This window comes from Thalia democratica, chromosome 2, assembly GCF_965202585.1.
Source record: "Thalia democratica chromosome 2, ktThaDemo2.hap1.1, whole genome shotgun sequence".
In the NCBI taxonomy this organism is placed as follows: Eukaryota; Metazoa; Chordata; class Thaliacea; order Salpida; family Salpidae; genus Thalia; species Thalia democratica.
Window position 1 is genome coordinate 31394099 of NC_139166.1, and position 72089 is coordinate 31466187.

The window sequence follows — 72089 nt, forward strand, 5'->3', positions numbered from 1 at the left end:
ATTAACTATCTTTCATTTATAAAATTAGTCAAGTGGATTGTTACAATGCTCGTTTTTTAGCTTTATAGAAATGTTTGTGTAAACAGTTGCCTTAGGGAGTTTATTGTACATAGTTTTTTAAAGTTTATTTTTATTATATTTTGTATCGTTTTCTATCTGTTATATAAATATTTTTTAACCATTTTGTAACTGTTGGTTTGTTTAATCCTCAATTTGTAAAAAAAAAATTAGTATAATTTTTTTATTTAGATAAAATATAGTGTTTGAGTTAAAAGCGTAAGATTTACGTTATGTCGAACTTTTTTTTATTTGTTAACATTTAAAAAATTTGTTTCTCTAAGCAAAATTTTTGAGATCGTTTAAATTACTTACCTAAAATTGTTTTTAGAAGTTATAAATTCAAAGTTAATTTTCAGGTTATTTAATTTCTTAAATGTTTTATACTTGTAAAAACAAAACAGATTTTAATATATGTGGAGTGTTTTTTTATTACTTTCTTTATATCAAAAAATGATAAAATATTTTATCAATTGCTATATATACAGTATAGATACAATATACATATATATAACATGATTGGTGAAAGATATTTTGTTGTTGCAAAACCTAGTTAATTTACCAAAAGCACAACATTTAGAATAATAAAAACAGACGTTTGGTAGAAAAATTTATAACTACACGCCAAAGCAAATATTTATTTACTTCTTTTTGAAGAAAGAAATTGTTGACAAAATATGCTTTTATTTGTTATTGAATTACAACTATGTTTAGAATGTTTTTGTAGTAGATTATCTATTTGTAAATATTAAGTCACAATTTAGCTTGTTTATTGATTGTTGCAATTCAAGACATTTATTTTATAACAATTTTTCAATACTGTTAAACTTAAAGTATAATATTGTCTTTAATTTTATATTTGAGCCAAAAAATTATTACAACTGTGTTTTTTAGTGCTTAAAAACGGTTGAGTTCTATTTCAGCAGAGTTTTGTTAAATTGCTTGAATGTAAGTAACCAAATAAGTCAACTTTGTTAGTTTACTGTTTAAGAAAATTATTACTTAAACTAAAAAATAGAATGAAAGATAAGTTGGTAGTCTGTTTTTTTTTTGAGTAGGACAGCTTGTAATAGTTCAAATAATATAGTAATAATGACTAGTTCTGGTTAAACATCCATTAGTAAAAGTACCGTTAATAAGAACCTGTCTCTATTTAAGAACTAAAAAACTTAGAAAGAGTTTTTTTATTAATTAAAATCACAACAAATCTGCTAATTAAAATAGAGTTCTATTTGAATAAGTAGAATTGATAATGTTTAAAAAAACAAAGATATCTTTTTAAATGTTATTTTTAAAATTAAGATATTTTTTTTTTAAACCTAACTAGTATAACTTAAATTTTAAACTTTAAATACTTTTAAAAAAATTATTTATTCATATATCAAGCTTTTTTAACTTAATGTGTTTATTTTCACTATTAAGGATAAAAATTTAATTTTATTCTAAACAAAGCTTACTGTTTTACAAGTTTGGATTTCGACTAAAGTAGTTTAAAATTGGTATGTGACAGTCATGTAAAATAGTATTTAAAATTTGTTTTTATTTTAATTTGATTGTTTAAACGCTATTTTCCATCACCGTCCCGTATTTTTTTAGATTTATTTAAGCACTGACGAGGTCTTTGACCGAAACTTAGTCTGTAAAATAAATTTTTGAAAGAAACAAATTCTTTAAAATTCGAAACATTTTCATTTTTCGAGTTGATTGTCAACTTTGATTAAACATTTTATTAATTTGTTTGTCAGAATAGTTTTTTTCTTAGCTTATACCACCTGTACACCAACAAATTTCGATTTTAGTGAATAAAAGTTCTAATCAAATTTGTTTAAGATGTAATGTTAAGTTTTGTGTAGCTCGATAAAATTATTAGTAAACTATAATTTTAAATATATTAATGTGAAAGTAGTAAAAATTAACATTCTTAGTAAGATGTAAAAAAATGTACATTTTTAGATTTTTTTATTTATTTCCGATACCTACTTATAACTTAGATTTTCAAGCTCTTTTACGAAGTAGATTAAATAAATATGCATAGTTAAAACCTGATCTTAGTCCCAATCAAAATATAGTATGAAAAACTTGAATTATGAATTAATTTGCTTAATGTTAGAAAAAAAGCATAGTAATACTAACTATTTTTAAATTATTTTACACTAAAACTAGGGTGATTTAGACAAGCTTTTTATTATAAATAGTCGAAACAAAAAAAAAAACTTTTTTTCTTGTAACTAAGTTAACTAATACTTAAAAATCCACTTCTTATGATTAGTTTAAAAACAATTTAAAAACTATATTGTTTAAGTTTAATAAACTTTTAAGTTTTGTTCAATCAATCAAAATACTAACTTTTAAACTTTTTAATAAGGTGGGTTATGAGGGGTAAGTGTTCAGATTTATAATTATGGGTAAATGGGTTAGGGCTGAGGTCGGCAACGTATGGTCTGATGGGGCGGGTCCGACCTACCAGCACACTCTGACCAACGACGTAATTACAACTTGAGAACAAAGCCAACTAAACTAATTTATTATATAACTGGAAATGGTCCAGAAATTTAATTTCAAATAGAAAGTTTTGGTTTTAAGTTATTATTTAGTGATTTTATTGCATTTTGCTTTAAATAGTTTTATATTTATTTTCATGAGTATTTGTTCAATATAATGCTGCTCGCAAACCAAACTTTATAAAAAGACCACTCTAGAAAGACTAGCCCGTGGATTAAAAAGTTACTTTCCAGGTCAGCGTAGGGGTTTTCATGACGAGCGTTAACTTAGCTCGATTAGCATTTTTTCCAATTTAAAAAAATTAAAAATTTAGATCCAATTGTTTTTCTTATCTTTAAAGCTAACTAAGATTTTGTTTCAATTCTAGAGAACGCTATTTTACTTTTAACTTAAAAACACCCATTGGATTGGGGTTTGAATTTTTGAGTAGGGCTCCTTAGAGAATTTGTTTTTTTTTTTTGAATTTTCACTCTAACGGATGTTTTAGCCAAAATACATAGTTTTTTATTTTTAGTTTTATTCTGACTTTAATACTCATATTTCTTTTATTTACAAATAATGATAACTTTATTAAAACGTACGTGGGTCATGTCTTACATAAAAACAGTTTAGAGTAAAAAAAAGCATTAATCATTTAAAATAGTCATAATTAAGTGTCTTATAATAATTTAATTTTTTTTTGCTTCAGTGACAGTTAGAAAATTGAAGGTTTTTAAAATTTACTTTTTGGAATATTTGTATATAACATAAAAATATAAAAAAATTGAAAAAAAAAACAACAACCCCTGAGAACACAGCAAACTAAGAATAAAAAATAAATAAAAACTATAAGTTTTGGCTAAAACATCCGTTAGAGTAAAAATTCCACAAAAAAAACATTTTTATTTTAGGGGCCCCACTCAAAAATTAAAACCCCAATCTAATATATTCTTCTTTTAAATATTAAAGGCAAAGAAGTGTTCTCTAGAATGAAAAAAATCTAAGCTAGCTTTAAAGATAAGGAAAATAATTCGATCTGAATTTTGGACGTTTTTTGAAAATTGTAAAAAATGCTAATCGAGTTAAGTTAACGCTCGTGTTTTCATGTTAATACTATATTTCATACCAGATTTTTTTAAATGCTTTTAGTTACTATACAAATTGAATACTGAAGCTTAAAAACTTTTATCTGTTTCAAATAAAAATGTTACGCTCTAGTAATTAAATTAAATCGTTTTCACAAGTAAGCTGCATTCTGTATTATAACTGTTTTTCATTTTAAAAATAAAATCAATGTAAAAATCCAATACTGTACTTATACGGCCGACCCGAAGTCTTTGTTTAATGAAATTATTTTATAATCTTAGTTAAATATAAATTTAAAATATATTGTTTCTAAAAATTCTTTCATTTTCTTATGTTTAAAATTGATCGTAATTTGTTTTTAAATATTTTAGTGTTCACTATTCAGGTTCAACTTTTTTTTTGTTAGCATTGCTAACCATTAAGTTTTATAATAAACAAATTAAGTTGTATGTATTAATACATTCAATTTATTTTTGCTTTACCCAGCGATCTTAAATATTAAACAAACACATTTTTTTTAATTTATATATATACTTTTATTTCATAATTTGTAAGTTTTATTAGCAGTCATAACTCTACTGAAGTAACAAAAATATAATAACTTTAGTTAAGTGTTAAAAAAGCTTAATATAGCATATCACACTGTTTTAAATGATAAAAATTCTAGAACAGTTTATTCCTTAAATAAGTTACTAGATTAGCACTTTGATTTCCTAAAGTTTTACAAAGATAGAAGTACAAACATGTATTTAAAAAAGCAGCTATAGTGTAGAAAAGTCTGTTTTTTTCAGTTTTTTTTTATGTAAGTTGATTTTCATTATTTTTTTGTTTGTTACAGTGAAGTACAATATCATAGTTGTATGCTTAATTACTGAACATTAATTAGACTAAAATTTTAACTTCAAAAGCTGACAACCTAGTAGTATTTTATAACTATGGCAATAGGCTAAAGCAGTGATTCTTAAGTCCTACTGTGCAGTGCTCAGCACAGATATACACTTCACAGGGTTGTAAAAAACCTGGAATCCTGGAAAAACCTGGGATTTGAAAAATTAGGAAAATACCTGGAAACACCTTGAACTTGTGAAATTTTGAAATTTTTTTTTAATCTTTAATAAAAATCACAAAAACTTGGAATTTTTAACTATTTTTACATGAAAAGTAAGAAATGATCGATGAGATACGAAAAATGTATCGTAAAGATAAAAAAAAAAGTAGAATTTAAAATTTTCTTTACTCAAAAACACATTTAAAGTAGCATTACAACGTTTTCATATAACATTTGAAAAAATTTTTAAGCTTAATTTTTACTACAAATACACCAAAAAACTTGCTTTTTAATAACCTAAAAACAAAAAACCTATGGTAACCCTGACTCTAAAAAACACTGGTTAAAAGGTTAAAAGTTAAATATATAAATTTTAGAATAATTTTTTTTAGTATTTTTGTATAAAATTAGTATAACACACGATTACTAGAATTCTTAGCATTTTGATATAAATTTTTATAGCAACAGAGTTTTTAAAACTCTCAAAATAAAACTAAAATGCAGTTTTTAAGCTTAGAAGAAGCAAACAAATTGTTACAAAGGAAATTAAAACCAGAAGTCATAACAAATAATTACAAAAAAGTTAACAAATTTCAAACGTTAAGTAATTGTAAACTAACACAAGCAAACAAAGAACATTTTATTGAAGCAATGGAAATTAACAGAAAAGAAGTTGATAATCTTATTAAGGTGGATGAATATAGGAAGAGAAAAATAGTTGGCGTCACTAAACGAAAATCTCTTAAACATTTTCAATTGTAAGTAAGATGTACAGTGTTGATTTTATATTAAACTTTTTTAATAATTTTTGTTATAATAAAGTTTTTAAATAAAAACAACTGAGATTAAATATTTTTGTAATATGATAACAATGTAATATGTAAATAGTTAAAAAAGTTTTTTATTTAGAAAAGTTTCAATATTTTTTTAGTATCTTGGTAAACAAAAATTTTAGAATTACTTATAAACTTTAAATGTTTTGTTTTGATATTTGCAACATATTCTTCTCTTTACTATAATATTATAACAGCTATCAAAAACTTAAAAATGCTTCTATTTTTTTAATTTTGATTGGTAGAAATTTTAATAAATTTAATACTTATTTTTGGTAAAATTAGAGTCTAACAAAACAACAACACTGACCATTTTTTTAGCAATTTGTTTCTGCTTTAATATAAAACATTTTTGTCTGTGTATCCACCAATAAAGAAATATTTAATTTTTTGCTGAAATCTAATGATCGTAAATATATGTTATCATCTTTCAAATATAAACAATTTTGATTAAGAGAACAGTAAATGTAGGTATATAGTTATAAAATATCAGCTTAAATTTACATTAAGGCAATAAGTAACATAGTTTATAAATTTACTTTACATATATTGATTGTTTACATTAAAACAATTCATAAAACTTTTTTAATTTGTATAAAAATATGTTAATTCTACAAATTTTAAAGGAATTTTTCTAAAGTTACAGTGTGGTTGTCCTAAGAAACAATTTAATTTGACTGTAAAGTCTAAAGTAACTGAACTTTAGATAAATATACAATCATGTACTTAGATTTCTTTACAAAAGATTTTTTTTTACTCTGGACTTACAGTTATCAAAAGACTCCTTAAACAGATCATTTAAAGTTTTATGTCACATTTAAACTATACATGTACTGTACAATCTAAAATAATTCAAATATTTACAGCTATACTGGTCCTGAAAATAAACCAGAAATTTCTGAAGAAGAGAAACTGATTTCAGTTTGTGTAAAAAAAAGAAAAATAGCCGAAAGTCACTAGGTTGTAAAACCTAAATATAGGGAAGTGCTGCTTGATATACCATTGCTTTTTATTTTATTAAGTTGTGTTACTTTGATAGTAAATTAAATAAATGTTCTTCAATGTTTTTAAAATACATATAAACTTCTTCATTTATTTATAAAACTTTAAATAAGGTTTTATTCTATTATGTTGTTGTAAAATGTAGGCTCTTCATTTTCTGAATTTATTTTTTTTCATTGAGTCTTTAGATTCAAATGAAATTGAGAATTCTAGCTTAGTTATCAAAGCAAGTCATTTTTATAGTCATTTTTGAATTACAATGTAAAACTTGCACTTTCAAACTATATTTTATGTTTAAGTAAAATATATTTATGCTTAATATGTATAAAGTACAAATTAATTTTGCTTAAAACTTGTATTATTAGATTTTTTTATATTCACAGTTTTAAAAATTATTTCCATATAAAATAATTTTGAAACTAATGTTGTTTGCACAATAAATACCACAATAGTGAAGAGAAAATATATTATTTTTAGATAAAATTATATATGAAGTTTATGTATAAAAAAATTATGCCTTTTTTATAAACTGATATTTTGTAAAATCTTTGTACAGTACCATGGTAGTTTTAAGGAGTTGAAATTATTTAACATATAATAGCAAAACTAAATTGCTCAAAGATGAATTAGTCTTAAATAAACAAAATTACAGAATAAAGTCCAAGTTATAATATAGATCTTAAACTTTTGGTGATTAGTACCGTTATTTATAGTTTTTAATACCTAAAAGTTCATACACAAAAACAAAAGGAGTTTTTAAAAGAACTTAAAAATTGTTTTTTCTAGTTTCTAAGAAACTAGGCTAGTATGTGCCTAAAATAGACTTTAAAGTAAACTAAATGTAAAAATTGTGCGTAGTAAATAATCAACTTGAAAAAAATATTTTTTTGAAATTTTCTAGCCGGAAAGCCAAGATTCTACCGCATTTAGATTTTCAAATAAAATTTTAAAATATCTGTTTACAACATAAGTTGTAGTAGTTGGTGCGTTAATTAAAAATCTTTTTGGATGTATTAAATATTTGTGCATTAAAAATACAAAACCAACCGTCAAATAAATAGCTTCCAAAAATTTTTTTACTTCAAAGTATTTTTTTTAAGATTTATAGTTTTGCCAATAGACTTAGTTCGTTTTTTAATTTTTTCATTAACCTTGTAAAAATCTAGAAATACATTCCATACAATATTGGTAAATACAGGTATGTATTTTAAAAATTACATTTATTAGACTGTAATAAAGTTGTTAAAATATTTCAAGGTAATTCGAATTTTTTAAACTTTTTTAAACAGCTGTAACAGACGTATTCTTTAAAAAAACTATAGGGCTTATTTTTTGAAGTTTATTTGATTAACTAGTATTAAAAAAATATCGAAAACAAGATATTTTTATCTCACTTGTGTAAGATACTTACAAAATGTTACAAAAAAAATTCTTATAGTATTTCTTTAACTTACCTAATTTTTTAGTTTAAAATGATTCTACTTTTAATTACTAAGTTACTTGAAGCAAAAATATTTTAGAAAGCTAAGTCTGATAGTTTATTTTTTTAAAGCTATTCTTTACTTAGTTTGAAAAAAGCAATTTATGTAATCTTAGGCCACATTAGAAGACGATTTTTCAAAAGGTTTACAAATATAAACTTCAAGCGAAGTTTGACTTTTTAAGTCAAGTTCAACGTGATTGTTGTCTATTACATATGAATGATAATTTGAATATAAAATTTATAAGTGTTTTTAAAGTCAGCTTTCATAAGTTTACATTATAGTCAATTTTATTTAATTAAACGATAAAAAAAGAGGCTCAAAATATTTGGTCCTAGTACCTGGTGTTTATTTCATTCTTTTTTTTTTTTTTTGTTTTTGCTACGTCATAATTTGCCTTGATACATTTTTCTAATCAATTTTGTAGTTACCGAAAATAATCAAGTGCTTTGTTAAAACTGACTAAAGCGATTTGGTTTTTGCAATAACTTTTAACTTACCATTTTTAACTCTTATAGTTTGTTTAAAACTACACATTTACTCTTTTTTATGATTTATTTTAAAATCAATAAAGAATTCCCATAATGATCAAAAAAAGTAAAGCTTTTTATTTTATTAATTGCTTTATAAATTTTTATACCGGTCCTTAGACCAAACTTTTTGAACGCTTTTTTTTATCGTTCAATAAACAATTGAAGTACTTGAGTTCGATACATGTTTTTTCTGCTTTTTTTCTAATGTGTGTTAATATTTTATAGACTCCGTAGATCTGTTCTTAAGTTTATTTGAGAGCAGTGAAACGCCATTAGTTGAAATAAAGTTTTGATACAAGAACATCTGTGGTATATATATATATATATATATATAGAAATAACATACACAAAATAAACTTTTGCTTGGTACAGCTGTTTCTGCGTTTAATACGCGTCCTCAGCCAAGTTTTATTCAATGAAAAGCAAATATATATATATAGTAATTATTTTAGAAAATTATCTGTCGTTTCAAACCTGACTTATAATAATTTTGTTTTGTTTATGCTGTGTATATTTTATTACTGCTACTAAACTTCGTTTTTAATTTATTTTGTAAATTATATTTTAAACAGGGTTGTCAAATAAACAGTTTAGTTTGAAAATTTGGAAAACTCAGATTAGTTTAAGACATTTAAAATAAATTATTTGTGTGTTAAACTTTCTTATTATTTCAATCTTTGAATAAATCTTCGAATTCTTAGAATAGTTTTTAAGACTGTAATTTATTTTTTTTTCTAGTCTAGCTACGGACTATGTACATATTTATGACGATGACATTTTAGGTATTAAGGCTTGATTAACAGAAAGTTTATCAGTTTTTGGCTTTAGAAAATTTAAAAAAACTTAGGTTGTTTTGATTTAATCAGTCATTTTTGCTTTAGAAAGTGGCAACCCTGTTTGATTATTAATAAAGTATTTAAGCATTAGTTATGTTAAAAAATACTTTTTTTTTAACCAACTAGATATGAATTTATTTTAATTAACTAATTAAGATTACTTTTTTTTATGCAAATTATTTAATACGCAGAGATTATTTTCAACAATTAATATTTTAAAAATTATGAAAAAGTTGTTGATTGTATAAAAAATGTATAAAGGTTCCCCATAAATGTTATACAAGTTTGGTTTTTGTAGAGAAGTTAGGTCGTAACTAAAATAAAAACTATTAAGTTAAAGTCACTAAATTTTTGAGTTAGTAGATAGTTTATTAATACCTAAGTATCTTAGTCAATGTAAATTTTAGTGATTTAGTCCAATAAATATGTTTTATCTAAATAGTCCATCTATATTCTATGTGTAAGTCATTTAAGTTAATAAAGTAAATAAAAGTAAAACTGCTAGCTAAAACTGAGTAAGTGACTAAAACTAAAACCACTAGCTTACAAAAATGTAAGTGTAAAAAAACTACAAGTGCGGCCCGCGTAAATTTTAAAACTTAAAATTTGGCCCGCGAGAACCCTGATCTAGCCATTAGGTTATAGAATGATAAATAACTGTTTTTTGTATGAAGTATTTAGCACAATTAGCCATAGGGTTCGAGAACACAGTGGATTAACTCCGTTTTTTTTTTTTGTAAAATAGTTTGACTTGTTTTTAAAGTTGTTTAGATTTGAGAAAAATAAATAAACAATGCTTTTTTAGCAACAAATAAAATCTATAGATCCTGTTTAACTAAAAACTTCAAAGTAGTGGGTGTATTTTATGGGTCTGTTTTGCACGAGTTACACTTTTGAAAGGATGCCACTTTTTCACTAGGTTTTGGTTAGAGTTATAGTTAGACTTAAGATCCCGGTTAGGATTAGAGTTTGGGTAAGTGTCTGAGTTAAACACCGTACAAAAGTGACCCATTAGACAAAAAAGACTTTGATCCGTATTTTTTGGTATAGTTGAAGTGAGTTTGTATAAAAGTTAAATTAAATTAACTTAGTTCTTACTAAGACATGTAGCCGACGCTTCAAATTTACAAGTAAGTTTTTAATTTATCACAGCATTTTAATTTTTTTTTTCTAGCAATTAAAAAAAGTAAACATATACTTGTAAGTAAATGCTATAGCATTAATCTTTTAAGCTTACAAATAAATTTAAAAACCAAACATCTAAGAATGTTCTTTTAGTAAAATTTTTTAAATATGATATCCTTAAACATTTAAAAGGCTTTAAAAAGTGTTATTCAAAAAACCTCTTTTATTAATAGTCGTTTTTTGCTATTTTAGTAAAAAACTTATTATTAGCTATTTTTAAAAGTTCGTTTGACTAATAAATAGAAAAATGCTTGGAATATTCTTTTTGGTATTGTAAATAATTATAGATTCAACTAACGTATGTTTAAAACTTTTAAACAATTTATTACTTTTCTTAAACACAGTACTAAAAATTATCAAGCTAGTGAAGGGGTCGACAAATTGCGGCCTGCGGGTCAAATACGTGGTACTTTATAGCTAAAAACATACTTACTCAAAAAAAACAAAAACAAAGTTTTTTTAGTAAAAAAATACAATTAGGCCTTTTATAATTATTATCTAACTAATAATTAATTATACTAATGCTTTTATTTAGAAAAATATTTTATCATTAGTTACTATAATTATTTTAAAATAATTGCGGTTCTTGGAATACTATATGCCTGCGAGCAAGCTATTGTAGAAAAACTGGCTACGACTTAAAAAGGATGCCGAATCCTGCATTATATATTTCCTGAAAGAGGTTATTGCACTGTTACAAATGTTTCTGCTTGTGACAGCAACTAATAGTGTTTTTGTATAAACTATAACCACTATTAAAACGAAACGTTATCAATTTTATAATCGCATTCAAGTTATTTGGATTTTCGTAGGTCGTCTTGCGATACTTAGTTACTTAGATATGGGTAAACACCTAACATTAAATATGATATATAGGATTTAGAAAGTTTTGTCGTCTTCAAGTAGAAAAGTTTTTAATTTATTATATCACCTTTAAATTATTTTAAAATGTAGTACACAGCTTTTTGCAAGTTAAAATTATTTTTTGAGATGATGTTTTCTGAATATCGTTTAGTCGTGTAATTGGACATAAACTTCCTAAAAAATGTATACTGTCCTGAAAAAATATTGAAAAATGTAGTACTTGAATAAAAGCAATCAAGAAGTAAATAAAATATATTACACCTATAATTTATAACAAAATTAAAATATATAACCTTTTTTTCTAATTGCTTACGATCTTAAAACTAAATTTACTGTATATTATATAAAAAAAAACAAAACATACGTTTTTACTCAAGTCTGTGTATTATAAATTTTAGATTTTTTTGCAAAGAAAAAGTTAAACTGGTAGTAAAACTTTTGTTTAACAGTGATTTAATGTATAACAGTTTAACAAATACATTTGAAATTTAAGTAATGATGAAAACAATATTAATATAAAACTATTAAGATTTTTTTTAAAGAAAATTTATACATTTACATTAGGATTAGCTATAAAGTATACTTTTGTTATAAATAAAATAACTGTTACAATAGCTTATTTGTTTAAATAAATATTATAAAAAGTAGCTTTAATAAAATTTTAAAATGTAACGTTATACGTTACGATAGACTTGCGTAAAATTTTTTTTATATAGTTGCTTCTTACAATATAAATTAAGGTGAGCAACAATATTGATTTTTGCAGAATTACTTTACACATTTATCATTCTTTAGAATCAACAATAAAACACTTCTGTAAATTTTTTTTTTTCATACTTTTTACATTTTTAATATTACATTACATGATGTAATAATTTCCATTTTACAGGTGTTTAAAACTGAACTGTTGAAACCTTTTATAACTTTGTAACTAAAAGAAAACTTTAGTAGGGTTAAATAAAAAAAGATAAACTTAGTTCTTATTTTAGAAAAAGTAACTTCTAACCATAACTATATTTAGTTGTTTTGAAAAATAAAAAGTTTAATATATTTAGTTTTTAATATCAGTATTATATTGCTAAAGACATAAAGTTCGACAAATAATTAGAATAGATAAACAAGCAAAACATAAATATTTACAACTTGTTTTCTTTAAATTTTGTTTATTTATTTATTATTTAAACTGGTTTTAAACTGTATTTGTTTAAGCAAAGTCTAAAATTTTAATTACTAAAATTACATTTAAAAAACACATAAATATTAAGTTAAATTTATTACAAAAAAAACCATTCTAAATTGATTTTAATGAAAATATAAAATAATTCTTCAAATTATATTTGTAATACTATTTGGCTAAGTAAAACACTTTTATATAATTTTTTTTTTTTTTTTTTAAAAACCACAAACTACAAAACTTCTCAACAACAAACTGCTTTATACAAAAAAAAAGTTTTTTAAAACTTGGTCTTTTAAATTTGTTTTGCAACTTACTATTACTAAAAACCAATCATTTGTTTTAACTTAAATTTAAAAAAGATTCTTAATTGTCAGAAAATAAAACGTTATGAAACTTTAAAATAGCTTAAAACCGACAAATATCGGTATCATTTACTTCAAATTAGTTGCTATTTTTCACTAATGCTTCTTCAAACCATGATTCTCAGTAAGATCACTAAAAAGTTAGAAATACTTTAAATATTTAGTAGACTAAATTTTGTCCACATCATTCGACACAAGGTAGTCCAAACAAAATTGCGTTCATATTACTAACAGCAACATTTGTTAGCATTGATAGTGGGTTCCAACCGATTACTACATTTGCTGAAATTATTACGCCATACTTAAATTTTACAAAAACATACATTCGCTTGTATTATTGTTTTTTACTTAAATAAAAAAATAATATTAATTTGTTTATATAATCATGAATAAGTTCAACTGAGTGTAAAGAATAACGTTTACATGGTCTAAGGTACCAATTTATTGCAAGTAACAAAGCTTTTTGCATTAATTTGTTTTTGAGCAACGCTTTCAAAGATTAGCTAATTTGCTTTTCAAAACAAAATAAATGCTCACAAAACTAATTAATCGTACTAAATACGAGTAAACCTAAGAAACAATCAATAAAAAATAATCAAGTTATTAATGAAAACTAAAAAAATATAATTAGAACAAAATTAGACTATAAAAAAATATTAAGTGTAATTTAAGATCCTTTATCAGGACCTAGTTGATTATAAAGTCTTGGTTTGGTTTCCTAACCATAATTGCTTTAACTTCTAATAAGCTACTTTGTTTTTTTCTTAAACTTAATCATATCAAAACAGTTAAAAGTATTATCGTAAGTTTTACAAAATGTACATTGTTAAGTAGGAGAAAATACTGCACTACTTTTGGGCCTATTGTGTTCTTTAAAGGTGAAAAACGGTTTCACTCCATTTCTCCAATATATTAGGTATCCAGGTCACCTAGACATTTAAACCTATAAACGAAGCAACTTCTGTAAAATTTATTGATTCGATCCTTCAATAAAAAATAGTTTAAAAAATTTGTAGTTCTGAAGGATACTTTAATATCAATACAAATTGTCTCAAACGTTTTTGTTATAACTCTGCCTAATTTTTCTTAAAAGTTTTTTGATGTAAGATCTGTTCTTTCTGAGTTTTTTGTTTTAATTTAACATTTAATTTTTGTAGTTTTTTAATTTCTCTAACTATAAACTTTATCGGATAACCGTTTCTCAAGAGGAAGTCTTTTATTTTATTTGTTTTTTAGTTCTGTAATTCTTTAGATACTAGTCTTTCGTTTCTGATGAGTAAATATTTTATCAAACTTTTCTTTTATGATTGCGGGGTGCAAGAGTTAAAGTGTAGTAAAACGTCTGTATTTAATGATTTTCTGTAAACTTAGGTAGTAAAACTGTTTTCTTCTAATTTTATATTTATGTCAAGAAAGGGAAGCTGGTTCGATGGACTGGGTTTCATTGTAAATATAAGATCTTCATGGATACTATTCAAGTTTTCTCAAGTTTACTCGTATTTCGTTTGATTATTTTGTTTTGAAAAGGAAACTAGTTAAATTTTGAAAGTATTGCTCAATAAAGATTTTATATGGCAAAAACGTTATTATCTTAAATAGAATAGTATGTAAAATAAACTGAAATTATATATCAAAAATTAAAACTAAGATAGTCAATATTGTAAATAACAATAATTTTTGTTAGTAAGTTTCTTTTAACTTTTAAACTTTTAGGAGTTTTGTATAGAGTAAACAAAAGACTTGATTTTACTAACTATCAGTTTTTAAATTGAATACATTAAAAAACAAATTTAGACAATTTTTATTATTTTAACAATAACAAATATTCAAAAATTTTCTTAAGCCAATATTAATTTATATATACATTAGTTAAGTAGTTTTAACTAGTAATGTGTTTTTTTCAGTTACTTAGTGACTACTTAATTACTTTTTGTTAAAAGAAATAACTACCTGAACTAAGTAAAACTATAACAAAAATAACATGACAGTTTATTTTTTTGCTTATCATTAAATGAACAACTTTAAAGATTTTTAGGAAAATATACTTTTTTTTCTTCTTTGCCTTCTTAATGATATCTAAATAAATAAAAATATTTTCAAAAGTTTTTTATTGTTATTGCTATAAACAGTTTTAGATTTATTTTTAAATACTTTTTTTATCTCTAACTAAGCCTTACAGTTGCTGGCTTTGTTTAAGTTGTTTTTTAAAAAGTTATGTTAAGTGTTTGGGTAGTAGTATTAATAATTAAGCTTTTTTGGCAAACACATCGAAAGCACAAAATATTTTTCAATCGATATTTTTTAAACAGCAAAAAAGCGATAAAGCAGCTGAAATTCTAAGTATACAAAAAATATAAAATGAAATTTTTAAAATATGTTTGAAATAAAAAAATTGAAAAAAGAAATTTAATACTAAATGTAAATAAAAAAAATACTTTAAAATACTTTTTTTTTTTAATTTAAAATTTGTCTTAATGAAAATCAACTAAAATGAGAATGATTTGAAAAAAGTACTGAAAATAAAAACTTTTCTAACATAATTTAATAAACTATAAGAGCGTTTGAAGAAAACAGTTATTAATGTTGGGTTTAAAAAGTTTAAACGCCTCAGACATCAGCTTAAAAAAAGTTGAGAGTTCAAAAGTACAAGACTTTATGATGCCAGAACGTTTGCAAATAAAATAGGAATGATATCCGGATTCCGGACAAATAAAAACTGAATATTTCCAGACTAGTTTATTTATCCTGTAGGTTGCGTAGTTGACAATTGCTTTTGTAGGGCTTCATGTTTAGCACAAGACGCACAACATTGGAATCTCCATGAAGCAAAAAAACATCTTTCTGATAAAACTACGTACTTGCATCGTTCTGGATGGCGAGTTTCAACTGTTAGTAGGATGGAACAAATAAAAAAGAGTTGTTAAAAAAATGATTTGAAAAATGTACAAATTTTTGAGGTCTTTATAAAAAAAAGCTACATACATATACAACTAAAATGTAATATTTTACAACAAAAAATTATAAAAACTATTTATTTTATCTTCATTCATTGCATTAGTTTAACAATCAAGTTTGTCTTGCAGTAATACTTTCTATTAATTAATTTTTGGGTTTAAAACTTGTTGCATGAACAGTAAAATAGTAGCTTTAAAATAAAATATTTCATTATCAAATCAAATTTTATAAAGGTGAAAAAATAAGACTTAAAGATTTATTTAATTTTTTTTAATTTTGAAAGTTGCTGAGCACACACACCAAAGTAAAAGTCTAAAACATAGTGCACTTCTTTGTGAAGAAAAACTTGTTTTAAAACTGCAATCTTTTGAACTAGTAATCAAAATAAGTTTTAAAAGTATCGACAGCGCATATTTAAAAAACTAAAGTTTACAAAAAACATGATACCTAAAACTAAGCATCACTTTTAAAAGCAATGAAAATATGAATTAAAGTTAATATAATAACTTTCTTTTACTTTTTTTACTTTTGATCTACAAGATCTAAACATAAATCAAACAACAAATAAAAAGGATTCCTCTATTATAATTTTTTTCGCAGTTGGAATAAAACATACTTTTTTAGAAAAATATGCTTATGAACAAATAGAAAAAATAGTAATTCAGCTACAGTATTTTTTCACGATTTAATCATGAAAAGTTCGCTGTAAAATGATATTAGTTTGCAGATAATACATGCAACATGCTCTAAGTGTTTAGTACTGTTGTATTAATCATCATAATCTCCACTTTCGATATCGTTAAAATTTGTCAAGTTAAAATTTTCTAGCATTGTCCAAAAGTCATCAAGGCTTTCTGTAGTTATTTCTTTGTCATCAATCCGCGTGACCTCATTAATAACGGAGTTTTGAGCAACATCACTGAAAGGCGAGTGAGTAGAACTTAATATGACTTTGGTAAAGATAATCGCTTCAGTCGAGTTTATGGCATCATAGTCATTTAAAATGTCATCATAATCCCTGTAATCTGTCATGTCGTCATCAATAACATCAAAACTGAAGTTAGACGTGGAAGTGAGTCCAAGCTTAAAAAGTGGGTTGCAGAGGAAGCAACAGTCAAGGTTAAATATGGGAGAACCGCATAGATCAGCGTAAAATATGGAAATGCACAACTGAATATCCTCTATTACCGTTGCTGTTGGTAATTTAGTTAGTTTCATGCAGCTACTAGGAACAGGACTCGCCAACAATCAAATGTTCAAGTTAAAAAGTTAGTATAGTTTAGGCAAAGTCACATCAAACTAAATAACTTTACTTTTAATTTTATCTGCTTAACTTTATAAAAGATAAGAATTTTGAAAGACTATTTCTACATAGAAAATGACAAAAACAAAAAAATCATTATATTTTTTTAGTAACTAAATGAAAACATGAAGTTATTAGAATTCTAAAAAGCTAACACTAGTACTATATTTTATCAAAGTCTTAAAACTATTGTAATCAAATTTCACAGTTAAAATTTTTATTAATAATGAAGACATTTTTTCATTGAATAAGATAATTTTCTTCAAGCAATGTGTTATTTTGTGCTAATGATAATAAGTGCATTTTTTAAATCTATATCTATACACATATATTTAAACCAGTTCATTTTGTTATGCGTACAAGGGTCAGCAGTTACGGAGAGTACCTAAAAATTAAACATGTTTTAAATTTTTATACAAAAACTAACCATTTTAACCAATCATTTGGCGAATCGTTTGATTTAGAGGCTTTATAGATACTTTTTAATATAAAATAGGTTTGCATCTTTATAGAATAAGATTAATATGTTAATTTTTAATGGCTTTATTTAGTTAATTTTAGAAATAGAACAAAATATTAGTTTTTAGTAACAAGTGTCACCTTAAATTATACAATTAAGGTTAAAATGTTTTTTTTTATACAGTTTTTTTCAACTGTGAAAACTTAACAATTTTTAGAAGCATTAAAAGCTTATATTTGCAAATTAACTAAAATTTTTAAGTTTATTTAAAACTTCACACAAACTTAATTAACAACCAACACTTATTTACACTTACTACTAGGAGTTGATTACAAAAAACACACATTTTTTTGTAAATTAAAGAATTTTCAATAAAAATAATAAGGAAAATCAAACTTTTTTTTTAAACGCTGAAAATAACGATTTATGTAAATAATTTATTTCTCAAATTAAATTCTAAAGGTGTCTTAATTTTGTAGGAAGCTAAGAGGTTTATAAACAGTTAAGACTTAATAGCTTTGAATTTTTGCTTATCTTGATTTTACCACTATATTTTTTTTTTATGTGGACTGTTAAATTAAGCTGATACCTCAAAAGAAACATTTATACAACTATGATTTTTTTTCAAGTAAATTCTTTTAAATTAAAACATTAAAATTTACTGTAAAAGTAGTTTACTATTAAAATATTGAAGTTTAAAATTTTTTTCTTATTTTATAAGCAAAAGCCAACTATGAATCAATCAAATACAGGACTGAAACTAAACTTTATTCTAACACTAATTATTAAGCAAACTCTTTAAGGAACATATAACTATTTTATAGTTTACTCCTTGCTTTTAATAGCCTTCAATATAGTCTTTATTGTCTTAAAAATTAACTCACCATCAACACATTTGTTTTGATGCCTAGCAACGCATTTTCCGTTATCTAGAACGTGCTTACTATAACAAGACGTACATTGGTCATAAAATCTCCCGTTACATGTCGCACACTTGGGGAAACATCTATATTTGAAAGTGTTTTGATATTTATTGGTAATTAGTTATCAAAAATTATAAAAACCTCTATCTTAATAACTTTTGAGAATGTTGTTATTGTTTTGTGTATTTATATAGTATAGTCTATTAATAAAAAAGCATTCTGAAAATTTATAAAACGCATGTTTAACAATATTCTAAGTAAGTTTTTTATACAAAAGTTTTAGATAAAAAGTATGTTGTAGCTGAAAATATAAAACCAAGAAAAAAAAGTATAAAGAAATAGTTTTAGAATAAAAAGTGTGTAAGTAAAAGGTATTATTAGTTCCAAAACTAAATTCAAAAAAACAGCTTTCAAACTTTTTTGTAAGAATTTAATTAGAGATAATTATTAGAAATTTTAGTAAAAGTATTTAATTTATGACTAACAGCTGATAGTGTGTACAGCTGGTTAAAAGGAAAATGTCTAGACAAAAATTAAACACACTCTTAAAAAGTTGTTTTAATTTACACTTTTAGCACCATTTAATTGAGTTTAAAACTTAATTGAGTTGATTTAAAGTGCATTTATACAACTAGTTTTAAAAAATGTTTGCTTTTTTTATTTATTAATCGAAAATCTTACTTTAATTCATTCAGTTTTAGAATACTTTTTTATTGGTTTAACTTTTATTCTGTTTGACTTTTGTGTTTTAAACGTATGTTCCCTAAATAAAAATTTAATTTTAACTCGACTACTTTTTTAATTAATTAAAAAGGTCAATAAAAAATTAGTTTTATCTATCAGATGTTTTTACAAAATCAACTTATATAGTTAATTATTATTAAAAAATACTTAAAGAAAAAGAAACTTTATTTTGAGTGTGTTTCATAATAATTAAAAAGATATTTAAATATAGTTGTCTATTAAGAAACTATAAAGGTAAAAAAAAAAAAAAACATTTTGCAGTAAAATGTGATAAATTATAAATATATTTTTAATTAAAATTTACATATACTTAACAAGATTTTTCTAAGGTAAGTAAGATATTACTTAGTTTGTAAAAGTGTATACTTCATAGTTGAAGTTAATATAAAAAATCATAATTTAATCAAATATCTAACTATGCAAGTTAAATATTAAAACTAACGGTCTACATCTTCTAGTACTTTCTTCAACATAGTATCTCGCTCCACACGATCTCTGGCACCTTCTGTTGTGGTACAAATAGTATCCTTCCTGGCACAGAAGACATCTGTTTCCACTTCTGCAGTGTTCACAGCCAAGCCCGCATCTTTTGCATTGCCCCTTTCTAGAAGCGAGATATTCCCCACTACTGCATTTTGTTTCACATCTTCCATTCACCAACCTGTTGATTTAAAAGTTTTCGAATATTGATATAGAAGTAATGTTCACCTTTTTTTTTTAAACTAAATATTGTCTTTTTTTATTAATTGTGCACTTTGTTTGACTTTCATTAGATTTAACTTTAGATTGCAAAATAAAAATTATAGTCATTTCGTTATTACCTGTACCCGTTTTGACAAGATAAGCAGTTGTTTCTTCTTCCCTGGCAAGTAGTACAACTATCTTGACATCTTCTACAAGATTGGGATGAAGCTGGAAAACAAAAGTTTTATTTTGTTATTTTAGTAAATATGTGAATATGAACTTAAAGCCAAAACTTTAAATGTATTTCAAATCATTTAAGATACTATATACAAGAATGCTAAACGCAATATGCTGTGAACTCACGGTTGACGTAGTAACCATCTCTGCAGGTCAGTTCGCAAACACCTCTCCTTGTCAACCGGTAGTTGATAGGACATGAGGTGCAGTATTGCGATGTTAAGTTGCAAGTCTTACATCTTGGCGAGCATGGCTGAAATATTTTATACTTGTAGAACACAAAAATAAACTAAAGTTATATAATTTTTATATATAGTCTTAAATTACTTTTTTAACTTCTGGAGTTTTTTTTATTTTTTTTTTAAATTAAATATTTTTAATAGATTTTAAGCTAAAAAATACTTTAAATTATACAATTTTCTAAGGTGCATCATAGCTATAAAATTTACTATATTATTTGTTTAGTTTTTAGGGTAAATTATTTAAAAATGATGTTTCAGTTTTTGATGCTTTACAATTATAGAACAGCAAAATATATTTAATTATAGGTAAAATAACGTAACATTAGACCAGAGATGTCCGACTTGGGCTCTTTAAGTATTTTGAAGTGACCCTTTATCGACTTATTAACTTATTGTTAAAAACTTATAACTCTAAGTAATGTTATGCGTTTCAGTAATTACTTTTTGTATATACAGTTTTGTATCAATACAAATAAGTTTTATTATTTACTCTAATTGTTTTAATTAAAACAATAAAGAAAACTTTTTAGGGCCAAAAACAATTAAGTTTTGACATCCCTGAGTTAGACAACATACAAAAGCAATCAAATACTACAATCTATTACCATGCAGATGTTCGTCGAAGGGTCTTCATATTCGTTTTCTTGGCAGCTATTTACGCATTCACCCTTGATGTTTTTAGCGTGTTTACAAGACTTACATTGAGAAGGTTTTTCTCCGCAACAACCGTCTGCACATTCTGAATGGCACAAATTTTGAGGGTAATCTGTGAAAACTAATTTTAACTTTTCGTTACATTTTCATGCGTAAAAAGACAAATTCAAGTATGTTTTTTTTTTTGTAAATAAACAACAAAAAAAAATTGCTTTTTAAAAAAAAATATTAAAGAAACACATTAAATATTCATATAGATACCAAACTTAAAAGTTTTTACTTAAAATTAGTAAACATTAAAAATCTTTAAACATAAATGGCTAAGCCATTTATATTTATGTTTTGTATTTGTTAGAAGTAAAGATTATACTAAAATGAAAAGTAGAATAAATTGATTAGTTGATAAGTTCAAGTTAAAAAGAAGTAATGACATTTTATCACTTCCTATTGCATAGAAGTTTTAGTTTATACGGTAATTCAAAAATAAACCGGCAAAAATAAATTAATTAAGTTGTTTTTTGACTTAAGATTACTTTAATACAAGCAATTTTTTTTTCAAATGTTTTAAGATCTTATACATGACTCAATCAACAGATTTAATAAACTGAATATAAGTATGTTTTATTCTTTAGCTTAATTAGACTTTTGATTAATGAAAATTGTAACTTTTGCCAAAATAACAACAATTTTACAGTGCAAGAGTTACAGTTTTTTGATTTCTTTTAAAGCTAAAAATACATTGTACAATAATATTTATTTTTTATCATTGTAAATAAAAGTTTGTTTATTTGAATCTTTAATTACATAAATTTTACTATAAATATACTGGTTTTAAAATATAGAAACACTTTAAGTTTTCATAGGTAACAAACAGTCTATTTTTTTTTATTCACCATCACAATTATCGTAGCTGAACCCTGGTTGTGGTGGTTGTTTGGTTCCATAAAACTTCAATTGCCACTCATTTAACAGTCCATTGCCTCTTATAACACCTCCTGACGTATACCTGCTACAATATGATGTCATAATATCTAACATTTACTTACTAAAAGTTCGTAAAAACTTATTTAACTAAAATATAAAAAAAACTGTTTTCTTTTTATAGACAAAGCTTTTTTTTTAAACAATTTTCTTAATTCTAATAGTTGCTATTGAACTAAAAGACAATAAAAACGACGTAGGGTAGTTATTTAGAAGGACCTGAAAACTTATTTTTGTTAAAAAAGAACTCTAAAATCTAAATATGTTCTAAAAAATACAAATAACAAACACGATTCGCTTAAAACCCTGATCTTCAATTTCAAGAATCCAAGTTCCCATCGGATTTTCTCCCCAATGATGTGTCGTCATAAATTCCCATTTGTTAAATCCGTCACGTGACCGATCAAATGTTCTGTAAGGTCGCATATTAACTAAATAATAATTTTTTTAGTGTATTTAAAGTTAAAAAGTTTATATTTATCGTGAACGATTTTCTACGTATTTTTAAGCTAATAGAACTTTTAATCCATGAAGTTTGTTTATAAACATAGTTGTGTTTTTTGTATACCAGTAAGCTTTGCTTACTAAATATTTACTTCGAAGTTTTTTCTACAGAAGGAGCTAAAAGAAAAAGCTTATGTAAACTTTCACAAAAAAATAGTTCAATTTTAAGAGTTTTTTTAGAACCTGAACTAAAAACGAAACACCAATTTATCAAATAAATTACTATTAGTGTGTTGTGTTAAAACAATATCAGTGATGCTAATCAAATAGCAGAAAATACCAAAAACTGTTTACTACTACTTATTCGCTAAAAACTAATTTTCATTGAAGTTTGTCTGGCAGTTAATTTAAAAGTGTTTTTCTGTGCGGTTATAAAAAACTAATCAAATTGTTTTGCACTTGTTCTTTGTGCTTTTGTAATCACTTGAAAACAATAAAACTAGTCGGTATATCATATAAGCAGGAAGCAAAAATTTCAAAATCAAAATGTTTTTACGTTGTTTTTGGCCGCAAGCATTTTTTTTTTCAGTTTTCGGCGGGAAGCCCTTTGCCCGACTCTACTTAGCTACCAGACGCTGAATCTGCTTAACAACAGGAAACTTGTGCTGACTGGTTTCCGTTGCTATTAACGACGGGACGCGCGTATCACGTCGCTATGGTAATGCAATGCTCGTGCCATAAATTCCCCGACGTTTCTAAGTAATCGTTTGTAGCCTTGCCAGCTAAGTAAATATGATTTGCACCTGCGGTAGTTAAGCTACTTAAACTATTTAATTTTGTGTAATCACCTGGAAACATTTTGTGCAAATATTGAGACGGTGGGTAAAATAAAGCATAATTAAGTGCTGTAACGAATTGCTCACTAAACAATAGTTTGAATTTTTAATAAATGAAAAGTAAAAAATACATGATTACTTTTACAAAAAGCATTTTAAAAATTGTATTTTTATATTGTGCGAATGAAGTATGTCATAGAAATACGTAAAATTTTTATATGAGAAAGTAGTTAGCTGTAATTAGTAAACTCTATCTAATAAAAATGAAACAAATACTGTTATAGTTTATCCTAATGTTCTAAACTTATTTTTTATCAAGTTTCCATTACATAAATAGAATTTATTAAAAAACCGTTAAAAATCATTTTTAATTAAAAAAAATATTTTTGAATGTGTTTTAGACAACAAACAACTATGCTTAATTTTTATGAATAAGTTTTTTCAAACAAAAAAAAGAAACTATATACAATTTTAGAATCTCGACATGTGTTTTCATATTGAAACTTTTAGGTAGAAAACTAGTAGTTTACTAAATAAAGGTAACTATTTTTTATAGCTAAGTATACTATCATTAAAGTTAATTGAATCTGACTATGTTTATCACCTAGGTATACTTTATCAAGATTTTGATTATCATGCTATTTCTAAACAACCTCATGAAAAAGTTTGTATTTTACTTAAAAACTTAGGAATTTAATTACTACTTAGGATAGTACATTACTTAAAAACCTTGAATATATATTTGTATACAAACAAGATAATGGGTTATATTGATAAAATTTAGTGTTAAAATGAAGAGTAAAATATATCAAGTGTAAATATACACTAATTTTTTATATGTTTTCTAAATACGTTTTTATGCACGAGCATAAGTCTAAAACATATTCGAAATCAGTTTTTGTTTTATTCAAATATAAATAAGTTATATAGAAACAAATTTTCTAGGAACAGTTATTATTTTTATGTGAATAAATCATCTTGAAAGTAAGACATATTTAAAAACTCCTCTATTTATTGCAGTAAACAATTTGAGTTTAACAGAAATTCATAGAAAAATTAAGTAAAATTCTTTTTTTTATTCCTAGCTATTACTGATTAATTTTATACACTTACTTAATTATTAAAAACCTACGATTATTCATTAACTTTATATATAACACTAAGTACTTTGATAAAAATCTAAATTTAATAAAATACTCCAAGTATACAGCTTTTTGAACCTTCTGTGAAGAATTTCAGATCTCGTACCAGCAGGAGAAGTGAGGAATATTTGAAGATCTCCTCTTTTCGAATGTCTTAAAGAAATTTTTAAAACGACATGTTCCAAAAAGGACACTTGGTCACTGTTACCATAACAACCGTTTGTGCCCATCTCAACAACAAGGGTCTGCTTACCCATGATATCTCTGTAAAACCTTACAATTAATATACTACTACAATTTCTCAAATAAACTTTTTTAAAGCTAATATTGTTAACTTTATTTAATCTTAGATTAAAAATTATAGTTTTTTTTTTTTTACCTGATCTGACCGTCTGTCTTTGAAAAACACTCGTTTTGTTCAGGCACTCTTTTCCACCCCTTGGCAACGGTGGTCATGGCAACAGCGTTCATCAGACCATAGCCAAACACGTGGCTGACATTGAAGCCAGCCCCGTTCACCGTCCAATCAGGAGCTTTCAAATTTGTGCTGCTCGCGGTTCGGACGATGATGTGCTGGACGTCTCTCCACGTGAGTTCGCTGTTTGCTTGTAACATCAATGCTATGATCGCGGATGCCATCGGAGCAGATGCCGAGGTTCCGGTGTGATGGTTTGTACATGATGAGTGTAGGTCTGTTGTTACCTTTTGAAGGTATAAACTTTATTGCTGCTATTTTGTAATTGTTTTTACACAAAAAGATATGGTTGTTAAGATTTTTAAGTTTTTATTTAGCTTGAAAATAGAGTATGTAAAACATTTTGAAAGAAATTCATAACTGGGTATAGGACTTTTCTTCTTAAAAAGCTAATGTTTAGATACCCACTAAGTTTATATTAGTATATGTGTCTTTAAGACTATTTATTAAATAAAAATTGAGATTGATTAGGAAAAAGCTTTTTAAATCTATGATTTATTTTAAAATATGAACTTAACTAAATGATTTTATATAATAAAGCTCTCAATTATAGCTTATCATTTTTTATCAGTTTTATCAGTTCATGTGATGAAATGCTTTAAACTTACACCTACTCCTTAAAAAATATTTATAAAATATAATGTTGTTGTTTTTCAACTTTACAGATATAAAATAATTTATTTTATCAGTTTAGAGTTCTTTTGAGTAACATAACTAGTAATTTTTAGTGTATTTTTATTCAAATTATATTTAAACATTGATGACTTTTATTAAACTTTATTCTTACGTTAGTAATAAATTATTGCTTTTCTGAAAACTTAGCTATTTTTTTAATATGATTTTTCATTCTAAGAAATTCATTTAGTATGAAATAGTAGTTACAAATAAATTGTTTATGCTTTGCAAATTGTATCTACTTTGAACTACTTCTTATCGTAAGATTATCTATTCTATTACACCGTTTAAAGATAAAATAACAGCTTTAAAATTTTACAATAACACGTAAATAAAGTTTTATGCTTTAAATTAAAAAATCTAAAAAATTCAAAGCTATTTAAAAATATAAATGCATTATTTTCTTAAAGTTGTAACAGTTTGTATATTTTTTAAAATATAAACTGTTTTAGTTTAATAATAATATTTTTTTTTTTAATGAAAAATAGTTCTACTTATTTAAACTACTTTTTTTAAGAACTATATTTTTTATATATGTTTAAACTAAAATATGTTGTTTAACTATTACGATAAAAATCTTTAAAAAACCCCAAAAACTTTAATAATAAAAGTCTGGAGTTAGCTATTTTATCAAATAATTAAACAAACAGATGAACAAATTGTTTCAACTAAATTTACTTAAACAGTTTGGTTACAAGGTTTTTAAACAATTTTAAGCCGTTAAAAATAATAAACCAAGTATAATAGAACATTGGTAATCCTTCAAAAATTTTAAACTTTTTTTTTTAAGATTTTAAAAACTTCTACTTACAACTTTTCCCTCCTCCTGCTCTCCACTGCTGTAAGTTGCAGCGATGGTCGACGAACAAGCCTCCAGGTACCATGGTCTCAACCCATTTTCCGATATACTGTGACGTAACAATAAACAAATTAATTTTCGAACATTTAGCATTGAAAACTATTCTTTAAGTTTGAATGTATCTTTAAACTAATAATATACTGTAAAGAAGCAACTCATATAAGAAACTATAAAATTTAAAATGTTTAAACTTGTATTAGAAATTGATATCTCTTAATAAAGAAACTAATAACGATAAAAACATTTAATTTCATTTAGTGCGTAATACGTTTTAAAAAATGACCTGCTGACACCTATTGTGTATATTGAGTTGATGTATCCATCACAAGCACACGAGTCCTGATTCGACCCGCCGTTACCAGACGCCCACACAAATATTGAACCTTTTCCATCTCTACCTTCGGATGCCCCAGTCTGAAGTGCACGTTTCGCCAGTGGTCCTGGTCCTAAATTTTAATGTTTCCTACAATTAACTTTTCTTTTTACCACTAAGAAATACTGTACTTTTTTTAAAAAGTTTAGGAAATTTAGTAAGTACTGTGTTTAGAACCAGTGGATGTGTGTAAAAAAGACACAATGTGCTTAGATAATTTAGTATATGCATAAATGATTTTGAACTAACCTGTAGATTGTATCTAAACATAATAGCAAAAAAACTTATTTCCAAAAAGTTAAGGTATGCAATAAATTTTTTTTAAGGTATTTTTATGGTAACATAACAATATAAACCTAATTTTATTCAGGTCTAGACAATTCGTTTAGTATAAGCTATTTAAAATTATATAGTATATAAATATATATACAATGTAAGTTAATTCTAAAAAGCAACATTTCAAGTATCTATTTTTGAATTTTTCGATATTTAAAACACTACAGTTAGGGTTTAGTGTTATTAATTCATTGTGAATAACACAACAAAGGTTAAGTTAATCAAAAAAATATTAACACTATCATTTGTTAAAACAATTTTGCGAAAGAAACTTAACTGTTTATAAAAACTTAACGAACGCAACAATTCTTAGGTAAAAGTTTTTCAAAGAATCGATGAAAAAGAGATTATATCAATAAAACTAACTTCCGAATAAATACTCAAATGACAAGTAGCTATCTAAACATTTATGACAAATTTCACTTTTGTGATTCTAATCTTTTGTCTACTTTAAAGGACCAAAAATATATAATTTGAACAATTACTTCCTGAGTAATTTTTTTTTTGTTTAAGGTTAACTATGTAAACTTTTTTAATAATTTACGTAGGCTAGTTGTGTTTGCAGTTATGGAGCAATGATAGATCTGAACTGCTTTAAGAATAAACATGTAGTATATTTATTTTTTAACTTTACCATTTAATAATTATACATTTTATTATTTAATTAACATTTTTAAACATTACTTTTTTATTCAACTCTGTCCGGGTAAAAACAAAAAAAAAAATTATAAAATGCTTTATTATTTTAAAGACTTTACTACAATCAATGTACTAGATATTTATGTAAACAACTTTTTTACACATAATATTTTGCATAGATCAATGTTACATACAAACTTGAATATGCTATTTTTCTTACCTTCAACAGTTTTACCGTCATCATCTGGACCCCAAGAAGCAGAATAAATAGAAATGTAATGAAAATTGTAATTTAAAGATGAAGCTTCTACCGAATCAGTTACATCTCCGTCAAGCATTCTTATACCTGGTTACAATAAAGAGATATTTTGTTTCATGAATTTGATTTCTGGTGTTTTTTTTCTTGTGTTGCTTTTAGTAAAGGTTGAAATTAAAAATATTAAGATGTTTACAATATTTACAAAAAACAGTATACTAATTAGCATAAGACAAAAGTTTTCTTACACAATTTGCCTCTATTTGACAGTGCAAGTCTTAGCCTAACTTTCACAGAAAAAACATAAACTAATTCATGTAGTTAAAGTTACACTTTTCTTTAGAGTTTACATACCAATTTCTCTTGCTGTCACTAAACAATATCGTTAAGGAAGTTTATCAAAGCTAACATAAGAACATTTTTTCGATTTTAAATCCATATACCAAAAGATTTTAAAATGAACAAGAGTAGATGATGTGAAATTAAATTACTTGAACTATTTTCACGGAACCGCAATGTCAAAATGTTACTGCTATTTAAAAATTTCTCCTTTGATCAGTTGTTTGATCAGTTTGGGTTTGCCTTAAGCATTTAGGAAATTACAAAAAACTTTAAGTATTTTTCACACGGTAAAAAAAATTTAAAATAATATCACTTTGTGGTAGAAATGTTCTTGTAAGTTTGTTCATTTTACTAAATGTTGTCTAATAAAATTGAATTATTTATACATACTTACAAAAACATTCACTTTTAAAATATCTTAAGTAATAATGTTAGTACATATTTATACACATCATAAAATTTTTTCGCAAGCTATGAAATACTTAAAATTACTGTTCTTAAAGTGTACACAAGAATTATTTTACTACGCACAGCCAGTCTTTTTTCAATAGTATAACAATAAAAAATATTTATGTTATAATCAAACTTTTAAATTGTGTCTAAAATGCTAAAGTATATTTAATTTGATAGCTAAATCATACCACAATAAAAGTGTATATCTTTTAAATATCATGCTTAATAATACAAAAATCACTGATACTTTTATTAATAGACATGCTGTTGTTTAGCTGATTATAATATCTATAAAAAATTATGGCTCACGTGTAGTTCGTATTTTCTTGTTAAAAAGCAATAAGACTTCAAATTGAACTTTACGAGTTAATATATACCTATTTTTTTACAGTATAAAAAATTTCAAAGGCAGTTATACTATTAAGTCTTATATGTTTTAGTTTCTAACTAAAAAAAAAACTTCAAAAGTGTTTTTTGTGTAGAAATTTTCAAAAAGTATTTGAAAAACCCAATTTTTTAAAAACACTTTTTTGAACTTGTTCAGGCAAACAGTTAAAAAGTGCTCCTGTAATAATAATACAACCTTTAAAAAATTTCAACAACTTTACATGCATTAAGTTAAAGAAATACATAATCTAAACATACTTTTATGTTCTTAAAAAGGAAAAAATAAACTAATAGTAACCTCCAATATTAGCCTCATGAGCTATTCCAACAGAACAAATGAAATTATTTTTAGTAGCAGCAACAACACCCGCGCACCTTGTTCCATGTTTGTTTTCGTTTGTTGTGTCATACCTTGGTAGTGGGTTCGCGTCCTTGTCATTAATGTCTATTGATGCCAGGGGATCCTGTACGCAATGTAGTTTTTTTTTTTTTGTAAACTAAAATAACATATGAGCTCTAAAGTATTTCATTAACTAAACTGATTTCAAATGCAAATCTTACATAACTATGATATAAAACTATGTAATGCCTTTTGTTAATCTATAATTTAGTTTATGAGTTATTTTTTCTATATAAGATTTTTTTGTAAAACTTGTTAAGGCTATGAGTAAAAGCTACATAAAAACTTTAAGCACATGTTTTTATAAAGCTAATATTAAAAACAAACTTTATAATTACAACGTCAGAACTAACGTAATTGGCACGGAGATCCGGATGAGTGCTTTCAATTCCGTCGTCAAGGATTGTTATGACGACGTTTTCACCGTGGTAACCAGCGTTCCATGCATCAGTGACTCTCATGCTTGCTTGACAACCTTTTTCGTCGTCATCACAGTGCTGCGTCATAGGTGTTATAACATTTGAGAATAAGTTTATAATCTAAAGCTGATAACAATAGTCGAAATTGAGATTTTTTTTAAGGACAAAAAAATTAAGCAGAACCAATAGGCAAAACATGCTACATTATTACAATTTCAATATGAATCAACTAACTAGATACCACATTTCTTCCCAGTGAGGATCATTTATTGTTTCTGAAGTATTTTGATTCGAATTTTGTTTTGGAGGGGCAAAATCTCTTTTTACTCTTTTTAATAATTTCTGCCGGTGTACACTTTCGACTTTTGGCTAAAAACCAAGAAAAGATTTTTTTTTTATTTAAATAAAAGATCGAAAATATTTTAATAACTCTATGGTACTTTCTTATGTTAATTTAAAGATATTTAATTCTTTTTTTAACTAAGAATAATATAGGACCTTATTTATGCATAAAAACTATAAATATGAAGAAAAAAATCATAAAATGTTTTTTATTGTGAGGTATAAGTAAAAAAATTAAAAAATAATATATTACGCATAAACTTGTTTTACTCACATCGCTACTGAGATTTTTCGAGTTTGAATTTCTATTGGCATTATCTAGAGATCTTTTCCTTATTCTTGGGTCAGAAAATATATACCAATTTTTCAATTTTCCAACCTGCCATAAAATTATTGTTTCTAAAGGTTTTTAATCAAAACTACTATAGGTCTCCTTTTTAGTTCTAACCAAAAATTAAAGATTCTAAATAATTTTTTGAACTTTTAAGTTACTTTTAATTTGTAACAATAATCAACTAACAAAATAATCTGAAATATATTCAAAAACAGTTCTAATTTTAAAATAATTTTGCTTTATCTTGTTTTAAAAAACAAAAATGCAGGAGTTTAAAATTATTTTGATTAGAAGAAAAACACTGTTTTTAAATCAACACTTTAACTCGTTATCTTTGGTGATACACTCCCATTACACAGAAAATATTCTTTTTAATTCCGCAGTTTTGTTATTAAAAATTTTTTGCATCAAAATGTTCAATTTATTTTCTTATAAGTTTTAAATGTTTAATTTATTTTCATTATAAAAACATAAGGAAAATAAAAAATAATATTTTTGTTGAAAACGCACAGTCACGAGAAAAAAAAATTAAAAAAAAACATTTATTACTTTTAAACTTCAATAAGATCTAAAGTTATTTAATTGGAATTTGAAACTTAGATGTACTCATACTTGCATAAAATACTCTACTTTAAACCTTAATTTTATTTTATGACTACTAAAATTATTAATATACTAATTTCATGTGTTATAGTTAACCGAGATACACTTAAATAATTAAAAGTTTAATAGGTAAGTATAGATAAACTACCAGTTAAAAAAAAACTTAGTAATTAACAATTTAACGAGCCTTTCCAAGATTAATAAACCCGTATTTTTGAGCTATTTCTGTTGCGTCCCAATGTTCGGGAATTTCAACTGAAAATTCGTTCAGATAAACTTTACGGCTTGATGTGAAACCAAAAAATAGTAATATTAGAGCTAATATTTTCATTGTGCTGCAAAAAAATTGTGATAAACATTATATTTAAAACAAAATTGTTAAATGTTTGAACTTTAGAATTTTAGCATCGATTATCAGTGTTTTTCAAAAATAGCTAGAAAGCTTATTATATAAAAATATTTGCACATGAAACAACTGTGGTTAAAAATAAGTTCAATCATAATATTTTTACTAATAACACAAAAAAAAAATTATAAAAGATACTTTAGATTTTGTGTTTTATAACAAAGATCAACAAATCAAAACTTTAATTTTTAGTTTTTTGTAAATAATTTAATACTTTTTTTTCGGAAAATTAAGTGTTGTTTAATTTTGATAAGTATTTAATCTACTTTAATAGTTACTAAAAACCTTGAAATATTAAAAGTATTTAATAAGTATTACAAATTTTGTTTTAACGTAATAATTATAACGTGACTTCTGGTAGACTTTATTTTAGTTACGTTACTCCTCAGACAAAAACAAAACTGTAAGACAAGAGAGTCATACTAACAAAAATAAAGTTTAAAAATACAACTATGGTACAAATTAAAGTATTGATAAGTTCTATTGGATAAAAACTAATTAAAATACATCAATCATAAGCTGAATAAAATATTCTTACAAAAATATACTATGCATATTTTTAACTAGGGTAAGTGTCAGAAATGCACCTCTCACCACCCTCGCACCGAGTAACACTTTTGCACGAACCGACGCTTTTGTAATCAAAAAAGTCAAACGATCAACCAACCAAAATTTAAAAAAAAAACAGTTTTTGTAATATTGCTGTTTTCATTCTTTTTTAAACGGAATATTCTTAACTGTAGTCATGTAACAATTTCCATCTTGTTGTTTTCTATCTTTTACAATTGTTTTAAGTATATAAAATGACTGAATTTAATACTATATGAAATGGTCTGACATACTACACATTTTAGATCGTAATTTATAAAACATTTTGAGGAGATCTTTTAAACCTATAGCACTTAAAAATAGAAAAGATTAATAAGTTGTATGCAATTTATTTTTAAATCTCAATTTTAAGATTTTTACATGACCGACTAAATTTTTAGAAACAAGCTACTAATAAAGCAAATAAGCTAAATTAAACTTTTCAAAACCTGCATAGAATTTTTAGACTACCGACATATTTTAGTTTCCCCTAAAGAAAACTAACCAGGGAAGAAAGTCAACATATTTTAACAATATTTATCAATTTAATTTTTCAGATAAGTTTTATAAACTAAAAATTACAAGGCTTTTTTAATTTTTTTATACAAACCTTACTCTAAAACAATATTTTAAGTTTTTTACTTTAATTTATTTTACAAGTAGTTCTTAATTAAGATTAGACAACAACAAAGGTAGTCAAAAAGTGTAAATAAAATCTCGATTAATGTAATTTGTTTTTGTGTTGAAGCTAAAGAGCTTCAACAAAAAAACTTTTTTAATACAACAAAAATTAAAAATTATTTAAGCTTAAAATAGCTGCGAATAAATGAAATTGATATAATTTGCACAACAAAAACATATCAACAAAAAATTTATCAAACTTAATTTTGAACAAGAGACTTTATACTATTTTGATAAGAGATATGTATTTTTATGTTGCTTTTAAACCTAAACAAATCACGAAAACAACCTCAAAGTTTTCATAATTAAGATAAAACTTTGTAAAAACTCTATGTATCAATCCATATACATAAAAACATATCGAAATTGTTTTTAAAGGTTTTTTTATTAAACTAATTACCTAATGTTACGCTTAGCTTGACCTTAGCGCAAAAAAAATCGATAAAAAAGTATAACTTATAAATATTATGAAATTAACTGAACTTTTTTGGCGCTACTTCAAAATAAAAAAGCTGAATACGTAAAAAATTTTAAGCTACGCACGTACGCTTTATAGGAAAATAACAGCTAAAATTCTAGATAATTAAAAGGTATTAAGTTTTTATAAGAACAAAGTCAATAAACACTTTACTGTAAGCTTATACTAATTTCTTACTTTTGTATGCAAAACCTTCAAAAATTATATATAAGTTTTTGCGTTGTGTTAAAGTTTTAATATGCTCTTTAGTTTTTTTTTTAATAAAACAAAACATTAAAAGTTTTAAAAAACAACATCACTGATACAAATCTACAACAACGAAACTGCTTGTTTTTTGTTTGAGCCTAATTCCGGCCTACATTTCTTATTGCATATAATAATTTCCTATGATTTTTGAAACTTTTTAACCAAATCTAAGAAAAAAGCTTTCGAGTAGCTATTTAATCGCAACTAGCTATTCGTAATCTGCTACTACCAAAACTGATCTAGTTGTGTGCTTGTTGTAATCTCATGTTGCTCGAATTTTTTAGCGGAAACCGATTTGATAACGCAACAAAAAAAGTCGCTCACTTGTGACGTCATTAACGAAATTTGCATCGAAATTTCCAGATAAAAAATTGTTTACGAAAATATCAATTTAACTGTTTTGAATGCAATTTATTATTTTTAGAAGCAAAATGTCATATAAGAGGTTTAAAAAATTCGTCAAATAAATAAATTTTACTTAGAAAAGTATGATATAAGTAAGTTTACACATGTCAATTTACAAGTGTAAACTTCATTTTGCTTACTTTTTACTATTTTTGATCAGAATAAATTATTTCTTATTGTCTTGCAATTTACAAGAGGTTTCTTATTATCGTATCTTTTTTTTTGTTCTTAACATCGTAAATTTTCAATTAAAAGTGTTTTACTTCTAAAAAGAAGTTAGTAATTTAAGCTTTTATATATCTAAAAAATTTTGAAAGTAGTTAAGATTTTAAACAATTTTATAAAAATGTTATCTAAGAAAAACAATTTATGTAATTGTTTGTTTTAAATCTTTTGTTTTTACATAATTTTATATTCTGAGAAAACATTATAACATTAACTAAATAACTTTTGAACTAGTATCAAAATTTTACGTTAAATTATCTAGTAGTTTTTCTTTTGCAAATGTTTCAAGAAACTTAAAGAACTATACAAAATAACGTAAGACAACCAAAAATTTAAAATTAATTTAAGAGTAACATAAACAAAAACAAATTAAACTGTTACTTAAGATAACAAAAATCTAATAAAAGACTTGTTCTGTAAACCAAAGCATACATAAAGTAGCTGAAAATAATGCTTTAAATCATTCTATATGTTACTAACATTTATACACTAGTTTACACTAGTTGGATATGTTATTTATTTGACTGGTGTTCATTTGTTGTTGTTACGCCTCAAATAATTTATAGACATAAATAAAACAAGTTTTAAATTCCCAGACATAAATTAATAATCATCTCTCAAACACCTTAAAGAGATTTTTTTTTAACTTTTTACGTAAATGATTGCAAATTTATAAGAAAATTGATGCTAAAGCTAAATGAATTATATCAAGAAACACTGTTAGGGTATCTTAAATTTTTGAATTACTTTTCTTTTTGAAAATTTGTTTAATCTAACTTATAATTTTTTTCATTCCTGAATTTAACTTAATTGATTAAGTTTTTTTTTAGATAATAGTCTTAATTACTCATATTAATTAAGTATGTATATATACTTGTATTAAAGATATCATTTTTTATAAAATATTCAACATAACGTATTATATACAACCATATTTGCCTAAAACATTCTCTAGTTATGCATTTAATTATTACAAGATGCAATAGTTTGTAAAAAAAAACTTTCCTTGAATCGGTTGATAATTTTTTACTAGGTTTAATTTTTAATTATCTTAAGCTAACTTAACAGTTTATTAGCTTTAATTATACTTTACTTTGACATATTTCAAATATATCATTGCAGAAAAAGAAATTTGTCTCAATTCAAAAAATAATTTTACAACTTTATAAGACTTTTATTAAGTCTCTTAGTTCATGTTAGTTTTTTAACAGAAGAGTGACGTTTAAACTAATAATTTGTAAGTTCTTTAACTTTTTACTTTAATTTGAAACTTTTTGCTCGCATCGTGTGTAAATGCAGTTTCATGCAATATTTTGATTAACTTAATAAATCGTAAGAAAATATCCGCATTAGTTCATAACTTAAAACTGTTAAAAATTTTTAATAAGTTTGTATTTTATAAATTCAACCAGTCATACAACATATAAGTTTTAGTTTGTTTCAGTATTTTTGTTTTACAAGTAATTCAATATCAACTTTGAAAATATTTTAATTTTCTACATACATTTTAAAAATAAAACCTTTTATTTATAATACACAAAAATGTTCTTACCTGTTTACAATTTTTTATTACTTTAACATGTAATAGTTCTTAAAATTGAAAGCACTACTAACTTTAAAGCATGGTTTGAAATTTTTAGTTATACTTCAAAAGAAATATTTAAAAAATAATGTATTAATTCATGTATTTGAGCTGTTCAACTATATAAAAAAGACATAATGTCATCACACTCTCTTTAAAAAAAAGAGGTTGCGTTTGATAGCGCTTAGAACATTTTGAATATTTGGATATTTATACCTGTCAGCAGATTAATAACGAATATCGAAGTAAAGATAGAAAAATTAGTCAGAAAGACCAATAACAAAGTTTAAAAATTTGTGCCCAAAACAGTGGTTTGTTTTTTTAGTAAACTTCAATCGAAATTAGCTTATAGTCTGTTTATAAATGAATTAAATCTTTTAAATTAGTTCTAGATAATTTTTTTTAAACTTTATCAAGGTTTTATATAATTGTATTTAAAACTTAGTTTTTTTTTTAATTTACACATGCAAAATTTAATTAGGTTATTTAACTATATAACAATTTTTTTATAACTAAATTTAAACTTTTTCAATAACTTAGTTTTATCTTAACTTCACAAAAGTAACGACACGTTCAAAAGTGACACCCAATTAAAATTGACAAGCGGGAAAAAGTAACGTCGTGAAAAAGTGATGACTTTGTGCAAAAATAACTCTCCTAGCAAAAATGACGCTACGCAGAAGTTGTATTCCGTGCAAAAAAAAGACGTAAAAAAGTTTTCGGGAGGGAATTAAACGGGTTTGAAATTATTTTGGTTAGAACTGATCGGTTGGGAATTGATTTGGGTAGAAATGGATTTGAATGGAATGTGATCGGGTGGGAATTAAATGACAGTAGTTTTTTATAGTTAAAACACTTAGTTGTTAAAAAAAAGTTAATTATTGAATTATTTTTAACGTTATACAACTTTATCTTTACATGAGAAACTTTTTAAATATAGTTTAAAATGTTATAGATATTTATATTTATATTTAATTCAAACATATGAAATATAAATCAAAAAAGAACCATAAACGAAATTCAATTGTTTGTGTTTTTGCCGATTAAGTATAACTTAACAGAATTATCTTTAATATAACTGTTTTATGAACGTGCAATTGTTTTTCAACAAAATTGAATAAAAAATTAATATTAGATTTGAAAAAAAAAATTGTCACGTTTGATAAAATTAAAACGAACTGCGGATATTTAAATTAATTATAACCTAAATACAAAATTTTTTTGTTTAGGTTTCACGAACAGATATAAAAATAATTTAAAAAAATACTTTATTTGTATACAAATAAATAGCAATAAAAAAAGATTTTAATTTTAGTCTTTAAATTCTATAATAAAAAAACACTTTCTACTTTTAAACAGGGAATAGTTTGTATTTATTTTAAAACGTAGAAAATTTCGTTTTTCAATTTAATTTTGTTTTCGATAAACCACAAAAATAGTGATAACAATGCATGCTACTTTTAAGTTTATTTTTAAACCTATAGAAACAATAAACAAAAAGTATAATTTATGTTAAGAAAAAATATATATTTCTGTCAGTAAAAATTAAAATAAAGATTAAACATTGTTAAAAATTAGCTAAAATTGTTCTAAATGAAAATATACTCTCCTAATGTTTCACAATAGTTTATGATATTTTACAAAGTTTATTCTAAACTAATTAAACTTTAGTTTAAAGAAGTAAAAAAATTTGAAATTTGACAATAAAGTTAGTTTCTCTTAAGTCAAAAAGCGTTAATAATTTTTTTATTAACACTATTCAAGTTAACAAAAGTATTTGATATTAGAAAAAAAACATAGCGTTATATGATAGTATTTTCTTATTTCCCTTTAAAGATAAAGTATTATATTAATGTGTATATTTGCATATGACCGTTTTTACATTTTATTCTTATTCTTTTACTGCAAATTAAGCTCAACGTAAAAATAAAATAAATACACTACACTACAATAAAAATTAACTTGCAAGATAACTTGACAAAATTTTCAATTGAATAAATTTATAAATAAAACTGCTATATAACAGTTAAATAAAATCAGAAAACTTACACAATTTTTGTTTCAATTATACTCTACATAACTTAATTAATTTGTTTTTCCAACTATATCAAACTACGTATTTGTCTAATTAGTTTTTAAACACAGAATAAAAAATAATACTTGGTACTAGGTAAAAAACATTGCCTAAAATATTTTCATACTCGTTTAGCCATGTAAAATAAACTTTAAATAAATTTGGCTTGTAATTAGTGTATTTGAACACACAGAAGCTATTTCAAAGGTTCAGAAAATAATTAAGTTTTAAAATATTGTCAAAAGCGGCTAACCCTCGACTGACCAGTGGTACCCTAACAAAAATAATCAACGTGGTCTTATAAAAATATTAAATTATTTTAACGTAAAATAATAAATTAAAAGTGTTAGAATATGCTAGTTGCTAAATTTTGTCCCAGTAAAGATAATTTTTTAATAAGTTTTTCTTTGAAAATCTGACAAAAAAAGTTGAGAAAGATAAACTAAACAATTAAAAGGTATTAAATTTAAGAGTTTCATGTTTGAAAAGTAACAATAATAGGTATTAGTATCCAACTTATGTTTAACTAGAAAACATCTTAAGTCTTTTATGTTCTGATTAATCCTAAAAAAGCTACGCATTTTAAACAAATAAAAAATTTGAAAAAATCATAACTGTTATTGTAAAAACTTTTTACGCGCAAATACGATTAAAAGCTTTTTATACGATTGTAACTTAAAATGTTATTGAAATGATAGTTTTCAAATACTATAATTATAACATTGATTATTTTTTTCTAAATTAATTTAATATACTAAAACATATCAATTTAGTACTGTAATCTGTCGCTTAGGTGCGAACTGGGTACCAATTTTTTAGCCGAAAAACGCTATGTTCAAAAGAAAAATTTTTTGAAGTTAGAAAAATACAAAAAAGTTATATTTTAAAATAAGTTATAGTGTATTAAGTTTATAAAAAAAAACTAAAGGAATTAGATAGAAGTAATGAACTTGAAAACTGTATATCAAATTCAATATTTAAAACAAACATATTACAGTTTGTTTAATTAACGGAAATAAAGTATAGCGCAACTTAAATTTGCATAGCCCATAATTAAAACATAGGAATATAAAATTTTTTTGGAAGGTGACACAAAATTAAGAAAACGAAAATAATGAACAGTGTAATAAACACTTACATACACCATGGTAGAAAGAAAAGTTTTAAAAGCGATAATAACAAATATAACAAAATAATAAAAAAAGCAAATGAAATTTATTCAGAACTAGATGCTCTTGAAAACAAATCTATTTGTGTAGTTTGTCGTTTGGGTTTGTTAATCGCAAGTTCTTTAAAAATATTTTGAAAGTTTTTAAATGTTTATTGTGTTTAAATAAAATCAAACTTACCTGAGTTTTTCATAAAACTCAAGTACGTATTTCTGATACCTTCAACAGATACGTTTCGTTGTTATGGTGGAAGATTTTATTTTGATGATTTATGATGAAAAGTTATTTTTGTGGGGAATTTTGGAGCAATTATGATTCGTAAACTTTAGTGACTTTTAAAATTTTTCTATTAGGCTTAATGTAGGTAAGTAAGAACCAAAATTTCTTAAGCACGTTTTGTTGGTTGAATATGCACTTTTGCGCTCTGTTCAAAGTGCGTACCTAAGCGGCAAGTAACTTTATTTTTTTATGAGCAGTTTTTTGCTATTTTCTTCGTGTGCTATCATTATTCTTACCATTCCAATATCAACATTTATATTTAATAACTCAAAATCTGATAATAAAGTTTTGACTTATCAAAAACGAAACTTTTCGTTTTCAATTTATGTACAGTTTACTATAAATATTGTAATGTATGCAAACAAAAAAAACAAGAAAAATCTAAACTATGTCATAAGTTTTTTCTGAAGATAATGGAAGTAGCATTTACTGCATATTTAAGTTATAGGTTTATTTATAGAAACAATTAAAACATATTGTGTAACTTTTTTGCATGTTTTTGACTAAAGTATCTTTTTTTTCTAAATCCGTATAACTGTACATTATTTTTGAGTTAAAAGAGAAAAATCATTCAATAAACGGTTGAGTTGATTTTTTTACAGGCATTGGTTGTCTATACCAGTGGTCGGCACGGTGTACACTGGTGCACACTAGTGTACATGAAATTTCTTTTTGGGTGCACGAGACTTTTGGGGTGCATGAAACTTATTTTTGGGTACATGAATTTTTTTTTTGCGCAGAAACTAATTTTTATTTTAATCTTTCTGCATTTAAGACATATTCAACCTTTATATCTAATTGACCATTTTGTTGTTAATAAAACGACCATTTTTGTACTCTCCTAGTTCTTTTCTGTTACATTATGTAAAAATTTTTCCACCCTTTTATTATGACATAAATGAGTTTTTAAATTTGTTTCTACAAATATTTTTATATTTTCGTTGACCATAGTTTTAACTAAATGTTTAAATTTACCATTCAATAAAAAGTACCAAGACTACTGATTGTAAATTGGGGTAGTGGCAATGTATTAAATTAAATTAGTTAGCATTTTAGACCTGGGTGATACAAGTAAAATATTGTTGTAAAAATTAGATCATCGATATTAAAATTTTATTGAAATGGATAGGGTAAACTGGTAAATTTAAAGTTAAGCTTGTTAGCTTTAGTGGCTTTAAACATCGTTGTTTTAAGCTTAATGTAGGTAGTTAAAGACCAAAATTTCCTAGGTACGCACGGCCGGTTGGGTACGCACTTTGAACACAGCACAAAAGTGCGTACTCAACCGGCTGTGCGTACCTAGGAAATTTTGGTCTTTAACTACCTACATTAAGCTTAAAACAACGATGTTTAAAGCCACTAAAGCTAACAAATAGCTGTTAAAGCAAAATTTCCCTAAACAAAAATTTTCATCATATTAACAAAACATATTTTTGAAGGTATATACATACATTATAAGTCTTGAGTATATTTTATTATATTTACCTATTTAAAGATATTTTAAGTTGACAGGTTAATGTATTAAATATTTTATTAGAGATTCGAAGACTAATGAAAATAACTACACTTTAAAACTTATTTTAGCCATATATTTAAAATTATTTAAAAAATTTTAAATAAATAGAAAATTACTTGTAGGTATTAATAAGTTCTATCCGTGTTATTTATATTTTTCAATATATGCTACTATTTAGTTATCGCCCTTTAAATTTTTTCTAAGATTTGAATTTTCAGAATTAAAATAATTTGTGCAAAACAAGCAAATTTTTTTTTTTATAACAAGTCTTTTAGTATGTGCCCTTAATTCAATCATTACTAAACAAATGGGTTTATTTATAATTAATTTTATTACAAGTTTGTGTTTAAAAATTATTTTAATTCAAATCTATTTGTTTGAAAATAAAAGTAGCCCATGAAGACTTTCCTTTAAAAATGTGGTGCACAACTATTCAAATTCAGACAATTCAAATAAAAATAAAAATTAAAGAGCCAATTTATAATTTAATGTATACTTAAAAAAAATACGTATGTAGGTCTTGTTAATATCTATAAGCCATTTTGTATTTTATGCTAAGTTTTGAATATTATTTCAGATATGGCTAAAATAAGTTTTAAATTGTAGGGAATTTTAGTAAATTTTAAATTTTTCAAAAAATATTAAGTATTTTGCAAAAAAAAAAGCTTGTTAATATTTTTAAGACCTACATACATAGCTTTTAACTTTTCAATAATATACTACTTATTGAGATATGGTCTCTTATTTTTTTAATAGTTCAAATTTTTGAAATTTGGAATAATCGAATTTGAATTGTCATGTAATCTTAGAAATGTAGCCCGTGAAAGACTGTTTCTTGAAAATCTGGCCAGTTATTTGTACGAAGCTGCTGACCTCTAATTTTAAACGACAGTTCTTAAAAAATCAAATTAAATTTAGCTGCAAATTAGCATTTAATTGTTTCGAAAAGTAACTAACTTTCTAGTTTATATAAGAATTTTTTTTATAATATCACAACGTATAATTATTTTTAAAATAAAAGATTTGATATTTTTTTCGTAAATAAAACAGATACTTTCGTTTTATTGAATATATTATATTTTAAAGGTATAAAGTTTACTATAAGTAATAAAAACAATTTTTATTTAGTAAGTTTACATTTTTGCAAGTATAAGTAATTCTAATGAAATTTATACTTTTATTTAATTGTTTAATTTTGTAATATATAAATATTTTTTAAAACAGTTAACGAACTTATTTTACTTAATAAATTTATTTCAAATATATTACTTATAAAAAAAAATTTTATAGCTAATTACAAAAGTTTTAATTTAGAGGATTTTTTGAGAAAAAAATTTGCGCACCCCCTGACCAAAATACCACGCTACGCCACTGATGTGTAGTATAAATATTACATTTATTAATGTTTTTTTTTATAGGTAAAAAAATATTTTAAAATATTTAAAATTAATTCTATTGCTTTTTTACTACCTTTTTTAAATGTAATTAATCTAATTATTAATAAGTTTTTTTCTACTTAATACTATGGTAAATAAGTTAATCATAATAGCTCTATTTTTGTAAAAACTGTAAGATAATTACCAAGTAAATACAATTTTTAACTTCTTTTAGTTAAATAAAAGTGACTCAGAACTTTTTTTGATGCAGAAGTGCGTGGTTTTCTATTTTTCTGACTTTTGCATCAAAGTAATTGAAATAATTGACATAAGCGTCTTAGTATTTTTTTTCTGAATTTCGCAGTAAAGGTTTTTTATTGGTGAGAAGCTGGAATCTGATGCTAAAATTGAAAAGTATGCAACTGTTTTTGTAATTGTTGGAACTCACAGATAATTGAAAATTTTGATGAAGAAATGTTGTTTACCATTAATAGCTCAACACGTCACTTCCTTTCAATAATAGTATTTAACTGAAAATGATTTTTAATTATTGTCAGCTGAAGCGACTGTATTTAATAAAGCTATTAGATTTAATTTTGTCAAACTTAAACAATTTTTTTTCGAAAAAGTAATAGTTTAAAGTTATTTAAATTATGAACTAGAAAAGTGCTCTAACTGTAAAAAATAAGTGTTTTTTATTTGTTTAATACTTAAATAATATGAGTGGGTGTCAGAATTGAAGAATAACTCCTCGTCAATTTAGTTTAATAATTTATTAACAATGTAAAATCTGAAAAGAAAACAAGTATAAACATAAACACTAAAATGAGCTATAGTCTAATTATCCTACATCCCCTCCAGCTCATTAAAGATAATAACAAGTTTAAGACAATGACATAGCTCGTCAAGAGGGGATTTAAACAAGTAACAAAAATATTTTACTAAGATGAAACTAAATTTTATGCATTAAAAAAAAACTCAATTGACTTAAACAAAAAACTTTTAAACAAGGGATTTATTTGAAGAAAATCAAAACTGCATTAAAACGCACTAAATAAATCCAAAACAATACAAATTCATGCTATTCCACGCTGAATCCTTCCTGGCTCAGCAATCATCACTATCAGCATAAATTGAACACTCAGCACAAACTTTTGTATAAACAGGAACAAACAGACTTCACTTACGGTGATTTCTACTTTGGAGTACTCCACTTTCAAGCCTCCCTGGCGCATTGAAGTCTTTCAACCTACGCAAAGCAAGCGGCACCTTATTTTTTTTGTGAACTATAGGAGCAGGAATGTACTCTTCCTCAACCTCTTCATGATCCGCTTCAACCTCACTGGTTTTACCACTATTGGCACTGTTGGAATCCTCTGTAATCTCTGTAATCAGGACGTTGAGGACCAACATTGCACTCATGTGAGCTTGGTAGATTACTGCTCCAACCATGGGAAGTTTTTGCTTCAATGCTTGTTGAGGCTGGGTTGTACATCCTTAAAAATTTTCTGTTCCTCCGAGTAAGTCTCCGTGAACCATCAACTCTGACTACATACTGATCATGTGGAAGCACCTCCATTATCACTCCGCTTCTGTCCCATTTACGTGGATGAGTGCCACTCTGGTTCTGTAGTAAACACCTACTGCCAACATAGAGAGGCCGCAAATCCCTGGCTCTTCGGTTAAGTACTTCAGAATTCTTAACAAATCTTGTACGGAGCGCCTCTTCTTTAAGCTTCCATGCTTTTCTCCACATGGGTCGCACATTAGGATTGGAGAATTTGTCAAGTTTGTTCAAGAATGAGAAACTATCTCGCAGCTGACGTCCATATATGATCTCGGCTGGAGACACTTGACAATCGCTATCAGGAGTATTTCTCAGATGGAGCAACGCACTTAAAAACTTGTCATTGTCCAGACTTCCTGAAGCGTCAACATTTGATCTTAGCAACCTTTTTACCTGTTTGACGGCTACTTCCGCTCTGCCGTTTGATCTTGGATAGTAAGCTGAAGATATTCGATGCGTGACATCCCAGGTTTTAAGGAATTCCTTTGTTGCACTGGACGTAAATTCCGGTCCACCATCACTCGATATTTCCTCGGGTACTCCAAACCTGGAAAACAAAACTCGGAGGCACTTAATCAACCCACGCGAACCTGCCTGAGAGGTTCCGCTGGGTGTGGAAAATATTTCCGACCAACCCGACAACCTGTCACCGACTACCAAAAAATTGTTTCCGGCAAACTGGAAAAAATCTGCGAATATTTTTTCAAAAGGGTTTGTAGGAAGATCAGATGCTTCTTGTGGCAATGATGGTTGAGAAGGTGAATTGCGGTTGCAGCTTTGACAATTGGCCCGAATTGCTTCAATGTCTTGTGTAATACCAGGCCAGAAGACAGTCTGTTGGGCACGACTATGCATTGATGTGACTCCTTGGTGCGCCGAGTGTAACTTGTTGAGGACCCGATATCGTAAACTGACGGGGATTACTACTATGTCCTTGTAAAGTATAGCCCCATCACTTAAGTACAATGCATCATCGTATCTAAAATACGCTGACAAAGATTCATCATGTTTCAAGCTTCGACCTTCCTCAATACACCTGAGTTCACTCTTGAAAGAACTTTGTCATTTAGTGTCTCTTCTACAATTTCCTCCTAGTGATTGCCATTGAATGGCATACTTCATTACTCAATGAAGCAATTAGAAGTGATTCGTTAGTCAAATCATTATCATGTGAATTAACTTCATTAATCGAGCTTGGATAACGCGATGCAGCATCTACCGCTAGATTAGTTTTACCTGGCATGTAATGCACTTGAAAAAGCCATGGCAAAGTACGTTGTTTGAGCCTAAAAATGCGCGTGTTGTGAATTTCGTTTAAGGTGCGATCACCAAAAATCTTTACCAGTGGTTTATGATCCGTAACAACCACAAGATCTTTGCAGCCCTTAGTGAAATACTTTGTCTGTTCTAATGACCAAGCAATAGCAAGCGACTCCCCTTCTATGGCAGCATAATTCTTTTCTGCCCCATTCAGAAACCTTGAACCTGCAAGCGTCACTTTCCAGCCGTTGGTGCAGCAATCTGGTAACCGGCTATTGCATTTGCAGTGTTTCTGCATAAGGAAGTAGCCCAATCCTTGCTTTGACCAGTCTGGTCTAAGACAAGTCAGTTACCCAAGATCAAAAATTTGAACACCGCTCTTTATTGCGTCAATGATTATCTCTTTTGATTCATTAAATGATTGGTTTAATTTTTCTGTCCACATAAACTTACATTTTGGACTGAGAAAATCTCTAAACGGTGCCATGACTTTACGAAGTTTGGCATAATTTGCGACTTGATTTATCAGACCAAACCAGCTGCGTATATCTGTGGCAGATTTTGGGGTTGGGAAATTGCGAATGGAATCCAGATATTTGGGCAGAGGTTCTATACGTTCATCAGAAATTCTAAATCCAGCAAAATCAACGGACTTTTGACAAAACTGGAACTTCTTTGGATTTAGAATGATGCCTGCATTGCCAACTTTTGACAGAAAATCTATTGTTCGCCACCAGTGACACTCTAATTCTGAATCAAAAAATATGGTGTCATCAACACACCTCTCCTTTCTTTCAAAATCAGATAAAATAGCTGCAAATCGTCGATTGTAATCATCACTAGATGATACAAAGCCTTGAGGTGCTCTTGTATATCGGAACCTGCCAAACGGAGTGATAAATGTAGTGAGGTGTTTATCACTTTCTCTCAGTGAAACTCCATGATACCCGTTCCATGCATCTGTTACAGTCTTGAACGTTCCCTTTGGAATTCTGCGCGCTAGTTTAAACGGAGTATCTGTAGCGCACGTCTCCCTCTTGCAATACTTGTTAAGTGGTGAGAGATCTACTGTCCTCCTAGGTGACCCATCCTGTTTCCTGGTGACCACCATGCGGTGACACCAGCTTACAGGTTCACCAAATGGGACACGTTCTAAGACACCCAACCTCACATCTCGAATGAGATCTGCTTCAACCTGTTTCTGCCAATGAATTGGCACGTGAGCTGGTAAATGACAAGCACGTGGTTTAGCATCATTCTCCAAATGTATCTCAAGTTGAGGCCCACTCATTTGCTGGAGTAATTTATGTGGACATACATTAAACGTTGAAGCTGCGTACCTTTGTAAGAGCCAATCACGCATTTTGCTCACGTTTGTATTTATTGCCTCAAACGGAAGTTTGTTTGGTCGGTCTGGCACTCTACTCCTTGGCGGGCAATCACAGGTCACATCTTTATGCGAGTCTAGTCTATTCGGATCGTTTTCATTTGAACTTACAGCAACTTCAGAATGCTGATGAGGCAGTTGAGATCTAATGGTGGGAAAATCCTTATTAATAATCAGGAGGTCAACCATGGTTTCATAGGAGAGAAAGAATCCGGTCACTGAATCGCTTACATAAACAATTCCATCACATCTGATAACCTCCTTCTTTGGAGACATTCCGCTGAAAGTCGCTTTAAAAGCCCCTAGAATTTTAATAGGAATTTTATTGGCAGCCCGAATTGTGATGGATACAGGCATTAAATCCTTCTTACAAAAACCAGCCTCCTGAAAGTTTTTCCACCCCCAAAGGTTCGACTGTGCTCCAGTATCAGCTAAAGCACTTACCCATGTAAACTTGTTTGTGCTATGTCTAGCAATCTTTACTGATGCACGATGATGATCAGTCGTTGCCTTGGCATTACGCAAGGACTTCTTGCTGAATATGGTGTTATTCAACATGATTCTTTTACTTGCGTGTAGTGACATTATTTGGGTATCTTGTTGCATAAAATCAGAACGATCAGCTTGGATTTGAACAGCATTAACCCTTTTTGATCGACTACGCCAACAAGATAGACAATATCTGAAAGGCTTTTTATTTTGGTTACCTTTTTCGTTGAAAGGATAGAAAAGTCTTTTACAGTTCTGGCACGGAACATGTTGGGACTTATCTCCTATATTGACACGTCCCTTCTTCTGACGTTAAAAGGAAGAGACTGCAGATATGGTCCGCGAATTCTCAGCTGCATGGCGTCCCATTTATTTACTTTCAATAAAGGAAATTATATCAAATGATGACCTGGATAAGATATCTTCAGTACTGAGAACTTCTCTTTTTATGTCATCATCCCCAACGCCAGCGAGCATCACGTCTTTTATTGCTTCTTCTGTGTAGCTCGTCACATTGCTTTTCCCACAGTCACACTCACTGACTGTAGAGAAATTGCAGGTTTCTGCTTTGCTTCGTACACGTGTGGCAAACGTTCTAAACGGTTCATCATGGTCCTGATGTAGGTTCATAAGTTCTGCTCTCTTTACACCAATAGCAACTTTTATGACTGCAATCGACTCCATCAGTTTAGCAACGTGACTTTCTGATTTGGCCATCAGTCGAGGATCACTTGCTAACATAAGATCGCCAAGTTTGTCCTGCGCACACTGAAAAAGCTGTATGCTTGCGTTTTGATTGCTTATATTCGAACCAATCTTGAATGCCTCCCACCTCCGAATGTTAGCAAGCCATGTCTCTTGGCTGATCCCCCGGTCAACCCTTGGTCGAATCAATTGAGGTGCATTTGGCATTACTCCATTATTGGATAACTCAGAATTTTGCTGATGCTCCACTTTGTGGAGGTTGAGAAGGCTACTCACAACATCACCGGATAGATCTGGCGTCTTGAACTCGCATCCACAAATTGGGCACTTTACTATAACCATTTTACTTTTCTCAATAAAAGAAAGATTTTACATGAAGAATAACTCCTCGTCAATTTAGTTTCATAATTTATTAACAATGTAAAATCTGAAAAGAAAACAAGTATAAACATAAACACTAAAATGAGCTATAGTCTAATTATCCTACAAGAATGGAACAGCGACAAAATGACACGGTGCATCACTTTGGCACGGTGCGTCACTTTGGCACGGCGACAATATGTCACGGTGGGTCACTCTGGCACAGTGCGTCACTTTGGCAGAAAGGGTCACTTTGGCACGGCGACAAAATGACACGGTGGGTCACTCTGGCACGGTGCGTCACTTTGACACGGTATGTCATTTTGGCACAGCGACAAAATGACACGGTGCGTCACTTAGGCACGGTGTGTCACTTTGGCACAGCGACAAAATGACACGATACGTCACTTTGACACAGCGACAAAATGACACGGTGCGTCACTATAGTATGGATTAACAAACTTATAAGCAAGACTAAACTTCTTAGAAATATAACTTTTATTTGTAAAATTTTGATAGTAACTAGTTAAACAAAAGATTTATTATATTTTTTCCAAACTATAGTAGCTTGATACATTTGAAACTATATATGATACAATGCTTTAAAGTTTAAGTCATAGTATAAAAACAAAAATATTCTTAAGTTTTTTTTTTAACGTTTCACGACTCTTCATATTTATGTAATGAATAAAATTTCATACTTTTTGTTAAACGTTTAATTAATTATTTTCAGGAATTGTTATAAAAAATAACCAAAATTAATTTAATACAGACTTCGTTGTAAGATTAAGTCATGCGTGTAAGTTTCGTTTTAAAGACCTAAAAGTTTTTCTGTATACTATAGTTTATAAGTAGCTTGTTTTGTATATTTTTTTAATTATAACAGTTTCAAGTTCAGTAATTTAACAGCATATTCCAATAGTGTTTATTTATTATTTAATTTTTATTCCTGTTAGTTCCTATCAAGCATAATTTTAATTTTCTAATTTTAGTGATATTTTAGAGATATTGGAGACCACGAGCTGTCTGAGCTTTAGGAATATTCTAATAGAAATCAGACGCCTAATCCATTAAAAAACGCAGCGAGAAAATAATTTAGATAATTATTAATCAATTTTTTAACGAGTTCAAAATCTTGACAATATTAACTGCGATAATGTTTTATTCTGCGAAGTTTTAGTATTATAATAGCAAGAAAATTGTATTTTGTTAAAGCAAGTCAACAATTGTATTATAAGTGTGTAGTAGTGGTTTATTGAGTTTTATTTAAAAAGATGCTTGGTGTAGGGAATGTTTTGCTAAAAAAACTAATTTATTTGCGGTTATTTGTACTTATACTTTTATCTATGCATTTTTAGTGCTTAGGTGTACAATTTTATTTGCAAAAAAGCATAATATTTTTACTTCTAAGTGCACGATAAACGATTCAATTAACATAAGTCGCATAGAGGCGCAAAATTTCAATCTTTTAAGTCAAATGCGCAATGACTTTTTGAAGATGTTGCTACTAACGTAAATCGTCAGGGAACGCAGTAATTTAGTTCAAAGTTGCAACCTACTAAGTCGCCAAAAGAGCGCAAGCATTACTTTTTTTAAGCATAAAAACGTAAAATAAGAACCGCATTAGAATTTAGAATTACAACAGCAGAAAAGTTGTTTTTGATAACGTCTGAATTTTAGTTTATAAAAAAAAAATTCCTCTATGTTTAAATCTACTAGTTTATTGTTTTGATGTGCTGAATGATTGATTTAAAATGTAGTTTGTATTTTTTAAATCAGAATGTTGCAGATTTTTATTACTCGTTTCAAGTTCTAGTACAAAACTTTGTTTAAGTTTTTCCATTCGAAAGAAATCAAAAATAAATTCCCTTTAACTTTGGCAGTCGTAGTTTGTTAAAAAAGTTGCTGCTTTTGCATCTTTGTGAACGTTGTTTGATACAAATAATTATTTGTCGTTTATCAAGCATAGCTTTTAAGCACACCTTGCTACTGCTTAAAAATGAGTATATTGTTTATAAGTACGACAATGGACAATAGAAGGTATAAACATTACGTGTTTCACTTTATTTTATGAAGTCACAATCAAAAATTTCTGCGGTCTTTGTTTTTAAAATTAATCAATGTGATTGTTGCTGATTCTACAAAACCGGTCAGAAGACAGGAAACCGAAAAGTTTCCCAGAAAAATAAGATCGTTGTCCATACCAATGAAGATTGAAGTTTCACAACAAATTGTTCCCTCCCTTATTAACCACCGTGTCATTTTGTCGCTGTGCTAAAGTGACGTACTGTGTCATTTTGTCTCTGCGCCAAAGTGACCCTCCGTGCCAAAGTGACGCACCGTGTCGTTTTGTCGCTATGTCAAAGTGACGCACTGTGCCAGAGTGACGCACCGTGTCGTTTTTTCGCTGTGCCAAAGTGACGCACCGTGCCAGAGTGACCCACCGTGTCATTTTGTCGCTGTGCCAAAAAAACACACCGTGTCTTTTTGTCGCCGTGCCAAAGTGACCCTCTGTGCCAAAGTGACGCACCGTGCCAGAGTGACCCACCGTGTCATTTTGTCGATGTGCCAAAATGACGCACCGTGTCATTTTGTCGCTGTGCCAAAGTGACGCACCGTGTCTGTTTGACGACCGTGTCATTTTGTCGCTGTGTCATTCTGACCCGCTCCCGAATAATATATTTCAAAAAATACACAAAAATCAAATTTCAAACAATATATATTTCATGCTTAACTCATCAGTTGTTTACTAAGCAATAAAAATAAAGTTTCTTTGTTTTAATAAATTGTTTTTTAAGTTGTTACGTATGTTTTATATGTTTTTTAGTTGCATTGTAATAAGAAGTACTTATGTATTGTTAATTACCCTTTGCTTTATTATTATTACTTTTACTTTGATTACATTTTCACTATATAAGCTTGATTTGAAACTTTATTTCTATTGCTTAGTAAACATCTTATGAGTTAAGCATGAGATATATATTGTTATGAAACTTGAATCTTGTCTATTTTTTGAATAAATCATTAAAGTGTCAAAAAAATGTTTAACTTAAATAATTCTAAGGTTTAGATCATAAGAGAAAAAGATTACGAAGAAGACAAAAACTAAACACTTATAAATTAAATATTAAACATTAACATTAAAAATTACTTAATCAAATAATGGACCACTCTTAAATCTTAAAAATTACTTTCAATTTACAAACTTTTTACCGTAACTTTAATACAATATCAGAGGTTAAAATATTATTACTCTGTAATACAAACGGTTAAAAAGCCTTACATCATAAATAATTAAACTAAATTTATTATGATAACAAAACTAATATTTTTCATAGCTATTGTTAGTTTAAGCACTTATTAATCTATAAAATGTAAACTAAGAACAACAGAAGAGTTCTTTTAATTTTGTCAGCTATACTTGTGCAGAACAATGTTCTCGCAAGCATAAGATGCAAAAGAGGATGCTTCCACAAAGATTAGGCCAGCAGGGGCCCTGATCCTAGTGTTTAAATCGTTTGTTTTCCTGGCGACTTATGCTCAAGATTTTAAACTCTTATCTTCAGTTTTTCTTTTTCGGTTAGCATCGATTATATGCAACAAAACACACCTCGAGCAAACCTGTTGAGAACTTTGAAGTTATTTTCAATGCTTGAGTTTTGACGGTGTATAATTTCATGCAAGTAGTCGAAAAGAATACTACCTTTGTCTTTTGTTATGATCAGCAACTCTTCAAAACATTTGAAGCGATATATATCCTATATAGGACATGTTCTGGTTTACAGATCAGGTATAGTTGTATATGACATTTGCGTAAAATATTTCAGAAAACTTGCTATTAATATTAAGGTATTCAGAAACTTTTTGGTTGTGTATACTAGTATTGTGCTTGTTTTTTAAGAAGTAATAATTTTATGCAAGACTAATGAAATCTTTTTGTAAAAAATATCTTATAGTGCAGTGCTTCTGAACCTTTTTCTAGTGGCGGAACCCTTTTCAAAAGTTCAACTTTTCCGCGGAACCCCTAGTTTAATTTTACATAAAATGTTTAATATAATATTTCCTGCAAAAAACAAAAGGATTTCAATAAAAAAATTTTTTTAGCAAAACTATATCATTGTTAGAAATCATACCAATTGTAATAGTATTAAGTCGAGTCAAACTCAAAGTGCGCCAGAGGCAATAGGTATTTTATGATTCTATAATAAATAAACGAAAACAAACATGATTAATCGCAATGTCATAAAAATCTCTCCTTGCATAATAAAAATAAAATGAGAGCTACAAACAATAACGAGATGAACATGAACCTAATCGAATTCACAGATTACTGTAATAAACGGGTAAAATACCTAACGAAAAAAAAAAAAAAACATTTAGTACGAAACTTGAACTTGTCTCTTAGCAACATGCATGTCAATGCGCGGTTTGATTTTGGATAGACTGAGACGGAGACAGGCAGATAAGGTTGGAGTCAGCATACAGTTCCTTTGCTTCGTTTTAATGTTTGTTACATGCGAAAAGCCAGACTCGCAAAGATAAGTGGTGGTGAATGGTAAAAGAAACTTTACTGCACGCTTTGCTAAGACGGGGTACTCTGAAATTGCACATATCCAAAAATCTAAAAATCTCCTTACCTTTGAAAATCAATTTCAAATTACTATCTTCAGATAGTTGCAGCAATTTGTTTTCTGTATCTGTAGGAAGATTCACTTCTTCTAAAGCAATATCACACATAAAAGAATTCAAAATCCATAAACTTCCAATGCGAACATCTTCAGGAAAATAATGTTGAAACTTTATAGACAAAAGATCAAGGTGGTTGTATAATTCGTCAGAGAATTTGAATTCTATGCATTTTTCATGGGCCTCATAAAACCGGTGAAACATCGCAAAATTATCATTGCTTACCTTTTTCTTCCAAAATATAATTCTATTTTTAAACGCCTCAATCTTGTCTGTCATGACAAAAATGTAATTTTGCTTCCCTTGCATGCTTAAGTTCAAAGCGTTTAATTCTTCAAAAATATCAGTGAGATAAGCTAGCTTGGCCAAAAAGACATCATCTTCAAAGAACTTCACTAATTCTGAGCCTTTATCTTTAAGAAAGGTGAACACCTGCTTCTTTAATTCATCGAGACGAACTAGTGTCCGTCCCTTCGACAGCCAGCGAACTTCATTTAGAGAAGTCGCAGATGGTCAGCATCTAAACTTTCACATAGGTCTTTAAAACATCTGGCCTTTGTGTCTATTTTCTTTATAAAATTAACAGTTTTAATCGACGCTGAGAGAACTTCTTGTAAAGAAGAAGGAAGATGTTTTGTTGCCAAATTTTATCCATTAATTACCCATTAAATACCCATTGAATACCCATTAAAAGTCCTACCCCTAGATACACACTAAGCAGATCAATGGATGCTATAAATATATATGTTTTCCATTTTATGTGTTCCATTTTTTTTGAAGTTTTATGATTTATGTTTTTTTTCTTTTAAATTTCTTTTTTAAATTTCGAAAGGCTTTGCGGAACCCCTCAGAGGCGTCGCGGAACCCTAGGGTTCCGCGGAACCCCATTTCAGAAGCACTGTTATAGTGTACAACCGCTACAATAAGAAAAACTTAATTCATATCAACTATAATATACTAAACATACAGTAAAGCAAAACTTTTGTACTTTAAAGTTTCAATTACTGTATAAACTATGGGTCGGCAGCCAGTTTTTCTATAATAGCTTGTTTGCTGGCCTTTTTAATATAGTTTTAGTATTCTTATACCCTATTGCTAATTATTCGAAAAAGTTTTTACCATATACAGGGTTGCCACTCTTTGAGCCAAAAAATCTTCCCTGAGTGACCAAAAATTTCCCTGAGTAACCTTAAATTTCCCTGAGTTTCCCTGAGTATTTTTCAAATCTTGAAAAAAAAATTTTCTCTTCTAACACAAATTATTAATACCTCATTCTCATTTTTCTTCTTTAATAATAAAAGGAAGGTTGTATGTGTATGCTTCTGCATTAAATTTATGAAAAAAAACTGTTTTCGAAAACTTAACCTTAAAAGGTTTAAACCAATTAAAAATTAAAAACTAAATTTTTGCACAACTTTGTGTAAACTTCTTAGTTAACTTTCTACATAAAAGAATAAAGTTTAATTTGTTTGACATTTTAATTGACAAAATTTAATTGCTGAAGTAAGATATTGACAGTGTACTTTTTTTTTCTTCATGCATCTCACCACCAAATCTAGTTGAGTTTTTTGCAAGACTTTATTGAAATACTCATCAAATGAAATGGAATAAAAAGACGAGCACAAAACTGTTTTTTTTAAGACATCTTTTAAAAAAGGGGCTATACCAAAGTTTGTTATATATGAATATTTGGTTCTATTCATGCAGAACTTTTTTGCAATTTCACTATCAGGAAACATGGTAGTGAATAAAGTATTATTATTATAGCAAGAGTTTCCTGACCAGTTTTCTTTAGTACACTTGAGAGCCCAATAAATTTCAGCAGCTGTTGAAGAAGTTGCAGCTGATATACTAGTTGAACTATTAGCCCCACCAAAATAAGAAGTAATTGCACTATTTTTACTCTTAGAGGCTTTCAATTTAAGATGTTTTTTCGACATACTGTGCGATTTCAATGCCCTTATACCCATGTTGGATAAGGCCATTGGTGTATCATCACCACACCACTTACATTTAAACTTCTCTTTGTCTACATCCTCAAGTAACCAATTTTTGAAGTCTTCATGGTTAAGCCAACATTTTTTAAACAAGGTTTTAAACTGTACTTACTCATAATACTTAAAAAGCTTTTAAATTAAATGTGCAAAAAAGTTGTAAAGTATATTAAAACATTCACACTAAAAAATTAATTACCATTACTGCTACTACTTTTGAAATTATTATTTATAAACAAAAATTTAACCTCTATTTTTTTAACTAAAGTAATACAACACTAATCTGTATTCATTTTATTTTTTTTTTACTGAAAACAAGTAGTTGTAAACAAATAACAAATAACTTTATTATTTAAAAAATAAGAACTAATAGTACAACATAGTGTTTTTTAAACTACATAAGTAACTAAAAATAAAAAGTTTATTAGAACTTTTCAATGAATAGTTAACAACAACTTTCATTTCTTTAAACTGTTTGATTTTACTTAAGTAAATATAAATTTAAAACTTAAAAAAACTCCAATGTTAATACTAAGAATATTGAAGAACTAGCCGCAAGGCTAAAAAAATTCTAAATAACCACTTAAATAATAAAAATTACTACTTTTGAACAAAATATTTAAACTGGATTAACTAAACCTCATTCTAGATCTAGAAAAAAACTTCCCTGAGATTCTCAAAAACTTCCCTGAAATTTAGAGAAAAAATCTAAACTTCCCTGAGTTTCCCTGAGTTAAAAGAAAAATGCCAAAATTCCCTGAGTTTCCCTGAGTTTCCCTGAGATTTTCTACAGTTTGAAAATTCCCTGAGATTCCCTGAGTTCCCTGAGTTCCCTGAGTTCCCTGAGTGTGTGGCAACCCTGCATATAATATGAAATCTAACAGCTTTTTATTACTCTTTATAAAGGGTTGGCAAGCTTTTGGTTGTTGTAGGCCAAATTTCAATAATAAAAATTTATACTGGCCGCAGTTGAAACTTAAGTTACAACGTGAACTTTTTTTACTGTTTTTAACGCACTCTGAATTATCTAATTTAATGATTTTACCTTAGCCTTTAAAAAAAATTATTTCAATTCCAAGAATATACAGTGTAAGTTTTAGAAATTTATTTAGTAGCCCAGATTTTTATGCTCAAGGGCCTCATACCAGTTACAATAAAAACAGACTCACGGGCCGTACATTTACCTTCTACGAACCGCAGATTGCCTGCCCCTAGTCTAAAGTTATATGTATATATAAGTTTTTATATAAATCTGGACAGATGAAAACTAATAACAAATTTTCACAGTACTCTTTCGTTATTAAGCTAACATATGTTTCTATGTGTTACTAAGTTAACACACTTCAACAGAGCTATGCAAATCCAAGCGGTACTTATTATAGTTCCAGTGAACTTGCTTCGCTAGGATCTCTGTTAGCACCCGATTAATTTTACCCTTTTAATGTTTATCAGATAAATGGTATTAGTTTAAACGACTAAAAAAAAATATAGCTTTTACTCAAATATCAAAACTAATATCGGAAGTTTAAATGTCTTTACTTATCAAAATTAAATGTTAGTATATTTAGTTTTTGTTAACTATGTTATAGTAAGTTTCTATCTAGCAGTTTTTCTTAATAATTCTAATATTATAAATTATATTAGTTAAAAATGGAGTTTTTTAAATTTCAAAATGAAAAGTATTTTTAGTTTTCGTCGTTCTTTTTGTAATTGTATCAAAAGTTTGATGGTCATTATTTAAACTACTAAATTCCAGTTTAAAAAATTTAACTGTCTAACTAAATAAAATTTAGTAGTCATGTAATAGTTTTATTTTTATATCCTAAAACTTAAAAATTTTGAATTTAGTTAAATTTAGTTAAATTTAAAAATTTATAAACTTGATCACATTTAGGACTTTAAATTATACTCGAATTTTATTTTTTAAAGCTTCATTCCATAATTTTTATTTGTATCGATGAGATTTACGTCAAAAGCTATTTTTCATAAAAATTTAAACTAAAAAATAAATTGCATGTTTATTATGCAAACTAAGTTTCGGTCAAAGACCTCGTCACTGCTTAAATATAAATTCTAAAAAGATATGAAACAGTCATTGAAAAAAGTATTTAAATGATTTAAAAAAAACAAAGTTTTACTTAAAAGCAAATCAAATTAAATTTTAATTTTAAGGTTGAATTTATGGTAAAATTTTAATTTTAGTTAAGTTTCGAAATCAATATAATAATAAAAAAAAAAAAACCTATATATAGACTTTTTTTTTTCTTCCAGTGAGTTTTCAAAATAAACATAGCTCAAATGAAATGTAATTAATATAGTAATCAGTGGCGTAGCATGGTATTTTGGTCAGGGGGTGCGCAAATTTTTTTCTCAAAAAATCCTCTAAACTAAAACTTTTGTAATTAGCTATAAAAAAATTTTTATAAGTAATATAATTGAAATAAATTTATTAAGTAAAATAAGTTCGTTAACTGTTTTAAAAACATTTATATATTACAAAATTAAACAATTAAATAAAAGTATAAATTTCATTGGAATTACTTATACTTGCAAAAATGTAAACTTACTAAATAAAAATTGTTTTTATTACTTTTAGTAAACTTTATATCTTTAAAAATTAATATATTCAATAAAACGAAAGTATCTGTTTTATTTACGAAAAAAAAATCAATCTCTTTAATATACAATACAACAGTGAAAACAACACCTCATTGCACATTATTTTAATAAAGTTACACATTAGTTAAAGTAGACCAACTTTATTACTGTTATTACAGTTTATTACAACTTTGTAAAATAATTAAAAGTATACTTTTTAAAATTAATCATTTGATTGTATTTGTTTAAAATAAAAATCACAAACAAAGTTTATTTCGCATAGGCCGACATGCTTTTTCTTGTATGTTTACAAAGACAAAGTTCAGAAAACTAGCAGTAGTCTTAACAATGTAGCACAGGGGTCGGCAAACTGCGGCCCGCGGGCCAATTGCGGCCCGCGAAGGGTAAATCTGCGGCCCGCGAGCACGTTATTTTTTTGAATGGAATGCGGCCCGCGAAAGAAAATTTTGTGGCCCGCGAGCATGTAAAAGTGGCCCGCTGAGCAAAAATATATTTCAAGTAAAATTTTTTTTGGTAATTCGATTTAATTTGTTTAGTTTGGTTTTAAGTTTCTGTATAACATTCAAAAATAATTAGAAGAAGTTGCTACTTTAATTTAAAAATGTGAAAAAGACAGATTAGCATTCTAACAGGATATTATTCTGAGTTTCATAATAACTTCTATTTTACTACAGCAAGTAATTATCTGAAAAAAGAGTGCTTGAATTTAATAAGTTAGTTATTTTATACCTACTTATCAAGTAAACTAAATGCAAATGTTTTCCATTTTGTACAAAAGTAATGCACAGTAATTAACTAAAGTGTCATTTCTTTATAGCTTAGATATTCTTTCCAATATTTTTATACCTAAGTTTCTTTTATATATTTTTTATTTGTAAATGTTATGATTTAGTGTAAAAACATTTAAAATAACATAGTAATAAGAAAAAAAAGTTTATTTAAGTTTTGTTTTGACACATTTTTATTTTTTAGAAGTTTTCTTTGCACTTGAACTAATTTATATGCACACCAACTTAAAAAAATGCTCATATTTTAAACCACTTTTTATAAAATACTTTAGTTAGTTTAAGTTTAGTTTATGCATAATTTTCTAAGTTTGTTTATTCTACATGTAATATTTAAATTTGTACAGACACAATTAAAACAATATATATGACATAAACTAATATAGTTTTTGTTAGGTATACATTTTCATTTTTCAAACATTGATTTTGTCAAACTAAGTTAACTCTTATGCTTTGCATATCAATACACACATTTGCTGTTTTTTGGAGCTACCTATTTAATATAAACTAAACTTAGGGATAGTTTATAAACATTGACACGCACTCAGACTATCACTATTTGAAGACTTCAAATCTCAGGCCAACTAAGTCATTTTATAAGTTTTTGGCTAGAATTGTTTTTTGTATACAAAAATATCAGAAATGTTTTTGTTAATTCAGGCTGGCTTTTTTGCTTAAAAGAGTGGCAAATTAAATTTATGATGTAAGTTTTGCTCAACCCAAAGTGTTAGTTTCAGTTATAATATATGTTATAATATATCAAGTTCAAGCTTTGAACTTGAAAATTTATGCTTAAAAATTTTGGAAAAAAACTTGAGTTTGAGAATTTTTGAAAAAGCCTGGAGTTTCAAACAATTTTTACATGTAAAGTAGTGAAATTTCGATTTGACACAAAAAATTTAGCAAATAAACATTTCTTTATTAAAAAATATACTAAAGTAGCTTAACAGTGTTTTTTAATATTTATATACTTTATAAGACACTTTTTAAACTTTAATTAAACTTTATAGTAAAAATAAAAGAAGAAATTCTACTTCTAAAAACTTTTGGTGCATTGCACCTTTATTTGTAAAATTTCACCGATTTTTGTGTTTCGTCTTTGAACTAAACCAAGAAATTATACTAAAGTGTCAAAATTAAAAAACATCTCTAATAAAAATTCTCAGATGAGCAATAGTTTTTCTATCAGTGCTCTCATCTTAACATATTGATTAAAGTCATAATTTGATTTATGCGACTTTATAACCTTAATGCATTTCCTAAATAGGACTTTTTGTTGTCATTGAAGAAATAAACAAAAGTTTTTCATTACTGCCAACAAAAATTCTTTAAAAAAGTTTTCAATTATAACCGGTATCTCATTATTAATAATAAATTTTGCTACTTTATAACTTGGCTTAACAACTTTTTTCTAATAATTCTGTAGTTACTGAAGATAATCATGTGCTTTGTTGGAACTGACTTTGGTGTTTTTTTATCGTTTCTCGCAATAACTCCTAACTAACGTTTTTTTTTTTTTGTTACTTGTCTTTTATTTTACAACTAATATTTTAAAATTCTTATTGCAGGTAAAAAATTGCTGTAATGCTTAATAAAAAAGAGGTTTTTCTTTTCGCTACTGACTCAATTAAGTTTTATACTTTTGTTAAAAATGTTTAAGAAAGTTAATTGTCCATTCCAGCTGACTTATATTTTTTTGGCATGTAATTTGTTTACTGTTAATAAGTTTCGTTATTTCTTTATGTTGTCAACTTTGTTTTAACTGGGTTGCTACACAAACAGGCTATTTTAAAAGCTTGAAAACTCAGATGTGTGTAAAACTTTTATTTCAAACACTTTAAATAAATCTTAGAATTCCCAGAACAGTTTTTATGACTGTAGTTTAGTTAACTAATTGTAGTTTTTTCTTGTTTTTTTACACTTTGTTTACTTTTTAATGATGATGATATTTTTACTAGGTACTTGAGCTTGATTTACAACGATTTACTAGCTTTTTAAACTTTTAATGAACTTAGGCTGGTTTGATACAACTCAGACATTTTTGCTTTTTAAGTGACAACCATGTAAAAGACTAGTTACTAATAAGATATTTTATTTAAGTATTCGAGAATTAATTATGTTAAAAATTTGTTCTAGCTTTCTATAATACAAACAGGTATTAATTTTATTAAATTAACTAATTACTAAATTTTTTAATGAATGTAAATTATTTAACACGCAAAAACTTTTTTTGAAGTTAATATTCTTAGAAATATGAAAAAAGGGGTTGATAATATAACAAATATATAAAAGTGACTAATAAATTATCTTTCAAGTTTGGTTTTTATAGAGAGTTAAATTGTATGTAAAATTACAAAAGTATTAAATTTAACTTAGTAAGTGCTTATGAAAGTACATAGTTTATTAACACTTAAGTATATTAGTCAATGTAAATTTTATTCTAATCTTATTTAATTTAATTTAAATAGTCATTCTATGTATAGCTAAAAGTTATTTAAAATGATAAGGTGAATAAAAGTAAAACTTTTCTCCGGTGTGACTAAAACTAGAACCAAAAGATTATTCAAATGTCACTAAAGCTAAAACTGCGGCCCGCGAAGACTTTGTAAACTTGAAATTTGGCCCGCGACCACCAACTGCCTGCCGACCCCTGATGTAGCATAAAAAAATAATTGTAAAACTGTTTAATTTTTCCTTAAGCGTGACGTATTTTTGTAAAATTTTTGTAGAAAAATAATCTGCCATAAGCTTATACTAAAGCGTTGCGCTATATTAATTGCGTGCTTTTTGAGTCTAAATTCTTATGAAGTTAATGAACTTATAAAATTTTTCCTTATAGAGTTTTTCATCAACATCGGTGCGCATTTGCAATTACGCACCGAATCAGTATATTGAGTAATAACATATACTTTCCTAACTTGTCACTAATTGGTATTAAAAATTTCGTTTAACTTTTTGAATACTAGATAAACATAGTTAAAGAAAGACAAATTAAGCAGAAAAAATAAACAATATAGAATAAAGATATTTTATTCTTTCTTTTACATTTTTCTTTTTTTGGGTGGCACGCATGCGCCAGTGTCCCTCCCCACCCCACGCTACGCCCCTGGTAGTAATATAGCTTTAAGTTAACATGCATTTAAATGTAGCTAATTTTAGCTGTGACGTAACTATCTAAAATTTAAAGAATTATATGCTTGTAACAACTATAAAAATTTGGAATTTTTGCTTGAATGATTTTTATGAAAAGTTTTAGTTTCAAGTAAAAAGTTACTACATGAACCCTTGCGATAAATTGTTTCTGATCAGTTGCTATATTTTTTTAAAGTTTTTATTGCGTGTATATTTGTTTTGTTGTAATATTTAGAATAATATTTAGGTTTTCGGCTATTTTCGCTGGAAAATTTGCTTGCAATTTTGTTTATAACTATATCTGTTTAGTTTTATAGTAATGTTTATTAACTAGATTAGATAAAGTTAAATTGAAAACAAAAAAATATTACACTTACAAAAAAAAGTTATTGACATTAGGCTAGCGTTTTTCAGTTATTTAAATGATCGTTGGCATATTGTATTAGTTTTTAATAAAAAGGATATTAGATTTGTTTTTCCATCTTAAGTTTTATAGAACAGATAACGTCTGTAGCAAATATGAGTGCTTTTACGTTATCATTCTTCTTGACTAGCTTGTAAGCGAGGTATTTCTAAAAACTAAAATAAGTTTTATGGAAAGACTAAAATGGTCGAGGCTTTTTAAATCCTGAGCAGTATAGTAAAGTAAGGGGAAACCATTTTAGTGCAACAAAAAATGCTCTAATCCTTGTAATTATATACCACCAAAATGTTTTTTGAACTATTCTTAATATGTAAGAATATTTCTATTTTGATGAAATTTGACTTCTTCTAGTATCCTTTAGAATGTTATTAGCTTTCTCAAGGTCAAATTGATCCAAATTCATTCATTGAATTTTAAGTTTGTTAAACTTTTATGACTTTTAAGTATACACTTTTAGCCTTAAATTAACAATAACTGTTTTCAATTTATGTAAACAAAAGGATATATTTTTACTTACTTAGTAAACTATCTACACTAGTTTAACATTCAAAAGCAATCATATGTTTTTATATTATTAATAAAAAAATTACTATTAATATAATATTATAACAAAATTACTTTCTTATTAATTAGACTACTTATTGGTTTAAAGCAAAGTGAGTGGGGTTTTAATGAGAGTTTTCAAAACTCCCTGAATTGAATTTTGCAAGATCAAAACCCAGTGGTCAAATATATATATAAAAATATTAAAAACTGTTTTTGTTAATACTTAAAAAGTACTTATTCAACCTTGCATTACACTTGTTGCATATTTACGCAGAAATCTATTACACTATTAAATTGTTTACAACCATTTATATAAATAAACTAACTATTAACAATTTAGTACAAACTAAGTAATAAATTAAAAATAATTATTAATAACAGAGTTGCCATACACTCAGGGAAACTCAGGGAATTTTGATTTTTTTTAACCTCAGGGCAGTTTTGATTTTTTCTAAAAATTTCAAAGAAGTTTTTTGATTTTTTTTTTAAATCTCAGGGATTTTTTTTATCTAGATCTAGAATGAGAATGATTTAGTTGATCAGGTTTCAATATTTTGTTTAAAAAAACTAATTATATTTAATTTAAGTGCTTATTTCTACCTTAAAAAAAAAAAAAATAATAAATTCACAGTACTTTTTGTGCAGGATTTTTACAGTAATGTAAAGCTTATAAGTTTTGTTTAGTTCTAGCATTCAGCATAGTTGCTAGGAAAAACATATATTGAAGTTACTATATATGCATTTATGTGAGTACTTCATGTGGAAGTTAATATTATAGAACAATTAAAGTTTTTCAATTAAAATGTAAAAAAATTAAACTGTTTTCTATTATTTACAAAAGCTAACTAACAAGTTTATACAAAATTGTGCACAATTTTTGTTTTTTAAACTCAATTGATTTAACATTTTTACATTGAATTTTTGAAACATTTTTTTTCATAAGTTTAGTAAGCATCTAGTGCTGAAGCATACACATACAATCTTCCTTTAATTAATAATGAAAAAAAATTAATATGAGGTATTAGTAATTTGCACCAGAAGCAAAAAAAAAAAAAAATTAAGGATTGGAAACAAAACAAAAGGAAACTTAAGAATTTTAATGTTAATCAGAGAAGTTTCTGGTCAAGGGAAGTTTTTGGTCACTCAGGGAAGATTTTTTGACTCAAAGAATGGTAACCCTGTAATAAGTAATAACTAAACTAACTATACATCACTTTTTTCTTAATGTAACAATATTATTTTTAAAAGCTGTTGTTAGTAATAACAATTTTCAAAGATAAAACTTCTTAAGTTTTTAGTTTTTCAGTTAAAATATTTTTAACTCTTACTATCTTTTTAATTTTCCTAATTAATTCTTTAGTTTAATTTTTTATTTTGCCAAGTAGATTTATAAATTTTAATAGTTTTGATCTAAGTTATAAAAGTAATTTAAAGCAGGGCTGCCAAAAAAAAAAAATGAATCTTGGAAATACCAGTAATTTGACAATTTAAGCAAAGAGAAACCTTGAGTTCAACAAGTTATGAAAAAATGGAAAAAGTTTAAATTTTGACCTAAAATCACTAAAAATCTAGAATTTTAAATACTTTTTTTTTCATATGAACTTTTAATTGGATACAATAAATATTTCATAAACATTAGTTGTTTTTCTATCATTTGGAAACTTATTTAACATAAAACACATTTAAAGTAGTGTTTCAGTATGTTTTTAATATTTTTATACTATTTAAGACAGTTTTTTACCCTAAAATTAATTTTATACTAAAAATTGACAAAAAATAACCTGGACTTCAAGAACCTTGAAAAAATTCAAAAGTCTTGAAAAAAACTTCAAAAAACCTGTAGCAACCTTGTGATATACACATATAAGTATTACTTATATGGCAAAATGATAGAGGTTAAATATCTAAAAACAGCAGATTTAAGAAAGACTATAAACAGCAGTAGTATATTTTTCTAACTTGCCATAAAAACAGTAATATTTTTATGTATGTGTATAATATATAAATGAAGTTAGAAGCTGTATTAATTATTTTGACTAAATATATAAAATCTAGCAGTCTATAAACTTAAAGAAAGAATATATGTTTTATCAATGTTGTGATTTAAAATCATACATCCCCCCAGGCTAACTAATACATAAAACAAGGTAACCTAATACAAGGTACATACACACTCAGGCTAACTTAGGCTAGTTTAATGTTGTTTGAGAAACCAAGGTTAGCTTTTTAATTTAACTTAATTGAGATTTAGTTGATTCAGTTTTAATAAAGTCATATCTTACAATTAGTTTTCTTTATTAGTTATATCAGTTACTAAGTAAACTTGTTTGCCTTTAGAGTAGCTCTGATTAATATTGTTAGTTTTGTTTAGTTCTGAAAATTTAGATTTATTATAATAACATATAAGATTTAGATTTAAATAGTTGAATTTGTGTCAAAAATTGAAAGTAATCAATTTAATTTTAAATCATACCTTTAGTAATTTGTTAAAATACACATACAATTATAACAAAAGAACATAAAACAAAAGTTTGGCGTCAAAGATTAAGAAAACAGATATATATATAGTGTAATTATATATAGCGTTTAAACTTTAGCTTAGTGAATAATAGTTGTTTAAGGTTTCCATTTAACTCAGGCTTAGCCAGATAGTTTTTGATCACACTAACTAGTCTTTTTGTCTCAAAAAGTGGAAACCAGATAACTTAAAAGCTAAACTATTATAAGTCTAAATAAATGGATAAAATTATATTATGTCATTAGTTTTGTATTTATTAAAATAGTGTAGTTTTTTTACTTACTGACTTTTTTCTAGATGTTATCTTTATAGGATCTAAAAGTATAAGCTATCAGACTTGAATTTAGTAACAGTAAAAATGCTGTTAAATACAGCTTTAGAATTAAAATAACTATACTGATAAGTTCCAGTATTTTTTATCTACTTCTTAAAATCAAGCTACCTAGCTTTATTCTTCAGATAAGCGGTTCAAGCTTGAATAGATATAATATTTCATAAAGATTGCACTATTTGTTTTTTACTAAGACTTAATTATTCAATTTTATAAATGACCATTATGTTTAAATACTTTTTTGTATACAATTTATAGAATTTTATTATTAATTATTAAGTTAGAATATATATAATCTTGTAATTTCTTTTTGAATACTATGACTTGGTTGAGTTTAAGTTATATAAAAATAATACTGATAAATAATATTTTGTAATTTTATAACTTTAAAATGATTTATACAATCTTAATTCCTTTAAGGATCAAAAACTTAAATTAAATTGCAAATCTAAACACAACTGAGATATTATATTATCAATACAAAATGCTAATGATTAAAAGATCATTTAAAGCTATCGATGTTTATAGCCTTTTAAAAGCTGTATCAATCTCCAGAATTTTGCTTTTTAGCTTAACTGCTGTAAATCAAATTTGTTCTATTACCACTGTTTGTTTTAATAAAGCCCAGTTTTCTCAAGTTTTGCAGTGCTGCATTTGCAGTATTGTGTATTTAGTTGACGTGTTAGTTCTCTTCTCTTTTATCAGAAGCCTATAATTGCCATCTCCCCAAATAGTAATTCATTAGTGCTTTTGTACTGTTTTGATTTCAACTAGCCATAGTTATAAACTAGTACTGTGATTTGACTATTTATTAATAAATATTCTATTAAGTAAGTAATATAAGTATGGTGTATGTTTCAAAGCAAAAAAATATTTAGTTTTTATGAAAAAATCATAATTGAATTAAATTGTAATAGTATACGTTTGTGTAATCTTGTTTTGGTTGCAGTAACTTTTGATAAAGTAAAATGTCAAACGGTAACTCACAATTTGCTCACTCAGATGAAACTTTCCTCTTTACCTCTGAGTCGGTAGGAGAAGGCCATCCAGGTTTTTTTATTTAGTTTTTGTTTAGTATCTAATTTTGTGTTTTTAATAAGAATAAATTAAAATAATTTGTTATCATTTTACATCTCTATTTACTTTTATAATACATCTTCACAGATAAATTGTGTGATCAAGTATCAGATGCAATTCTTGATGCTCATCTTAAAGCAGATCCTAATGCAAAAGTTGCCTGTGGTCAGTTTAACTTATGTTTTTATTGTAAATATATATTCTTTGAGTTAATTTTAAGTTTAAAACACCTTATTATGCTAAAATGTTATGTATAGATATTTTCAAAATTTTTATGTGTTTTTTCGATTTATTGTGATCTGTTTAGATTTATAATTTGGTTACAAACTTATAGATACCATATATAGTTTATAAAATATACAGCCGTATTGTGATTATAAAATATAATTATTTTGTAGAAACATTTGCAAAGACTGGAATGGTACTAGTAGGGGGAGAAATTACTTCAAATGCTGTCATTGACTACCAAAAAGTAATTCGAGATACCATCAAAGATATTGGTTTTGATGACTCAAGCAAAGGTTTTATTTTAACTCACCTACTTACGTATTTTTTTGTACATTAAAATTCTTAGAAAACTATTTAGTTAAGAAATTAGATAAATGAAAAAAGTTTGACTTGAAATTTATTTCACCAATAAAAAGTTTTCAACTAAATTTTGTTGTATTATAGCAAAATGGTATTATTTTTCAGGTTTTGATTACAAGACAATGAATGTGCTGATAGCAATTGAACAGCAAGCTGGTGAAATTGCACAAGCTGTCCACATTGGCAAAGCTGAGGAAGATATTGGTGCTGGAGATCAAGGTCTTATGTTCGGATATGCCACTGATGAAACTGAAGAATGTATGCCGCTTACTGTAATGCTTGCTCATCAATTGAATGCTGAGTTAAGCAAGCTGAGAAAAGACGGAACTCTCCCATGGCTTAGACCTGATTCTAAAACACAAGTTTGTTGACTATCATTTCGTAGGTTTAATTTGTACACAATTTTATGCTATATATAAACGTTATATTTTAGTATTATTTTAGTTTCTGATTAGTTTCAGAAAACTTTAAACGGTTGTTGAAGTATATTTATCAATTTTATATCACCTAAAAGGTTACTATTGAACACAAACTGAAGAATGGAGCAGTTATTCCATTAAGAGTACATACAATTGTAATTTCAACACAACACAGTGAAAATGTCACTGTTAAGGAAATTAGATCAGAAGTCATGGAAAAAGTTAGTTTTAAAATTATGTAGCAAAATATTTATTTTTTTACTTTTATTGACTTAAATAGATTTATGCATATTATATATTTTATTCGCGATCGGTTTTGGTGGCAAAAAATTGCAACCTTTTCAAGCAAAAATAAAATTTAATATTCAACAAAAAACCTTTGACAAAAGAATATTTCATTGCAATTTTACAACTTAAGTCACATTATTTTTCATCAAAACAATGCACTCTGCAATAGATTTTTTATGGTAAATCTAGCCTGTTGGCTAGAAAAGTGGCTAACCCCTACTAGAAACGCTGTAAAATCTTTTGTGATAAAAAAAAAAAAAAAAAAAAAAAAAGAAGTTAACTATAGATTTTAAACAGTGCAAATATTCTCAATTATAATTTTTTATTAACATATTATAATATTAATTATAATATTTTAGGCTTTTTTAGCATTTATTAACGCAACATTTCACTAAACTTATAATATTTCTAAAGCAATTTTTAATCTCAGCAATTACAAACATGCTTAGTAATTTTGTATATTGCTTGTAACTACCAATGATGTTAGTACGTTAATTAAACAAATTTCGATCAAACAGTTTTTTTTGTTTACTTTTGAGCAACGGTTTTATGACAATGCATTTATTGTTTGATTATTGACATAGGTCAATATTTACCAACAACCTTCTTAGTTCATTTGCTTGTCATCAAATCATATTTGAGGATTTAATATTTTAAACAGTATCCATCAATTCTGTATTTTTTGTTGTTTTTTTTACTTAACCATAAAAATAAAAAAAATGCTTGATAATGTTCATTGTATGTTAAATTAATCGAGTTAAAAATTTTAGTTGTTAAATAAATTGGTGTAAATACTAAATGATAGTTTTGTCTTTTAGGTTGTGAAAAAAGTAGTGCCCAGTAAGTACCTTGATGATAAAACAATTTACCACATTCAACCATCTGGTAGTTTCATCATTGGTGGACCAATGGTTTGTTAATATTTATGCTAATAAAGTTAAATACTCGTATATAACTCACTGCTTGACTATTTTTTACTGTGATTGTTGTATTCAGCTAAAATACAGTATTGTGTTACATGAATATTACACCTATTGTACAAAAGCTAAAACATTAAGTTTAAACTATTAACAAGGATCTTTTAGTTCATCTAAAAGCATTTTTATTGTTATAAGGTTTTTACTACAATGCATTAAGTATAGAAATATTTAGTCGAGCAGAGAGATGTAAAAAAAACGTGAACAACAAACAATTGCTTATTAAGCAATTTTTTGTTGTTTATGAAGCTAACAATTGAGATCCTAGGGTGACGCGGGACTTACAGGTAGGAAGATTATTGTTGATACTTATGGAGGATGGGGAGCTCACGGGGGTGGTGCTTTCTCAGGAAAAGATCCTTCTAAAGTTGATAGATCAGCTGCATATGCTGCTAGATGGGTAGCAAAGTCTCTTATTAATGCAGGATTCTGTCATCGTGCGTTAGTACAAGTTAGTGAAAATTTTCTCATAAAAGTTATATATTTTTAAACATTAAAATTTTTACCCATTATTATTTATTGTTAGTTATTATAAGTTATTTATAACTGCAAGTCTTTCTCTAGATTGTATAAACCTTGAGGTTAAAAGATATATTTTTTGTATTCACTGTTTTTTATATGCTAAAAATATAGTTGTAAACTTTTATCATCTGCTAAATACTAAGTATTATGTATACGACTGGTCTTACTAGCTACAAAAATTTTAATAACAGATACTAACAACTATAAAAAATGTTTAAAACAATGTCTGATATGTTAAACAATGAAAAATTAATTAACTACATATAAGTAGTTCAAGTGAACAAAAGCTGTAATGAACTTTTTATTGTCTACAGGTCTCTTATGCAATTGGTATAGCTCGACCAATGGCAGTTTATATAAATTCTTATTCATCAAGTCCTTACACAAATCAGGAACTTCATGATATCGTTGAGAAGAATTTTGATCTCAGACCTGGTGTTCTTATCAGGTGAGTGTTTTTTTGGTAGTTAAGTAGAAAGTTTAAAAAACATGTTGTAAGAGAATTATAATATTTTACAAAAGTTTAAGAAAGACTAAAGCTTAAGTTAATTTAAGCTAATCGAGTCTTTTAAATTAGCTAAAAACCAATTATCTTTTTTTACAGAGAATTGAATTTGAAAGATCCAATTTACCAATCCACTAGTGTTTGTGGACATTTTGGAAGGGGTAATTATACCTGGGAAAAACCAAAAAAGCTTGTACTACCGCAAGGAATGAAGGCAAAACACCTCTAGATTTATATCTGCTGTTTTGTTGAGCTAATTTTTTTAGCTCTTATGAAGACGTATTTTTGATATGGTACCAATTGCTACCCACTACTTGCACTATGCAAAAAGAACTATTGAGACAATATATTTTAAGACAATTTTGTATCTAATTTCGTTTTGTTCATGTTTTATTGAGCGCTCGTAAAACTTATTTTATTCTTTTAGCACAAACTTTTTGCTAATTCCTTAAAAGGTGTAAATTTGTATTTCTCACAGAGTTTATTAAATGTTTGTTATAAATCTTAAAAAATAGTGGATAAAAATGAAATTCAAATGAAGAAATATTTATAGTGAGTAAAAAAAAAGTTTTGCAAATAACTGTTTGAAAGTTTAATTTAGCCTGATGTTAGAGGTGTGCCTTGTAGCCAAATTGTTTTTATTTATTGATTATTTTCTTTTAGAAGTGTTCTACTGTGTTGGGTGTACTTATTGGATTGTTTATGAATATTGGAATGTTTATTAGATTTTGTAGTTTGTAATATTTTTGTTTTAAAGATTTACTGTCACTGCTAGCTAAAATTAGTATTAAAATTTACGTGCAATTATTTTTTGTGTAATTTTTGATTAGATTAGTCGATCGAAGTATTTATGAAATGTTTTATTTACAATGGTATACATAGTTTGCGTTTTGTAGTTATACTGTATTTAAAAGAAGTGGAATTACGAAAACTACATCAAAACATTTTAAAATGTTTTGCTTAATTTATATTTCATGTAATTAATTGATGATTAATTTAATCTAGTTAACCCGAAACTTTTAATACTTTTAAATTTTCATCATAAACTTGAAACTAATAATTAAAATTAAAAATTGAGCAATATAAAAAGAAGCATAAGAAAGTGGTTAAAATAAATTTAAAGTAATTTTAAGCAATAATTATTTTGACTGAACACTTTAATTAATATTTTAACTAAGCAATTAATCTTGATTACTTATATGTAGTGGATTTAAACTATGTTAGGAGTTCAATTTTTTTGAAAAATTTAATTTATAATTTTTAAAGTACACAATTTGTAAATTTTTTTATTTTTTATTACATTTTACTTGTTTTTTCTTATACAATACATACATATTTTATACCATTAGTTCAAAAGTTTAACGGAACTAAATAAAAATACCTATAATTTAAAGTTCAAATAAAATTTAGCATTGATATGAACTTAAATAATCTTATTTTTTAAATAATATATTTAAAAAGGTTGTACTTACCATGACCTGTTTATCAAATTTACAAAAAACATTTTTTTTAAAGAAAATAATTGGTGAGAGATTTACTGCATTTTTCAATTAAAACATTTTTTAATTTTTATGCATGAACAGGGTGACGCGGGACTTACAGGTAGGAAGATTATTGTTGATACTTATGGAGGATGGGGAGCTCACGGGGGTGGTGCTTTCTCAGGAAAAGACTTCTCAAAAGTCGACAGATCAGCTGCATATGCTGCTAGATGGGTAGCAAAGTCTCTTGTAAAGGCACAGCTTTGTAAGAGAGTTCTTGTTCAGGTTTAGTCAATTTTTTGTATAACGTTAAAATATGTTAACATTAGATAAATCTAAAACATAAGTTCTATTTGTTTTGATTTAATAAATCGTTTAATATAGTTAGATTGTATGTATTAAAAACAAATTAAATTTATGATAATATTATTTTATTTAGGAATTGTAATGTTGTAAAATAAAATGTATCATAAATAAGTCATTTGTATTGGCTACTTGAAAATTATTATATTGTTTTTGGTACTTAATGAACTAAAGTTTAATAAGCTTATCAAAGAAAAATTACATTTAAATTGCATTTTTATGGTTTGAAATAAAACTAAATAACATTTATATATAGATATATGTTTTATATGTAAACTGATTTTTCAAATACATATTTTTTTCAAAAAAAGTTGTAACTAATTCATTGTAATTTTTTTATAAGTGTGATCTTAACAAATTTCCATGTTGAAAGAAATATTGTTACATGTACAAAAAAGAAGTTTAAAAAAAGTAATTAAACTTTTTTTTAGGTATCTTACGCAATTGGTATATCGCGACCACTATCAATATTCGTGAATTCTTATGGAACTTCTAAGCTTTCTGATGGTCATTTGTTGGATGTTATTGAAGAAAACTTTGACCTGAGACCTGGCATTATTGTAAAGTAAATGATAGTTTGTTTTTTTTTGATGAAAAA

General features: G+C 26.5%; 2 protein-coding genes across 5 annotated transcripts; one reads left to right on the forward strand and one right to left on the reverse strand.

Moving 5' to 3' along the window:
* Positions 1 to 12805: 12805 nt before the first annotated feature.
* On the reverse strand, positions 12806 to 31774 carry LOC145849854 (furin-like protease kpc-1). Of its 4 annotated transcripts, none has more exons than XM_082954935.1 (18): positions 31631 to 31774; positions 30781 to 30885; positions 30399 to 30533; positions 30099 to 30242; positions 29644 to 29809; positions 28128 to 28253; positions 26843 to 27005; positions 26512 to 26608; positions 24930 to 25252; positions 24629 to 24814; positions 22418 to 22540; positions 22041 to 22156; positions 21099 to 21259; positions 20378 to 20504; positions 20152 to 20242; positions 19773 to 19991; positions 18548 to 18669; positions 12806 to 13227 (listed from the first exon to the last, which is right to left on the reverse strand). In XM_082954935.1, the coding sequence occupies exons 1-18, from the start codon at positions 31772 to 31774 to the stop codon at positions 13130 to 13132; spliced, it is 2646 nt and encodes an 881-aa protein (XP_082811061.1). In that variant the 3' UTR covers positions 12806 to 13129. The 4 variants fall into 4 exon arrangements, with proteins under 4 accessions (XP_082811061.1, XP_082811060.1, XP_082811059.1 ...); XM_082954934.1 differs by lacking the exon at positions 12806 to 13227 and adding an exon at positions 14944 to 15831; XM_082954933.1 differs by lacking the exon at positions 12806 to 13227 and adding an exon at positions 16502 to 17093 and having other exon boundaries at positions 22041 to 22153.
* A 34435-nt stretch (positions 31775 to 66209) lies between these two features.
* On the forward strand, positions 66210 to 70126 carry LOC145849961 (S-adenosylmethionine synthase-like). Its single transcript, XM_082955088.1, has 9 exons — positions 66210 to 66321; positions 66436 to 66513; positions 66747 to 66869; positions 67042 to 67298; positions 67451 to 67576; positions 68462 to 68554; positions 68889 to 69071; positions 69457 to 69590; positions 69747 to 70126. The coding sequence occupies exons 1-9, from the start codon at positions 66240 to 66242 to the stop codon at positions 69874 to 69876; spliced, it is 1206 nt and encodes a 401-aa protein (XP_082811214.1). The 5' UTR covers positions 66210 to 66239; the 3' UTR covers positions 69877 to 70126.
* The last annotated feature ends 1963 nt before the right edge of the window (positions 70127 to 72089 follow it).

Excerpts from the sequence above, each read along its gene's own strand:
- LOC145849854 (XM_082954932.1), bottom strand. The coding sequence starts at position 31,774 with ATGAAAATATTAGCTCTAATATTACTATTTTTTGGTTTCACATCAAGC. Across the intron at positions 28,254-29,643 it reads TCATGAGGCTAATATTGGAG|GTATAAGAATGCTTGACGGA; the intron begins GTTACTATTAGT and ends TATTGTAACCAG. Across the intron at positions 22,541-24,628 it reads TCTGAAATTCTTCACAGAAG|AACATTTGATCGGTCACGTG; the intron begins GTTCAAAAAGCT and ends GCGACCTTACAG.
- LOC145849961 (XM_082955088.1), top strand. The coding sequence starts at position 66,240 with ATGTCAAACGGTAACTCACAATTTGCTCACTCAGATGAAACTTTCCTC. Across the intron at positions 66,322-66,435 it reads GGTAGGAGAAGGCCATCCAG|ATAAATTGTGTGATCAAGTA; the intron begins GTTTTTTTATTT and ends ACATCTTCACAG. Across the intron at positions 67,577-68,461 it reads GATCAGAAGTCATGGAAAAA|GTTGTGAAAAAAGTAGTGCC; the intron begins GTTAGTTTTAAA and ends TTTGTCTTTTAG.